General features: G+C 43.0%; 1 protein-coding gene across 1 annotated transcript; it reads right to left on the bottom strand.

The window, feature by feature from the left end:
* Nucleotides 1-1,672: 1,672 nt before the first annotated feature.
* On the bottom strand, nucleotides 1,673-26,111 carry PEBP1 (phosphatidylethanolamine binding protein 1). The gene is made up of 4 exons (XM_077462063.1): nucleotides 25,918-26,111; nucleotides 20,145-20,251; nucleotides 18,229-18,329; nucleotides 1,673-2,105 (listed from the first exon to the last, which is right to left on the bottom strand). Exons 1-4 carry the CDS (start codon nucleotides 26,050-26,052, stop codon nucleotides 1,888-1,890), a joined length of 561 nt encoding a protein of 186 aa, XP_077318189.1. The 5' UTR covers nucleotides 26,053-26,111; the 3' UTR covers nucleotides 1,673-1,887.
* Nucleotides 26,112-60,948: the final 34,837 nt, after the last annotated feature.

Genomic DNA, 60,948 nt, shown 5'->3' with positions numbered 1-60,948 from the left:
ACAGTGTACTGTATGTGTTATGTTGTGTTTTGTATTTTGGCGCTGGGCTCCGCCCCATGCATAGAGCATTGGGTGGATGATCCGGCAGAGGACACAGCGGGGGGGGGGGGGGGGGCATCGCAGGATCCTGGTGACAAGGTAAGCATGCTGTACCAGGATTCTTCAATGTAATCCAAAGTGGTGTGGCTTGGGGTTACCGCTAATGGTACTGAAATTTAAAGTGGTTGTAAACCCTTACAACACACGTTGACCTACAGGTAAGCCTAGATTAAGGCTTACCTGTAGGTCCAAGAAATATCTCCTAAACCTACATGGTTTAGGAGATATTTGCCGGAAGACAGGCACCGCTGTCAGCAGCACGCAGGCGCACTGAGCGCGGCTCCCATCAACGGCGATATGCCGTGCGTGGCGGCTCCCGTGCGCATGCGTGGGAGTGACATCATCGTGGCTTCGCCGAATGACAGCGGCGGAGCAGCGAGACCCACGAGAAGATGGATGCGCCAGACTACAGGGGACAGCGGTGATATCGCTCGCTCCTGTGTCAGGTAAGTGACACATAATGGACTACTATGCGATGCATAGTAGTCCATTATGCTTTACCTTTGCAGGGAATGAAAGAGGAAGTAAACTCATCAGGGTTTACTTCCTCTTTAAACCCAAGCCACACTCGGGAATACCGCCAGGGGGTTAAAGGGTTAGTTTATCTTTTTATAAAAAAATAAAAAGGTGAACTAACAACCTACATCCTCCCCTAGTATCTGCTGTACTTACCTCGTGGTTAATGAGTTGTCAGTGCCCACCCAGCTGGAGCAGTGGTCCAGGGATGTGATAACCACGCTCTTTTCTCCCTTCTTTCTGCAGAGCTTCTGGGACAGGTTTTCTTTCACAGTGCTAACCAATCAGAGTTGCTCTGATCTGTCCTCGAAGCCATGCAGAAAAAAGGGGGAGAAGAGTGGGGATTTTATATCCCTGGACCACTGTAGCGGCTGCATGGGCACTGACTGCTTATCACCTGTGGTAGTACAAAGGGGACTGGGAAGGGGGGGGGGGGGGTAGGTGGAGAGGGTGTAGGGTGTTCACCTTTTCAATTTTTTTCTTTAACAATGAACTTACACTTTAACTTAAGCTACTGTATGTTTAAAAATGTCCAATTTATCCAATCATTGTTTCATACATTCTCATCTAATATTTATCAATAGATTTGACACTATGTGAGCCCACACACAAACAACACGATAGATTGTACAAACTAAGACGTTCATCATCTATAGACTGGTGCTTCCCCAAATCTAATAAAGTTTAGCTCTTGTAAACCCTTTGTTCCGTCACCACTCCATTTAACTGCAGGGAACAAATAGCGGAAACCCTGTGTAAGCTCCTAATCATGACTTAGAGCTTACATAGCGCTAAGGACTTTGGCCTCCTACCCCAGTGACAGCACTAGGTGCATGAGTAGCCAATCACCATGCAGCAGTGTTATCACAGGAGACAAAACGGGAGTGAGCCATTCAAGCCCCAAGACAACTATACAAGTCTGGTCTCAGAGAACTGCAACTTCCATCTATAGTGTCCCACATAGGCACTGTGTTTTGTGACAGGTTCCCTTTAACCCTTATTTTATATATGCACTTATTTTCTTCTGAAGTAAAACAGAGGCATTTTGGCACACATACTGTATATAACACTTTCTATTTATTTGTAGCAGCCACACAGTATATGCAAAAAATATATGTTGCTAGATCACAATCCTGCACATCAGTGATAAACTAAGACTATAGCATGAAAGAATATATTTAAAAAAAAAATTGGAAGATCAATCTGTCAGATTTATCTTTATTGTTAGGGTCCTCTTGTTGTGTAACTGGACTGTAAATGGATTCTCCGGCTCTACATCACTCCCAGTTGTCTGTAGATTTCAGGAACGGATTCATCCCACTCAGCCAGGTAACACGTGCCCGCAACAGGACGCCCAAGTTTGTATTTCTGGCGAAATCTTTTTGCTTTAAATTTTTCTCGATTTTCAGCACACGTGTCCCCCAGAATCGGTTCATCACATTTTAGTGGGCCATTCTGTTTATAAACAAGCAGGGTGTACCTGTGATAACCTGATTCGGACAGAAAGAGACAGGAAATTTGATGACATATTCTTGTTAGAACTAAAACCTCATCAATCAGAAATATACAATACACACATACTGGTATATTTATAAATCAAAAAGTGCAGTGCTAATCAAATAACGATCAATGATTACCACAAATCATAATATCCATACAGTAATTCCAAATAGAGGGGTGTTGAAACCCCTCTAAAAAAAAGTGACAGTCCAAAAGTGGTAAGTAAATTATTCATCCACACTTGATCAAATACCGGTAGTTTTTTCATAGATAGTGACACATTAGCGATCCATCACCTGATTTAATAAAATACGCTTACCAAAGCAAATGGAAAAAAAAGAGTCAAAATTATTTTGAGTATCAATTTGGTCCCCATCTGGGATAATGTGCACCTCGGGGTCTTACACCTTCGTGAAAGACTTATGGAAGCCTCATCTTTCACAAGATTTTGCCTTCTGCTACCGCCAATATTGGTAACACACGCTGTATACAGTGCAAACGAATGAATAATTCCAGGTCCTCGCAGTTGAGAGGTCATGTGACTGGGGAAGAGGGTGGTGGGAGAAATGTGCATGAATTGCAGACATATATTGAAGATGTGTTTTGTTTTTATTTTGCCAAGGCATTCACTTTAATACTGGGTTCACACTAGTGCGAAGCAGGAACCACAGCAAATCCTGTGTGGGTTCCTGCATTGCTTCTGAATCGCAGGCAGTTCACACTGCTCTCTGCAAACCGCTGCGGGTGTCAATATAAAGTTAATGCCACCCCCAAATCGGTTCGCAGAACACAGTGCGAACTGTGGAATCGGATTGCATGGGTCTGAACACCCATGCGATACGATTCCAGCAGGGACAAAAAAAAAAAGGGCCCGCACCATTTTTGTGCAAATGCGATGTGAATTTACACTGCACAGACGTCGTATGTGATGTGCACAGGCATACGATGTCTGGCATCGCACCAATGTGAACCCAGCCTAAATCTTCTAATACTTTCTTCCATTTATAGGACACATTGGGGTTGATTTACTAAACCTGAAGAGTGCAAAATCTGGTGCAGCTCTGCATAGCAACCAATCAGATGCTAGGTCAAAGCTTAATTGAACAAGCTGAGGTTAGAAGCTGATTGGCTACCATGCTGCACCAGATTTTGCACCCTCCAGTTTTAGTAAATCAACCCCATTGGTACTGGGATCCTTGTGTTTCTAGGTCTTCACACTTGACACTGCATAAGAGGCTCCCACTTATCCTTCTTGGTTTTTCATCTATTTTGTGCTATTGAGAACTCAACAGTAATGGGTTATAAGAATACATCAAGTATGTTGGTCCAAAAAAGTCCAGCGAGATGCTGAGAGCCTAAGCTGACTGCTCCCGCCCCCTCCACAACAACCCAACCCTCCAGTGGTGTCAGAGCAGAGAGTGGTGACAGTCAGTCATCACTCTCTGCTCACGAAACTGTGAGAACTGAGCAATCAAACACTACCGAACGCTCGGTTCTCACAGCTTTTTGAGCAGAGAGTGGTGCTCTCAGTCTAATGCCCTGTACACATGGTTGGATTTTCCGATGGAAAAGGTCAGATTGGATTATGTTGTCGAAAAATTAGATCGTGTGTGGGCTCTATCGGACTTTTTCCATCGGAAATCCCGACGGGAAGTTTGGATCTAAAATTTTCGGACAACAAAATCCGATCAGACTTTTTCAGATCGTTTGTAGAGAATTCCGATGGACAAAGTGCCATGCATGCTCAAATTAAATTACGAGACCAAAGCTATTGGCTACTAGTCTCTACATAGTCCCGTCGTACGCAACGAACGTCACCTTGTTCCGAACAATCAGATTTTGTGACAACTTTGTCCGACCGTGTGTATGCAAGACAAGTTTGAGCCAACATCCGTCTGAAAAAAATCAGAGGGATTTTGTTGTCGGAATGTCCGACCGTGTACAAGGCATAAGAGCTGGCGATTGTTACCTGACAATTGGCCCTAGTGGAAGATTTTGCATTTCCATTACTTTTAATTCTGCCCCAGGATAGAAAGATCCTCCCTTGTGAGTACACAGGCAACAGTAAAACCTTACAGTGAAAACACAAATTGTTACAAAATCTCAGTAAATGAACAGGTGGTTGGCAACTCTGATGCCAACACACCAGACAAAATGCAGCATGTCAACGTGTATTGCAGTAACTAAGTAAGTAGAACTATAGGCAAAACTTTTTTTTCATATTGGATAGAGTAGGGAAGGGTTATAACCCCTGTAAGGTTTATTTTTGCCATGTTTTTCTTAGGGGATTTCCTTCACACCATAGCCAAACAGGAAGTGAGGGAACATCCCTGTAAATTAAAGGAATTTCTTGAGGACCCCCAGGTCACAAGAACAAGTGTCACCATTGGAAGATTTCCCCTCAATTACATTTTACGGGACAAGACAAAATATGGGATTTTCTTTTACTTTCACTTTCAATGATAATGGTAAACAGGACAAATAGAGAGGATGAACCTCCCTGAGACCAATTGCCTTCAGAAGTCACCCAACTAGTAATTCGAGTCCACCTGTGTGTAATTTAATCTCAGTATAAATACTGCTATTTTGTGAAGCCCTCAGAGGCTTATTAGAGAACTTAGTGAACAAACAGCATCATGAAGGCCAAGGAACACACCAGACAGGTCAGGGATAAAGTTGTGGAGAAGTTTAAAGCAGTTTAAAGCAGGGTTAGGTTCTAAAAAAAAATATCCCAAGCCTTGGTATTTGGTTCCATCCATCTTCCTATTAACTCTGACCAGTCCCCCCCCCCCCCCCAAAAAAAGCATCCCTGCAACATGATGCTGCCACCACCATGTTTCACAGTGTGTTCAGTTTTGGTGTGTTCAGGGTGTTAGTTTTCAGCCACACAAAGCATTTTGCTTTTAGGTCAGCAGTTTCAATTTTGGTCTCATCTGACCAGAGAACCTTCTTCCACATGTTTACTGTGTCCCCCACATGGCTTCCCGCAAACTGCAAACAGGATTTTCTATGGCTTTCTTTCAACAATGGCTTTTTTCTTGCCACTCTTCCATAAAGGCCAGCTTTGCCAAGTGAATGAGCAATAGTTGTCCTGTGAACAGATTCTCCCATATGAGTTGTGGATGTCTGCATCTCCTCCAGAGTTACAATGGGCCTTGTGGCTGCCTCTCTGATGATCTCCTTGCCCGGCCTGTCAGTTTAGGTGGACGGCCATGTCTTGGTATGGTTTGCAGTTGCGCTATAATCTTTACATTTTCAGAAGATGGATTAAACCATGTTCTGTTAGATGTTCAAAGCTTGGGATATTTTTTTTTTATAACCTAACCCTGCTTTAAACTTCTCCACAACTTTATCCCTGACCTGTCTGGTGTGTTCCTTGATTCATGATGCTGTTTGTTCACTAAGTTCTCTAACAAGCCTCTGAGGGATTCACAAAATAGCAGTATTTATACTGAGATTAAATTACACACAGGTGGACTCTAATTACTAGTTGGGTGACTTCTGAAGGCAATTGGTCCCACTAGATTTTAGTTGGGGGTATCAGAATAAAGGGAGCTGAATACAGACGTACGCAACACTTTTCAGATATTTATTTGTAAACAATTTTTGAAAAACATTTATCATTTTCCTTCCACTTCACAATTATGTGAAATTTGTGTTGGTCTATCACATAAAATTCCAATAAAATAAATTTACATTTTTGGTCGTAACATGGCAAAATGTGGAAAATGTCAAGGGGTATGAATACTTTTTCAAGTGTTAATGGGAAATCTTTTTTTTATGTATGTGAAAAAGATCAATTAGATGTAAATAGTATTTTCAGTGCATATAGATATTTTAAAAATCTTGTTTACATGAATAACTTGTGGTTACATTTGTATTTGGGACAGCTATATTTCCTTACATAGAAAAGCACTACATCCTGCATTGCAGTGCTACACAACAGTTTTGTCTTACTGCTCTCCTATGCAAGGAGTAGGTCGGTAGAGAAGACAGGCAGGGTGATTGCAAACTGAGCGTTTGCTCCTCCTAGTGGCAATTTTACAAATCTCTATATTTGATATAAACATAAAATCTGGGAGTTCAAGTTAATACAAATGTGAAAGCCATAAGGCATAAGCTGTAATAATAACCCAAAATACAGTAAATGCTCACTGCAAAAGCACTATATTTCCCTTTACAGGCTTAGATTCAGCATTGGGTAAAAGGAGTTCTATGGTTACAGCATACACTTTCATTTTTTAACATCAGCATTGTAATAACGATACAAATAATAGTTCTTTTTGGCAATCCAATACAAGCTTACTTTAAAAATCTCCTTTCATGTTGTGAGTTCTACCTGTCTGCTGCCCATCTCTTTCCACAACTTCCTGCATTCCCAGCATGCTTTGCAGCTTCTCCTCTGCTGCTTACTTTCAATGTCTAAGGACTACATATCCCATGGTACCTTGCTGCCCACAAGCAGTTAAAGTGGTTGTATACTCATTTTTTTTTAACTTTTACCTACAGGAAAGCCTATAATAAGGCTTACCTGTAGGTAAAAAAAATATCTCCTAAACCTGTACGGTTTAGGAGATATTCCCCTCGATATGCGCATGCGCACAAGAGGATTCTCGGCTGAAAGTCCGGCAGTGGCCGGACTCGGCCGGGTTGAAATCTCCCGTGTACATGCGCGGGAGTGACAATATCACGGCTCCGGCCACTCACAGCCGCGATACCCGGAAGAAACGCAGAGGGAGCATGCCAGCTCCCTCGGCGTGGATCGGGCCAGATGTCGGGGCCTCATTCTAAGGTAAGTATTTCATAATGAGCTAGTATGCGGTGCATACTAGCTCATTATGCCTTTTGCTTTGCAGGTGGTAAAAAAAAAAAATTAGCGGGTTTACTACCGCTTTAATTCTGTACTGACTCCACCTCCTGAAACTCTCGACACCTCTGTAGATCATGTGTGACACGGCAGTGCCTACTCACAGGACATAGTGAATATGTGTCACAGAATTCAAAGAAGTGAATGACTGTGAGCTTCAAACGTTAAGTCTACAAACGCCAAGAAACAAGGTGTTTCAGCATGCAGCAAGGGTGAATTAAAAGACTTTTACACAATTCTACTGCATAGCACAGCCCTGTCTAGCAAAAAAGGGGACCCGAGATTTCTGAATTTCTCTGTTAACTTAAAAGGTCTCATCCCCATCTCACCTCTGTGACCAGAATAGCCAAAAAAAACTGTAAAAAAACAAATTTCTTCATCAGTTTAGGTAGATATATATCCTTCTACATATTTTTAGTAAAAAAAATTACAATAAGCGCAATAGTTATAGCGTCTACAAAATAGGGGATTTATTTATGGCATTTTATGTATTTATTTATTTTGACTAGTAATGGCGGTGAGCTGCGATTTTTAGTGGGACTGCGACAGATCGGACACTTTTGTCACTTTTTTTTGGGACCATGGACATTTATACAGCGATCATTGCTATAAAAATGCACTGATTACTGTATAAATGTCACTGTTAGGGAAGGGGTTAACACTAGGGGGCGATCAAGGGGTTAAATGTGTTCCCTAGTTAGTGTTTCTAACTGTATAGGGATAGGACTGACTGGGGGAGGAGACACACACAAATCCCAATTCTAGCAGGCGGGGATCGTGTCCACCAGCGATCGTGCCCACCCAACATGCGCATTGTGTCCCCACCTGTGCCACGCACCGGGTCCCCACCTTCTGGAGGAGGAGACAGATCGCTGTTCCTGATTACTAGGAACAGCAGATCCTCTCCTCTCTCCTGTCAGAATGGAGATCTGTGTGTTTACATACACACATCCCTGTTCTGGCTCTCGTGCCCGCGTGTGGACATCGCAGCCACGCGCATCAGGTCCCCCAATGTGCAGCAGGTACCTATTATTGTCCTTAAAGGTGCAGACGTACAAGTAATGGTGATTTGCGGGATCATGCCGACCTGCTGCAGTATAATTATGGCAGCCGGTCTGCAAGTGGTTAAAGAGGAGTTATGCTCGTCCCTTGAAAATTTTAAAGCTAGCAGCTATGCTGACACTTACCTGTACTGGTGTCTAGCGATGTCAGCACCGCAGCTGATGTTTACCATCGGCTGGTCGGGTGCTGCCGCTGCCATTGCTGGTAAAGGAACCCAGCAGTATAGCCTTCCGGCTTCACGGGCGGGTCCCTACTGCACATGCGCAAAGTGCGCTGTGCTCTCTCACTGGCCTGACAGAAGAGGAGGGGGGCCGAGCTGCTGATGTACTTTGCCATGGCCCGGTCTCCCAGAAGCGGGGACAGGGAACCTGTATAAAACAGGTACCTGCTCATCCCCAAAAGGTGCCAAATGTGGCACCGGAGAGGGGGGGGGGGGATCAGCAAAGAGCAAGTTCCTCTTTTGGGTGGAACTCCGCTTTAAGATTTGCTGCACAGGGAACTACACTGTTAGTTAATTGCACTGCCAACATGTGAAAAATACATTTAGGGTTCATGCACACACACACAAGGATTCTATAGTGTAATTTCCTGGCAAATGGGAAATGGGAGCTGCACATGCTGTGTACAGCTTGCCTTACAAGTGAATGACTGTATATGGCTGTTCTCTTGTAAATACCATTGCTTCTTTATGTAGTTACCTGAGCATGTGCATTCTATGTGTTTCCCAAAAAGAGAAAGCACTGTGTTTGGAAAATATTCTGCTGGTAAATGCACAAAACAGAGTTAGGCACTTGCATACAGATATGCCATTAAAGGTATGCAGTAAAATACGTAATCAATAAAAAGATAACACTTATGTAGCACTAACCCCCGAAGGAGCTGCTGATTATTTTAGGGCTTACCGTTACCTTCCGTTCTCCTTGTGACACCTCTAGGGGATGTCCCGTGGTAGATGGCCCAGTAACTTGAGACTGACAATAGATCCACTTGAATGGATTTTATTTTTCAAACTCAGACAATTGAACAGTCTTTCAACTTGGGATCAGAGGGTTGGGAAGGAGGTTCAGGTACTCTTATGTCAAAGTCCAAAAAATGTTAAAGCGGGAGTCCGCCGGGACTCCGCGTTTTTTTTTTTTTTAAAAGCCAGCAGCTACAAATACTGCAGCTGCTGACTTTTAAAATAGTGACACTTACCTGTCCAGCGCGCCCGCGATGTCGGCACCCGAAGCCGATCTCTAGATCGTCTCTCGGGTCCTGACGCCGCCATCTTGGGTATGGGAATCAGGAAATGGAGCCTTTCGGCTTCATTTCCCGGTTCCCTACTGCGCATGCGCGAGTCGCGCTGCGCAATAAGGACGGTCCCCGCTGCCTCTGGGATCTGTGTGTTTCCCAGCAGGCAGCGGGGCACTTGCGGAAAGGGGCGGGCACTTGCGGAAAGGGGCGTAATCTACGCCCCTTTCCGCAGAGAGCTATCCCGGAAGTGGGTGCAGATACCTGTACTGTACAGGTATCTGCACCCCCTCCCCCCTGAAAGGTGCCAATTGTGGCGCCGGAGGGGGGGAGGGTTCCGATGAGCGGAAGGTCCACTTTAGGGTGGACTTCCGCTTTAAAGAACTTGCTTGCTTTGACTGCATCCAGAGAATAGCCATTCACAACTGGATGATCACCCAGGTTGGACAGTCCCTCTCTCACAGGGCCTAGCAGCCAACAAGGTGCTTACTCAGGAACAATGTCTTTGTCACAGACATTGTTGCAGAACATGTAGGGAAACTAAGCTTGAGAACACTTGTAGGATACCTGGATCTTTCAGCCTGCTTGGCGATATCCGCAAGATCGGATTCTCTTGGTTACTTCAGCCCTTCCAGGTTCTTGTTAAGAAAACCAACCTGTACGTGGTGTTCTTCTAAAGAGTTCTCCCCTGGAATTCTTAAAGTACAATTGGTCTCACCCGAACCGGAGACGGCACCCAACCACCTCAGAATCCTCCTTTAGTTTCCTTGCCTCGGGCTAGCCAGCCCCGAGACATTAAAGTCGGGTGGATCCGCACCCCAGGCCATAGCCTTCCTGGGGGCTGGTCAAGAGGACCAGGACCATATAATCAGCACCTCATACTGGACCGGAACCCTGAACCACGTGACGTCCGCATCTTAAATACCCTCTCCCAGAGGGCACAGCGAGAGAGCCACTCCCACTGACCTGGCTCCCAAAGAAGAGTAATTTAAGCACCTGACCAGACCACAGTTCCACGCCTGCCAGAAGAGACAGTGCTCCCTGTGGCCAGGCTGAACATTTCATAGTCCAGTCAGACTGATGCTGAAGTCCAATTTAAACAAATATACCCAAACCAAACTGCAGTTTAGGTAAAGTTTAACTTTGAAAAATGCATAGCGCATGCTCTTCAGGAGCCGCCGCTACACTTATATACTTGAAAATTACTGATATGCGTCAAGACTTTCACAAGCATAGATACTGCTACTGGAATAAACTAAATAGTACCAATACAGATGCTGGACAAATGGTGTAAAGAGGTGATAGCAGCACCTGTGTGGATCTTTTTCAAGACCAGGAACAACAGAGTATATGTTATAAAAAAATATATATAAGAGATTATGGCTGATAAGGTGTAAAACTACACCTAAGGATCTATTTATAATCTGCACTAGTGAAAATGTTGTATATCTGAGTAGCATGGTTTAGTTCTGAGTCGTCCTACTGCACATGGAGACGGCTCTCTGTGGCCGTTGAGATGCCTTGAATTCTCCGACATGTTTTGTATGTAACACACTGTCTTATATTGCAACTCTATACACGTCACGCCTGTAACACTAATCGTGACCAATGTATGTGTTTATGTTTTGTTAGGAAATTCCCTTGTGATCAGTAAAAAAAACATCAGGTGTTCTGAGAAGCAGGAAAATTTATTTCTGATGTGGCCCACAACAGGGAGACATGCTTACAGGACGAAAGCTGAAGAAAAAGTCTTCACAAAAGAAAGTGTTCCGCCCTCACATATCCCACAAGAATAACATCTCTGTGCTTCTATTGGCTGAGGAAAACATAAATTAAGTTGTCATGGCACAGGCTTGCACTTTATAAGCTATACATGTTCCGTACATTCTTAGGCTATCATATTTCGTTAAATCTAATCATCCTACTTACTATGGAGTTAATTAGGACAAAACAATACAATGAGTTAATACAATAATGTGCTCAGAAGTAAGCATTTTAACAAATCAGTCTCAGGACTATTGTTTTTCTAATAGTCACACAATAAACATTTAAAACTTTTCTAACATTCCCTCCTCTTTGTGTGACTATTTTATCTCCACACATTTCGATGATGGTCCCTGTGTTATACACTTTCGGACTGTATGTCATTAAGTTGAGCTTCAATGTCCACATAGGTCTCCTCAGAGGTAGAGAGGGTTTGATACATTATTCTTGAGACTGCAGTTTCAATGAGTTTTTGTGAAAGTCCTCGAATACAGGGAATGCAGCAGCATCCGCAAGTGACCAAAACGGCCAAAGCCACAGCGATTGAGATCAAACATGATATGATAAATCCAGTCCATTTACCGAACCATCCTTCAAGCCAAGTTGTGAATGGATCATTAATACCTGAGTTTTCCGCCAATTCATTCGATAGCGCAGTCAGTCCTTCCAAGGCTCTGGTCACGGTCCCTCCAGGAGCTGTATTGTAGGGATAAATGTACAACACATGCTACCAAACATTTTGCATACCCTCCTCTTTCAGCTAAGACCATATCTAAAGCCATTCGGTTCTGCCAGGCCATTAGAGATGTGGGGGCCAACTGTTCTGCTAGGCCCTTCACAGCATCCCTAGTATAGTTTACAAATCGTTGTTGGTTATAATATATATAATTAATCCAGTCAACATTTTTATCTATAGTTATCCACCAGAGAAGAGACTCAAACCCAGCTGTCACCTGATTCCTGGCTTTAAACTCGTCCGGCACCCCGCGAGGAACCCCAACCTCATCTATGTAGATCTGAGAGTCAAATGACCCCAAGGGAGAGGTGTCCCTACGATACTGTCGGTGACTCTTAGTCCACGGGTATTCTGACAGGATTCTCAGGGGCATAGCCAGCTGGACCATAGCGCAATCCCCTTGGGCATTGGCCGGTAGTCTAGCTCGCAGTTTCTTATCCCCACACATCCACCAGACATCAGCTCTCTGAATGTCATGTCCAACCCAGTCACCGTTGTCCGTGTTAATCCTCTCCACACAGTAGTCATCAGGTAGTGACCCAAGATCCACCGCGCTACGGTTCCCTGGGAGTGCAAAACAAGTAAAGTTGCCCGGATAAGCGGCAACCGCTGGAGGTATCTGAGGTCTCTGTACTGGGGGAAACAACAAACTCAATGTGTGACAAGTAGAATTTGTTTCAGGTTTATAGCTCTTATTATACAATTGCAACATACATTTTAAACCTTCTGGATCTGTATTGTGATCTAGAGGAAAAGGAACTGTTGCTAAATGTAGTCTGGCTCCGGCACAAACTAAACAGTTTTCCTTTTTCAGAGTTCTAACCGTGTACCTCAACCATTCTAACCACTCATGTTTTTTCTTGGTAGCCCGTCTCCAAAGCTATGGCATCTTCTATTGTTAGGTTAGTGAATCTTATAGTTTTACTCAGAACTTCTATTTTAGTATGGCCTACTTCTTTCCCTTCTGAGTCTACTTTTTCCTGTTGTTTAATTTTATTAGGAGGTAATACCTCAAGGAAAAATGTTCCTGAGGGGTCAGTTTCTGACACCCATGCTCCCATGGAATACAACCGCTGATCTTCCTTCCTCGGCTCCGTTAATGTTATTAATAGTTGGTTACAGTTCTTACTATTTGTGCAGGGGGAGTTGGCCGCTTTTGTGATTATGAGTCTCTCCTTTATACCACTCTTTTTAGCCCCTGGTTGATTATACCCCCAATCTTGATGCGCTGTAGTCCACAGGGCCTGATCCCATGCTTGACATCCTGCCTTATTCCAGAGCCAGCAGATATATTTATCTGCCCATAGAAGTCCTCTAGCCCCAGTTGTATCCCCACAATCTGCAATCTGACAGAAGTCTACCAGTATAGTGCTAGTTATTCCCTCTATAAAGGTTAGATTTAATGCTTTTCCTGTTCTTTCCCAATCCAAAAGTTCCTCTACTCTTCCATAGCGCCTACCCCCTCTTATGGATGCCTCTCCTAGAGTCACCAGTTACCCAAGGATAATTACTGTCCCTTTCATTCTAACCAGCTACAGAGTTCCAGCGGATAGGATAGGGGAGTTGGAAGGGGAGGGAGACTTCACCGGTTTGAGACAAGTCCCACCTTGTGTGAGACCTCCCTTTGTAGCCGGACTTTCTGGACCTCTTGTAGCCAACTGGCCCTACTCTGCCTGTAAAACGTTTTTACAATGGGACTGGTGAATCCAGGTAGACCTCTCTGCAATCCTTATCACAGTAGGGGTAGTTAAAAGGACTTTGAAAGGACCATCCCACCTTGGGGAGTACCATTGCTTTTTTCTTATTACTTTTTATTGAGACCCCAATCTCCCACATGCACCTTTTCATCTTCTTTTGGGGGTGTGATATACATACTGGTCACAGCTACTAGTAGGCAATACATCCAATTATTTTTACCTATTTCTTCCATAACTTTTCTCAGTTTGCTTTTTAGAATGCCATTATGTCTTTCTACCAATCCAGCTGATTGGGAATGATAGGCACAATGGTATTTCCCTTTAATTCTCATCACTTCTATCAAATGTTGTATATTTTTTAATTACAAAATGGGGTCCATTATCACTGTAAATCCTTTCAGGGATTCCAAATCTAGGAATAATATCTTAGTAATGCTTTGGCTACAGTCTGTGCATCTGCACTTCCTGTCGGGAATATCTCCACCCATTTGGTCAGGGTGCCTGGGTACCAAACAATATTTCTTCCTTTCACATTTGTCTAATTCAATAAAATCCATGCAAATGTGTTGGAATGGATATTGTGGTATAGGGAACTTCCCTTTCTGTGGTCTTATACCTCCCTGAGCATTGTGTCTTGCACATATAAGACATTGAGAGCAAAAAGTTTTTGAGTAGTTTGTGAATCCATAGGCTGTACATACTTTATTTAACATCTCAGTCATCCCCCTGTTTGACACATGCGTTACTCCATGTGTCAATACTGCTGCATACCTAAATAAAGATTTTGGTAATACCGGTTTCCCTTCAGGTGATGTGTAAATATCATCAATTATTGTGCAACCCTTTGTTTTCCAATATTGTTTTCCCCAGGGGGGGCATTTTGCTGCATATCAGTAAGGACTGTATGATCTATCACTATGATTTCTCGTCATTATTTTATGTGCAGCTTCATCTGCCCTTTTATTTCCCTTTGAGATGGGGTCCGTATATTTTGTGTGTGCTTGACATTTACAGATTGCAAGCTTTTTTGGTAACTGTATTGCATCTAGGAGTTCTAAAATGAAGTCCGTATGTGAAATTGGTTTACCACTGGAGGTGACCATCCCCCTGTTTTTCCATTGTTGTGCAAAAACATGTACTGTTGAAAAGGCATATTGACTGTCAGTGTATATGGTTACAGATTTCCTTCTGACAGTATACATGCTCTTGTCAGTGCTACAAGTTCTGCAACTTGTGCTGAATAATGTTTTGGTAGTGGCCCCGCTTCCAAAATCTCATCCTGTGTCACTACTGCATATCCTGTTGCATTTGTGCCATCTGGATTTTTCTTACTAGAACCATCAACAAAAAGTATCATGTCAGGGTTAGATAATGGTACATCTTTCAGATCACTTCGTGGCAGTACCTTTTCAGCGATGGCAACAGTGCAGTCATGTTTATACCCGTCAGTAGGAAGTAGTAGTAACGTGGATGGGTTTAATGTAGTACACCTCTGTATTGTTAAGTGAGGTTGTGTCAAGAGTATTGTCATACAGGAAAGGTGTCGTGCTGGGCTCAAATGTGATATTCTTTTGCTGTAACAGGATAACAAACACTGCATGTGGTACCTTTTCAGTTAGTAAAGTTGAATAAAGACACCAGTCCATCCGGTTCAGCCTGAGTGAGTGTCTAGCCTCTACCCCTGTACACCCACATCGTTCTCCACCCCCAAGGATCCAACGTCCCCATTCATATACCAGGGCCAAACCGGGACAGAAGCCAATCAACCCACCTGCATGTCTCCGGAGTGCGGGAGGAAACCAGAGCACCCGGAGGAAATCCACACAGGCACAGGGAGTACATGCAAACTCCAGGCAGGCAGCGTCATGATTAGGATTCGAACCAGTGACCCCCTTCACTGCTAGGCGAGAGTGCTAACCACTACACCGCTGATGCTACCAGTGCTTGTACACAGGGTGGAAGTACTCTCGTTGCACTGTCTATTTCTGTAGAGTAATCCTTCCTCTATGAGACCCCTCAGTTCTGCCTCAGCAGTGTACTCTTCTGCATCCTCCTCCCTTTCATCACCTTGCATAAGAACCTTTAATTTCACATTCTTTTTTGCTTTCGCTTTCAAATACTTCTCAGAATGCTTAGCATATTGTAAAACATCTAAAACTGATGCAGTTCGTTAAGTAACCATGTTTTAAACAATGTAATCCTTATGATCCTGTTTCAATCCATTTAAAAAAGCAATCTTTAGCTGTTGCTAATATGCACTATACACATCTTCAGCTTCGGGGAGCCCGGAGAACACTCTAAAAATCTCTCGTAATTTATTTAGGTAGTCACTGACACTTTCTTTGTCTTGTACTGTCATATTTATTTATTTTTTATTTTTTGCCAATCAGTCCGTTGTACCCATCTAAGCTGGCATCTGTTCAGTAGGGCAGTCAACCTGTTTCCTAAGTCTGGGCTTTCTGGAGGCAATGGATCCCCCCATCCATGTGCATTTGCTGGGGCGCAGGGGTCCCAATCCCCCTTTACCGAAGCCCAATCTGACCCTAATACTCTCCTCAGGGCTCTCTCTACTTCCACCCCATTCAATTTATAACTGTTCCGTAATCCCTCTATGTTTTCAATGAATTCAGCTGGACCTAATTTTGGATGTTTTATGTGTTCTGTAGCCTTTTGTATATCACTGTCAGTCCATGGTCGAAAAACAGTCATAGTCAAGGGATATGGCTGGCCCAGTGCATCATTCTGTCCTCCCCTTGGGTTTGGGACCTCTATCAAGGGGTATTCCTCACCGTCCTCCACACCATACCTAATAGGAGGTTTACTTAGTCTCTTGGCTCCTGCTGGGGCACCTAGTACATGAGTTATGGCGTCAGTTAATGTTTCAAGGATCGATCTGTTCATCTCCAAGACTGAACTACTGTCTGGAGAGATTGAGGAAGTGGAATTGGGGTTTTGTTCAGAGGCGGTTCCTTTGATGGGTGGATGTCACAGGGAAGGTGTTACTCTGGGCAGTTACTTGCACCTGAGGGGGAGGACCATCATAGGGAGGTGGTCTCTGGGTACAGCAGATGAGATCATCCTCTTTGTCCACTAGGGGCAATTGGGCTTGGCATTTTTCCTTTGTCCTTTTTCCTTCTACCCTAATTTTAGCATGCTGAAGCCAATACGCCGCCATTTTTAACCCATACTTTTTTTGAACTTTGCCTTTTGACTTTATAAATGTACCCAAATATAAACAGCATTGCATCATTAACACTTCACAGTTGAAAGTCTATGAATTCTAAAAATAACTCCAATCCAATATAAATATTTACTTTAAGACTATTTTTCAAACTCTTTTTCCCACCAAAAGTCCTAATATTTTCACAGATGCACAAATTAACCTCTGTCAGGCAATCTGCATTTTCTTGTTTCTGAGAAACAGCTTCTTGACCTTCGTAGCAATGAAAAAATCCTCAGCCTTTTTTTTTTTTTTTCATTTCTTTTCACATTCATCAAGCCACCTGATAATTCTACAACATTCATTCTATTTACTCCAAAATGCCATCTGCCTTCTTTTTCTTTTATGCTAAGTTTCAATATATACAATATAACCCTTCTGTATTGTCATAGCTAATCAAGGGTTAACTTTACCACTTCTTAAAGAAAACATCCTTCCATGAGGGGAGGGGGAGGGGGAGTGCAGTGCTTAGGGGAAGAATGTTTTCTTATCTGCTTAGAAATATGCAGCACAAAAACCATGTCAATACAAGAGAAAAAAAACATCAACAAAGATAAAGTAAACACACACAGAAGAAAATTAGCCTTGCGATCTTTTTAGATCACTTAACTAAACAGCGCTTTAAATAGTCAGGCAATAAACCTCTGACATTCGGTATACCTCAAATCTTTTTATTATCTGTCCGGACAGCGGGCGACGTAATTTTTTACCTTAGACAACGTCCCCAAGTGTCTCTGTCTACGAGCACTGGATTATCTAGATATTATACGATCAATACCAATGTCGGCAATTACAACACATTAAACCAGAAGCAAGAGAAAGAGAAGAAAAGACTCAGAAAGAGTTTGTTTTGTTTTGTTTTTGGTTGCTTGTTCACCGTCTAAATCCTAATAAACAGATTTGCAAAAAAAAAAAAAAAAAAAATGATCTATTTATAAAACAATCTTTGGACACATGTCACACACATTTGTGCAGGCCACACACATTTTGATCATAGTTTCTGTAATGCAATAATTCCTATCATCTTCAGCTCCATCTTGTGGCCAAAATGCATTATAGCGTTCTGAAATACATAAAATGAGAATATAGGCCACATTTTGGACACTAGATGGTGATGACAATCAAATGAATTAATCCATTATGGAAATTATAGTAAAAAATCATGCAGTATGCAAGTCATTCTTCCAATAAATGTTTTAGAAGTAGATTGCTTAAAGTCTGTGCACCTGCAAATAGCCTCCTCATTAAGCCAATGCTTACATACAAGAACAGGTCTTTAAAAGTGTAGGGGCTTTAACAGTTCAGTGTTCCATGTAAGGTATTATAAGGGAATTGGGTAGGATATGAAGGGCTGTACCTATCGGATTCACTAATTGACAGAGTTTGTATTTCTTCTGCTTATTCTTATTGCAGCAGAAGGCCCAGAGACAAGTTCCATTTAACAATTAATAGGAATCTCGCATTAAGGAAAACACGACAGGCATTATCACTGCCCTTCCCTATATTTTTAATTAAAAATGTATGAGATGAAACTAACCTGTATCTTTTCCGGGTGCAGAGCCGACATACTTGGTAAGCGTACAGCCGCTGTTGAGATCATTTCCTTTCATGTTTACTACTATACAGTGATGCCATTCCCTGGTAAAGAAAAAAGTAAATGCAATCAGTTTGGAAGAAAGTTGTGTACGTATTTGATGAATTGTTTTTTAGTTATATTCCTGTGTAGAGTGATGCCTATTAAGAATTATATCATCACTGCATGCTAGATACCAGCCTTAAAAAGTCTCTATGACTTAAAAAGAGAGTTGCTACTAGGTATTTGGCAGGCACATACCTGCAGCTGCTCTCAAACTCAGTTGGAGGGCTTCATTTAAAGGTACAGTGCCTTGAAAAAGTATTCATACTCCTTGAAATTTTCCACATTTTGTCATGTTACAACCAAAAATGTTATCATATTTTATTGGGGTTTTATGTGATAGACTAACACAATAATTACAATTACAATAATAATAATATATAATTGTGAAGTGGAAGGAAAATGATAAATGGTTTTCAATTTTTTTTACAAACAAATATCTGAAAAGTCTGGCGTGCATTTGTATTCAACCCCTTTTACTATGATACCCCTAACTAAAATCTAGTGGAACAAAGCGGGTATGACAGCAGCCAGCATGTGCAGGAGAAGAGTGCTAAGGGTATGACGCCAATAGTACGTGCAGGAGAAGAGTGCTAAGGGTATGACATCAATGGTATGTGCAGGAGAAGAGTGCTAAGGGTATGACATCAATGGTATGTGCAGGAGTAGAGTGCTAAGGGTATGACATCAATGGTGTGTGCAGGAGAAGAGTGCTAAGGGTATGACATCAATGGTGTGTGCAGGAGAAGAGTGCTAAGGGTATGACATCAATGGTGTGTGCAGGAGAAGAGTGCTAAGGGTATGACACCAATAGTACATGCAGGAGAAGAGTGCTAAGGGTATGACATCAATGGTATGTGCAGGAGAAGAGTGCTAAGGGTATGACATCAATGGTGTGTGCAGGAGAAGAGTGCTAAGGGTATGACATCAATGGTGTGTGCAGGAGAAGAGTGCTAAGGGTATGACATCAATGGTGTGTGCAGGAGAAGAGTGCTAAGGGTATGACATTATGTGCAGAAGACAGTGGGAAGGTATGTTAACTGGCAGAACAGTTAGTCTTGTGGCTTCCAAAGCAACAAAATTACTAAAATATTTGGCCACAGCCACACTTTATAAGAAGTTACAGCAAGGATATTTTTTGGGGGGTAGTATAAGGACCTGTCTGCACCACTTGTGTTGCTGCACCACACAAAAATGCACTGCCCCTACAGATGTGCATCGGTGGCATTAATCCTAATAGCACCCCACACATCCAGCAAATGCAAGTGTATTAGAAGCTACTAAAACGCATAGTACTGCAGTACCATGCGGTTTGGTATGGTGCCATTTTACTGGAGACATCCTAACACATGAAGTGAATTTGTGGCAAGATTGTCAGGTAAAAATAAAGAAAAACAACCTAAAAAAAATGAATGCAGCCACCACAGTTGAAAGGCTAACAAAATACATTATATTACATTTTTGTTTTTGGATTTAATACTGCTTTAACAGGTTTAGGTCTGATTTTAGACTAAGATAGTCCAGATACTTTCTGCATTTATAACTCAAGGACTCCTTTTTTCTGTTAAAGAAAGCTTGAATAACAGTAACCTCAGACTATTTCCAAGTGGCTAGAAAAGCTTTATGAGCCTTATGTGACCTAAGCCAGGCAGTGGGAACTGGGAATGAAAGAGTGGCCACTCTGTTGACTTCCTTCCTTCCATCAATCAGTAAGTTCTATTTTCTTTAATAACACTGATAAACATTTTAAGAGACATTTTACTATGAGATTGGTGGATCTGAAGTAGTGTTTTGTCTGTATGACTATATTTTCTTACCCAATACTGGGGTCTTCTCTGCAAGGTACATCCGGATCAGTAAAAATAAAAGTATACAATGAATTAGGATCCATGCCCTCCCAATGAATAGATGGCATTTGTTTCACCTAAAAGACACCACAAAATCAGTTATTTATATAAGCAGTAAAATTATATAACCAGGCTTTTAAGGCTTCAGTAGATGGGACAAGATTCCACATTAGTGTCACCAGGACGTTGGGTAATCAGGTCATTGTCATTTATAAGGAAGAGACAGAGGATCCATAACAGTTAGAAGTGGCTAGGAGGAAGGCCACCTCTATAGCAACAGAAAGGAGGCAGGTAATCAGGTCCCTAAACATTAAGACAAAATACTTTAAATCATTGGTAACTCTCATACAGGGTCGGGGGTACTTGTAAATGAGGTAGAACAAGTGCACAACAGGCCTCTTTTGTATGGCCTAAGCCAGCCTTTTTCAACCAGGGTGCCTTAGGTTACTTCAGGGGAGCCTTGGCAAAATGCCTACAATTTGCCCAAAATTGTATACAAGCCAGCAGGTGGACCAAGCCTGCCTTTTAGTTACACAAAGTCACAGGTTTTCATTGTGCACAATTACAACCTTCCAGCCATCGGTGTCCTAACAACGAATGATGTCATCAATTGATAAGGAGGGTGTTGTGTGCCTGCATGGGATCTTTGTTTCTCCTCTATCTTGTCCCTCTCCATCAGCAATGGGGTCACATTAGCTGAGTGAGGGAGAGAAATATTGCAATACTAGTTAGTACCAGTGTGCAAAGGTGTATATGCTTTGGAAGAATAAGTCACGTTGGGTGTCCTGCATGTGTGGATGTTGCTATGTTATGTAAAGCTATTAGTTTCATTTTTAAATTTTAGAATGGCGTACCTCGAGACTGTACACAATTTTTAAAGGGTGCCTTGATTGACAAAAGGTTGGGAAACACTGGTCTAAGCCAGCAATTCTCAACTTTGAGACCATAACCTGGTAAATTCTTCCATAATCCTCCCATGTCCCAACAGTAAAAAAAGAAAAAGTTTATATTCCCATGATAAAAGTAAAAATATGGACTCCAAACTGCATTAACCACTAGCCTACAAGGCACTTTCATCCCCTTCCTGCCCAGGCCATTTTCCATCTTTCAGCGCTGTCCCAGTTTGAATGACAATTGCACGGTCATGCAACACTGTGCCCAAACAAATTTTTAATACTTTTCTTCACACAAATAGAGCTTTCTTTTGGTGGTATTTAATCACTGCTGGGTTTTTTATTTTTTGCAAAAAAAAAGAAAAAAATATGTTTTTTCTTAGTTTCTGTCAGTAAATTTTGTAAATAAGTAATTTTTCTCCTTCACTGATGGGCACTGATGAGGTAGCACTAACGGGCACTGAGAGGCTGCACTGGTGGTTACTGATAGGTGGCACTGATGGGAAGCACTGATAGGCACTGAAAGGCAGCAGTGATTGGCATCACTAATGGGCAATGATTGGTGTCACTGATGGGCAGCACTGATGGGCACTGATAAATGGCACTGATGGGCATTGATGGGCAGCACTGATGAGCAGGCACTAAAAGTTAGCAGTGACTGGCATCACTAATGGTCACTGATTGGTGTCACTGTTGCACATTGATGGACACTAATTGGTGGCACTGGGGGGCTTTATTGTAATCAGGGCACTGATGATCAATGCCCTGATTACATGTCCGGGTGTTCCCTGCAAGGAGTTGCCGCTGGTGAGCTCTCCTCACAACACACTCGGCGATGAGAGCCGCTCACCGGCGCTTATGCATTTACATGTGACTGGCTGTGATTGGAAACAGCCGATAACACGGTTGAAGAACCTCATGATCGGCTCTTTACAGAGATCGGGGTCGTGTCGTGTCCTAGAAACATGGCCGCGATCGGCAAGCAAGAGCAGCCGTTCAGGGCGCCTTCATATTATGTCCCCCCAGAACAAGAGCCGCACTGTCCCTCTGTTATTTGATGGTGTGCCGGGGGGGGAGGGGGGTTGAGTAAAAAAGAATAAATTACATAGCTGCCTACTTTTAATAAATCGACACTTACCTGTCCAAAGATCCAGCATCCTCACCCGGGCTAGTTCTTTACTAGCTCCTGGGTTCCCAGCACTGGCATCCTAACTGTGGGCAGCCGGTTGGACAGCTTTGGGCTGCATAGCTGTCTGCCCACTGCACAAATGCACAAGCCACACTGTGCATTGTCAATGGTCCTGTAATCTTCTGGGACCTGTGGCGTGGTCCCAGAAGACCGCAAGGAAGGGGGGAAGGAGAACTACCGCTTGGATTGCGTAGGCGATCCACGCGGAAGTGGGAGCAGGTACCTGTCAAAACTAGGTATCTGCCCCCCCCCTCCAAAATGAAATGCCACATTAGGCAGAGGAGGGAGGGAGGATATCATAAAGTGGAACTTCCCCTTTTGGGTGGAGCTTCGCTTAAAAAAAAGGGGGAAACTTTGGGGGTAATAGGTCTGGGACTGGGGTCTCTCAAGGAGGCTGGAGGCTTTGGCGAGGAATTTTGGGTGACTGAAGAAGATGGTAGGCACATTGGGACACTATTAGACTGGCGGCACTATGGGGGATTGGAGGCTCAGCAGCAGGCTAGGGAGTACTGAAGGAGGCTGGGTGGCACTGTGAGAGGTTTGGAGTCATTGTTAGGCATAAGCTCCTTCAAGGGGCCTGGGGGAGTTGAGGGGTGGTGTGGGCAATGATGGAAGGTTAGGGGCACTATGGGAGCTGGAAGGAACAATGCTAGGTTAGGGGACGTGCAGGGAGTCCAGCAATAGGCCGTGCCCCGGTGGTTGAGAACCATTGGCATTTGCTGGTGGTAAATGGTATTCCTGTTTGTCTTTTTTGTTAGTAGAGACCTCTGGGGGTTATTTGTGCAATGTGACTAATGAATTGAAGTGACACACAGGTTAACACCTTCCTTCCCAGTACACATATGGAATAGGGAAGAAATAGGTAGCATTGCCAATACTGAACATCACTATCACCTCCTATCAGCACTCCTCAACTGCACCATTCTCAGAAGTGTTACACGTGTGTCAGGAGCATCTACCGCTCCTGCTCCTCATTCTAGCATCCTGGTTTTGGCTATGGCATTGTCCTTGTCTGTCTGTCCACCTGCAAGGTGACTGATGTGGCCAGACTCTGGGTGGAGACCAAGCCTGATATGAGCCAGCCAAGCTTGCAGTCTCATGCTTGTGATAGAGTGTGTAATACCTGATCAAGCTACCTGTTTGTCTGCCCTGCTAGATTGGATTACTTTGTTAATGACCTCGGATCAGATATCAACTATTCTCTGAACTCTGCCTGTCTTCTGACTTCAGACATTGACCCCCGACTATTCTGAACCTTGCCTGTCTGCCAACTGCAAGTACTGTACCTCTTTGCTTTGCTCAGTTCGTGCATGCCCTGGTGTGGTAGCCAGGCACTACAGCATTGTGTATAAGTTAGGCATGTGCAGAACGAGAAAATGTGTTTAGTTTTGTTTCGATTTGATTCGTTTTTTACATAAATTCATTTTGTTAAATTCGATTAACCAGTTTAATTTGTTTTCAGAATTTATTCTGTTTATTTGTATTCTAATCGATTCAGAGTTCAAATTCGTATCAATTCGAATAGATTTCGAATCAATTTAGAATTTGAAAAGTTTTTGATTTAAAATAGTTTTTTAATTTGAATAGTTTTTAAATTTCCAAAGAGAATAAAATAGAAAATAAAGGAATTGAATAGAAAAAAATATAATAGAATGGAAAATAATATAACAGAGAATAAAAGAATATAATATAATATAATAGAGTAAAACAGAACAAAATAGAATAGTAAAGAATGGAATAGAATCGAAACTAATAGAATAGCATAAAAAAAGAATAGAATAACATAGAAAGCGTATAGCCATCTTCTGGAAGTAGAATAGAAAATAATATAATACAAAAAATAGAATAGAAAAGAAATTTCAGATTTAAATATTACAGAAAAGAATAGATTAGAATAGAATAGAAAATAACAAAATAGTATAGAAAAAAACAACAGAATAGAATAGAAAAAATATAACCATCTTCCTATTCTAATTATATTATTTTCTATTATATACAAATTCTAATTGCTTCTATTTGAATTTTGCGAAATGGTTATATTCTTTCTATTCCATTGTTTTTTTAATTCTATTGTTTTTCTATTTGTTTATTCTATTCAAATCCATTATGTCCCATTATTTTCTTTTCTTTTCTATTCTATTGTATTCTTTTCTATTCTATTGTATTCTTTTCTTTTCTATTAAAATTCGGATTTATTCTATTCAAAATTTGAAAATTTCGGAAGATGGTTATATTCTTTCCATTCTATCCTATTCTATTGTTTTTCCTATACGATTCTGTTATTTTCTATTCTATTGTAATCTATTATTTTCTATTATATTCAAATTGATTCTATTTGAATTTTGGGAAATGGTTATCGTCTTTCTATTCTATTCTATTTTTTTATTCTATTCTTTTCTATTCCATTATAGTCTACCCTATTATTATTTTTTCTATTCTATTCTTTTTCATTCTTTTCTTATGTATTCAAATTAGAATTTATTCTATGTTAATTAAATTAGAATTTCAGAAGATGGTTATATTCTTTTTATTTTATTCAATTTTTTTAAAATCTATTCTATTCATTTCTATTCTATTGCTGCTTTCATCCCGATCAACCAATACATTGATGCGTTTTACCCTGATCACCCAATACATTGCTGCTTTCACCCCGATCACCCAATACATTGCTGCTTTCACCCCAATCACCCAATACATTGCTGCTTTCACCCCGATCACCCAATACATTGCTGCTTTCACGCTGATCACCCAATACATTGCTGCTTTCACCCTGATCACCCAATACATTGCTGCTTTCACGCTGATCACCCAATACATTGCTGCTTTCACCCTGATCACCCAATACATTGCTGCTTTCACGCTGATCACCCAATACATTGCTGCTTTCACCCCAATCACCCAATACATTGCTGCTTTCACGCTGATCACCCAATACATTGCTGCTTTCACCCTGATCACCCAATACATTGCTGCTTTCACCCTGATCACCCAATACATTGCTGCTTTCACACTGATCACCCAATACATTGCTGCTTTCACCCCAATCACCCAATACATTGCTGCTTTCACCCCAATCACCCAATACATTGCTGCTTTCACCCTGATCACCCAATACATTGCTGCTTTCACGCTGATCACCCAATACATTGCTGCTTTCACCCCAATCACCCAATACATTGCTGCTTTCACCCCAATCACCCAATACATTGCTGCTTTCACCCCAATCACCCAATACATTGCTGCTTTTACCCCAATCACCCAATACATTGCTGCTTTCACCCTGATCACCCAATACATTGCTGCTTTCACGCTGATCACCCAATACATTGCTGCTTTCACCCTTAGGCATCAGATTGTACCTGCACAACTGATCACTCTCAGTCTATGGACAACTGTCAGTCAGTCCAATTTGTATATGGCACACAACAGGAGTCTGATATCAGAATAAAAATAAGGACATTTAAGCAGTTCTAAATTTCACTACAGAACATAGTATGCAAAGTAATGCAGATCAGTGAAGACGAGCAAAGCACATCACAGCAGCCAACCAGATAAACTAATGATGAAATCTGATTGGTTGCTGTATCACTGTTCTTTGTAATATATATTTTGTTTGTATTCATGTCATGTCTATATAATGTAACTTTGCATTGCTGCATACCTGAGAAGGTGTAAGGAATTGTCCCAGTTTTTCCACAGTAACCGATCCAAATGTGGCCACTAGCGGTTGTTCAGGCTTTTCATCCACTTGGAAAAGTTCCAGGGGTCCATCCCACTCCGCAAGGTTGACAGGCATCTCTGCTATCAGACACAGCACAATAACTTACTATAGAACTGAGAGTGCTGCTGAGCCCACTGTATATAAGAAATGACAGCAAGCGCCCCTCCCCTCTCTGGCAACAGCCAATAGGGCGAGGCCTGGGAAAAACTTGGATTTCTTATTGGTGATCACTGACAGCAGACATCCTACTTTGGCTGAAGTTTTGGAATGGGTGTACTACATTTGCCTATTCATATGAATGTTTCCTTTGGCAGAGTAGAAAATATCTTTATTTATTTTGATTTCTGATAAAAGCTTGGACATTTCTCAGAGCTCAGATTCAGCCTTTTCAAAATAGAAAAATGTTGTATTTTTGTTTTATTTAATTGAACATAAGGAACGACTTTTACAGAGATCTGGCTGCAGGGTCAAAAGTCTTGTACTGCAAAAATCCCTCCTATCATGCACTCAAGCTAGGCAGCTAAGAATGTAAACAGTATGACGTAAATCAGCCACAAACTAAATATACATATCAAAGCGCGCAAAGTAACAGATGTTAGGACGTCAAGCGTTAAAATACTGATTGGTAACAGTACAATATCTTGAAAGTCCAAAACAGAGCAAAGAGCCACTGCTTTACACTTAACTGATAAAAAAGTTGATTATGTATTTACTCTCCAAAAAGTGAAAGCGGTATTAAACCCGAAACCAAAAATATAATATATTGCAGCTTACCGATCATTAGATGTGGTGGCTGCATTTGTTTCCTTTTCTTTGTCTTTTCCCTCCTCCGTTTCCCCTGGTGATCTGGCTCGTAACACACCTCCTATATTAGAGTGTTCCCACTCTGGATGAAGGAGCACAGGGGGCAACTTTGGACAGCAGCATTGTCAGTCTGGGGGGAGGGGAGTGTTAGATATGCTATCAGATTAAGCCCTGGTTCACATTGGAGCCCTCAATATGAGGAGGGATAGGTGTTTGGGGGTCCCCCCCCCAAAGCACCTTGCCCCCATGTTGATGGGGACAAGGGCCTCTTCCTGACAACCCTGACCGGTGGTCTGCGGCTGGGGGGCTTATCGGAATCTGGAAGCCCCCTTTAACATGTTATGACATGTCAAATCGCTGGCTATTGCCGTCAATGGCACCGTCCTAATCGGTGCGACGCTGCATCTGCGGCACTGCACCGATTTCAAAAAGTAGTTTCTGTACTACTTTTTGCAATTTCGGGCTGCTGTTTACATTGACATCTGTGCAGAAACCTGCACAGATGTCTCTGAAATCGTGGCCGAAATGACATGCGGGAATGAAATTGTGCAAATTCAGCTGAACTCGCACGGCTTCATTCCTGCAGCTCAGTGTGAACCTCGGCTTAAATACACTAACAAGCTGAAGCCAAACTCTAGCTAACACTTTAAAGCATTTACAGCAAACATTTTTTTCCCTTAGGGATAAGAACTTTACACAAATAGATAAAAGCTGAACATTCTAAGCAACCCTGCCAGAATTGTCAGTCTGCTGGGGAGCTTGTTCTTTTGAAAAACATCAGACTTGCTGGCTGGATCACCAGATCACTATATAAGAAAGAAAGCCTAAAAAATAAAATGATTGCACCCATCACATCTAAAAATTGGTAAGCTGAAAAATTATAAATGTTTGCTTTTGGGTTTAATAACACTTTAAACTATGATATTGCAGTATGTTAAACAGCCAAAAGACCAATGAGCCACCCTTGTTGCTTGGGTATTTGCTTCCCCAGAAAGTCCAGGATTCAATAAATAATGACAATGCCGGTGTTAATATCTAAAAAGACCAGCAGGCCAGGGCTCCATTAAAAATTGGAATGTGAAAGGAGTGCAAGCACAAGTGTATCTCTTTGGGGAAAGCAATCACTAGCTACTAGGTCCACAAAGGTCCTGTTTAAGGACTGGTATAGGTGTACAATATATAGGGTTGTGGTGCACTGCTGCTGACTGCTGTGCTGCTGATTGCTGCCCGATTCTGCAGCTGTCTTTTATCAGTGTAGGGACTGAGGGACAGTCTGCAAATCACTAGCTAATAGGTCCACAAAGGTCCTTTTAAGGACTGGTATAGGTGTACAGTATATAGGGTTGTACACGTATAATATACTTTCTTTCAAATATAGAAAGAATATTATACTTGACTGCTGACCAATTCTGCAGTTGTCTTTTATCAGTGTAGGGACTGAGGGACAGTCTGCAAATCACTAGCTACTAGGTCCACAAAGGTCCTTTTAAGGACTGGTATAGGTGTACAGTATATAGGGTTGTACACGTATAATATACTTTCTTTCAAATATAGAAAGAATATTATACTTGACTGCTGCCCGATTCTGCAGCTGTCTTTTATCAGTGTAGGGACTGAGGGACAGTCTGCAAATCACTAGCTACTAGGTCCACAAAGGTTCTTTTAAGGACTGGTATAGGTGTACAATATATAGGGTTGTGGTGCACTGCTGCTGACTGCTGTGCTGCTGATTGCTGCCCGATTTTGCAGCTGTCTTTTATCAGTGTAGGGACTGAGGGACAGTCTGCAAATCACTAGCTACTAGGTCCACAAAGGTCCTTTTAAGGATTGGTATAGGTGTACTATTTGGTGTGCAGTATATAGGTGTGTAATACACGTATAAAATACTTGCACATATAGAAAGCATAGTATAGTGCATTTCCACTGTGCAGCATTGTGACTGCTGAGTGGTTCTGCAGCGATACTACAAACAGTGACAAACGCAATAAAAGAAAAGTATTATAACTGGTGTGATAGACCAGTGGCTCCCAAAAACGACAGATTGAAGCGGGGTGTCATATACCTTCTTCCACATACATACTGCACTTCTCTAGAGACTTTTGTCACAGGGTCATTTAAAAAATGACAGGCAGAGGAAGAGGCAGGCCCTTCCGCAGGGGTGGTAGGGGTAGGGCAGGAGCAACAGACTTGAGCTAAAGTGGCAAATTGCAGAAGGTGCGTGCGATTACGTCAAAGGACACACCAGACTTGGTTGAGTGGCTCACTCAGCCTTACTCTTCTGCACCCTCCTCATCCTCTTGATCTGCACCCTCTTCACTCTCTGCTGTGTGCCACCCCAAAGACACTACCACCAACACCACCATATACCTTCCGCTTGAGTCACAGGAATTATTTTACGATCCATATCAAGACATTTCCGATGCGCAGCCACTCTTGGCATTGGATCAGGAAGAGGAGGTAGCAACAACCGCCACTCAGCAGTCTGACGACAGTACCTAGATCAGCTCAAGGAGGAGGTTGGTCCCCGCTGTTGCTGCCTACTCCTAGATCTCTAATTATAGCGGTGGGGAAGGTGACGTCGATGATGACGTGTCTAGTTATGTCACGTGGGTGCCCACAAGAGAAGAAGAGGAGGGGAGTTCAGAGGGAGATATGGACCAGAAGATAGGGAGGAGAAGCAGGTGGAACTTAGATTGCACAGGAGGGACAAAGCAGACTGCTAATGTATCAGGAGCGAGGCATCAACCATGTACGGTCACATCTGGCGCTCCCAGGACGCCGGCACATGGCTCCGCAGTGCGGGCTTTTTTTAACGTGTCAGCTGCTGACAATAGTGTTGCCATCTGCAATCTTTGCAGTCAACGCATAATTCGCGGTAAGCCCAACACTCACCTAGGGACCTTAAGAAGGCACATGAGCTGCCATCACCGAGCCCAGTGGGAGCAACGGAACCCACAAAGCCATACTCCAGGCTCTCACCGTCCAGCCTCGTCTTCTACTTCTCCTTCTCCTCTCTCCTCACAATTGTCCTCCACTCCACCTTCCATCATGCCGTCCTCACGTTTTTTCTGGAAAAAGGCAGGCTTCCGTGGGCCAAATGTTCGAGAGTAAAAAAATGATGACGCCGGATAACCCTCTTGCCCAACGGTTGATGGCTGGCTTGTCAGAACTGATAGCCTGCCAACTACTGCCATATAAACTGGTGGACTCGTGGCCTTTCAAAAATTTGTGGCCATTGGAAGGTCCCAGGAAGGAAGTGTTTCTCACAGAAGGGCATCCCAGAGCTATATGGCCATGTTCAGCGACAAGTGAATGTATCTCTGGCACACAGTGTCGGTGCCAAGATATATCTGACCACAGACACGTGATCTAGCAAACACGGGCAGGGAAGGTATATCACTTTTACTGCCCACTGGGTGAACCTTCTGATGGCCGTCAAGCATGTAACCCGTGGCACCCGTGTAGATTTGGTTTTACCGCCACGGATTGCAAGCAGGCCTGGTTTTTCTTCTGCTCCTCCTACTCCATCCTCCTCGGCTGACTCCTCCTTTTCCGCTGCTAGTGTCTCTTCCGCTGCGCCGCCCAAGCTCCCCAGAACCTATTCGACATGCCAGGTGAGACGTTGCCATGCTGTGCTGCGTCTGTTGTGCCTGGAAGCCAAGAGCCACACTGGCCCTGCACTTCTTTCAGCTTTGTGTTAACAGGCAGATCAGTGGCTAACACCGCTCAATTTGACAGTTGGTAAAGTGGTGTGTGACAACGGTGCCAATCTGCTTAGCGCATTGAAACAGGGCAAAATTATGCACGTGCCATGCATGGCATACGTCTTAAACTTGGTCGTGCAGCGATTCGTTGTCAAATACCCTGGGGTCCATGACATCTTGCAGCAGGCAAGGGAAATCTCGGCCCATTTCAGAAGATCTTACACGGCCATGGCTCACCTTGCTGACATTCAGCGGCGACACAATCTGCCGGTCAGACGTCTTATTTGTGATTGCCCGACGTGATGGAACTCAACCTTCTATATGCTTGATAGGCTGCTCCAGCAGAAACGTGCAGTTAACGATTACCTGTACGAACTCTGCAGCAGAACAGGTTCTGGGGAGCTTGTTTTTTTTTCACAGCGCCAGTGGCTGCTCATGCGCGATGCATGCAGACTTCTGCAGCCATTTGATGAGATCACCAAACTGGTAAGTCGCAGCCATGGCGCCATCAGTGACATGGTACCTTATGCCTTCTTTATGGAGCGTGCATTGCGTTGTGTCGTTGATCAAGCCGTGGAGGAGCAGGAGCAGGAAGATGAGGAAGTCGCAATGCTGGATGAATTCCCGGGGGGGGCTACTCTATCTGAGACAAGTCAACAACAGGAGTCTGAAGAGGAGTCAGAGGAGGATGGTGCCAGGGCGGATGAGGAGGAGCAAGAAGAGCATGCTTTAAACCTTTCTGGGATCCCTGTTGTTGTGTGTGGATGGGGAGAGGAGAACGAGGAGGACGACATTATCCTGGATGATGAGCAGGAGCCAGGCCACCACACCGCTTCCAGTTTAGTGCAAATGGGGGCCTTCATGCTCCAGTGTTTTAACAGGGACCCCCGTATAAAAAGCATAAGGGTCAAGAACCAGTACTGGGGGGCAACGTACTTAGACCCCCAGTACAAACACAAAATGGCGGAAATGTTACCACCGTCACAGAGGGCTGACAGAATGGAGCACTTACAGACCTTGCTTCGACAACTGCTGCATTCTGCTTTTGTGTGCGCTGGCAGAGGAGGAATTCCCACTCCCAGAGAAAGAGTTGCGGGTACCAATCCAACAGCGCCTGCAAGAAGTGAGCGGTTTGAAGATGTGTTGGTGATTTCTGATATGAGGTCATTCTTTCAGCCGACCCATCGACAGGTGTCATCTGGATCCAGCATCAGGGAACGCCTAGACCGACAGGTGTCCGACTACATCGGGTTAACGGCCGATGTGGACGCTCTGAGGAGTGATGAACCCCTGGACTACTGGGTGGGCAGGCTTGACCTCTGGCCAGAGCTTGCCCAATTTGCAATGGAACTGTTGGCTTGCCCCTCGTCCAGTGTCCTGTCCGAAAGGACGTTCAGCACAGCAGGGGGGATCGTGACCGATAAGCACACTCGCCTAGCTCACGACAGTGTTAACTACCTGACATTTATAAAACTGAATGAGGCATGGATCTCAGAGGAATTCAACACATGTGACCAGTAGACCATGTATATGTATAACTCTATAAATAATTTATTTAATCAAGCACACTGACCTTTTTTCTACCTTTGGCTCACTTCCTTGTACAAAAAAAGCGCACCGTACTATATTCCAGTACCCTCCTGTTTGAAGAGGTTGAGTGACTTGCTGGTATCAGTGCTGCTGTCAGTGCTCTCTATCTCTGTGCTGGTGTCAGTGTTCTCTCTCTATCTCGGTGCTGGTGTGGTGTCAGTGCTCTCGATCTCGGTGCTGTTGTGGTCTCAGTGCTCTCTATCTCCGTGCTGGTTTCAGTGCTCTCTATCACGGTGCTGGTGTCAGTGCTCTCTATCATGGTGCTGGTGTCAGTGCTCTCTATCACGGTGCTGGTGTCAGTGCTCTCTATCATGGTGCTGGTGTCAGTGCTCTCTATCATGGTGCTGGTGTCAGTGCTCTCTATCACAGTGCTGGTGTCAGTGCTCTCTATCACGGTGCTGGTGTGGTGTCAGTGCTCTCTATCTCGGGGCTGGTGTGGTCTCAGTGCTCTCTATCACAGTGCTGGTGTCAGTACTCTCTATCACAGTGCTGGTGTGGTGTCAGTGCTCTCTATCTCGGTGCTGGTGTCAGTGCTCTTTATCACGGTGCTGGTGTGGTGTCAGTGCTCTCTATCTCGGTGCTGGTGTGGTCTCAGTGCTCTTTATCACAGTGCTATTGTGGTGTCAGTGCTCTCTATCTCGGTGCTGGTGTCAGTGCTCTCTGTCACGGTGCTGGTGTCAGTGCTCTCTATCATGGTGCTGGTGTCAGTTCTCCCTATCACAGTGCTGGTGTCAGTGCTCTCTATCCCGGTGCTGGTGTCAGTGCTCTCTATCACGGTGCTGGTGTGGTGTCAGTGCTCTCTATCTCGGGGCTGGTGTGGTCTCAGTGCTCTCTATTACAGTGCTGGTGTGGTATCAGTGCTCTCTAACTCGGTGCTGGTGTCAGCGATCTCTATCTCGGTGCTGGTGTCAGTGCTCTCTATCATGGTGCTGGTGGGGTGTCAGTGCTCTCTATCTCGGTGCTGGTGTCAGTGCTCTCTATCATGGTGCTGGTGTGGTGCCAGCGATCTCTATCTCGGTGCTGGTGTCAGTGCTCTCTATCATGGTGCTGGTGGGGTGTCAGTGCTCTCTATCTCGGTGCTGGTGTCAGTACTCTCTATTTCGGTGCTGGTATCAGTGCTCTCTATCACGGTACTGGTGTCAGTGCTCTCTATCATGGTGCTGGTGTCAGTGCTCTCTATCACGGTGCTGGTGTTAGTGCTCTCTATCACGGTTCGGGTGATCATCTCCTGCACCATCTTCATAGCCTGCCCTGACCTTTCCTCTCCTCCATGGCCTTCATGGGCTCCTGAATTGTCAAAATTTCACAGATAAAAAAAAGAATGCTTGTCGTTTTCGATCCCAGATTCACTTAATACTTTTGTTATGTCAGTGTCCATGTGGTGGGACTATGTGTGCACATCTAGTAAGTATTTTGTGGCTGAAAATATGACCTGTAGGTTTTTAAGGTTCACCTGCCATTAAAGTCAATGGGGCCTGCCACAAACTTTGTGGTTCGCAAACTTTTGGCCGCTTTCGCGGTTCGCGTTTTACGAAACGTCCCGTCGGAAGTTCGTCCATCACTACCCATCAACATGGGGGCAAGGTGCTTTGGAGAGACATACGGCCTGGTATGGTTCAGGAGGGGGGCACTTGCTTGTCCCCTTCCTTTCCTGACCTGCCAGGCAGCCTGCTTGGATAAGGGTCTGGTATATATTTTGGGGGGGACCCCATGCCATTTAAAAAAAAAAACTGGCACCCGCCATTTTTTTCATGATTTTTTTTTTGCTGACATGTTCCATGGGCAACCATGTTGACAGCTGATGACTTATCGGTAAGGACATGGCAGCCAGCTTCCTGGTCCCCTCCTTAGCAACCAGCTATATACAGTGTGCTTACAGTCTGTTTAAAGAGATAAAAAAATGTAAAATGCAAAATGCATGAAAACTGCATGAAAAAACGCATAAAAAGTGGGTTTACAAACGTAAAATGCACTCCAAAACGTGCCTGAAAAATGCATCAAGCGCAGCCACATAGATGTGAAACTAGACTTTTATGATGTACGTGGAATGAATTTAGCTGATTAAAAATAAATTGTTAGTTTGTGCAAATTTTAATTGCACTCTGGCTTCTCACTGGTCATTGGTTATACTGTCTGCTTTCACTGCAGAATGAATTCATGAATTCTGGACAGGGGCATAAAGGAAATTAAAGTAGAAGGAGGTCTAAGGTAGGCAGGTCTAAGAGAAAGTAATTAAAGTGGTTCTAAACGATCACGTTTTTTTACCTCCATGCATTCTATGCATTAAATAAAAAAACCTTCTGGGTGCAGTCCCTCCCCCCCCGCCCCTGCTGCTGTTAATCACAGTCAGTGAGCCAATGAGGACAGAGCGGTGGGGGGGGTGTGTGGGGGGGTTGTGTGAGTGTGAATGGACCCAGAGAATGGGGGATCTTGGGAGCAAGCCTGCTGGAGTGCCCACATAGCAAGGGGCTTGCTATTGGGGGCACTCAGCAGGGTTTTTTTTTTAATCTTTCATTTGGGATTGCTTTAAGTATCTGATGGGGAGACTGCATAGCCAAAGTCTACATCATTCAGTGGCCAGCTCCCTCACGGAAACATGCACACCTAAAGAGTGTCTGTGGATGTGTTCTTTCACTTTTGGAAACATAAAAACACAGCACAGGCACCTACAGGGATGGACTGTGGACTTGAAAACATTTTCAAAATAATATTTCAGTAATACTAACACATTATTCTGCATCAATGATTAATGCTCAATATTATTTTATTATGTTTTTTTTTTTTAGGTAATTAATGTGACTTTAGTACTCCTGTAAGGCTGTATTCAAACCTGAGCAGAGCAATTTTCAGGAAACTTTATTTGACTGCTTTTCTGAGCATTTTAGAAGTGTATTTCAAGCATGTTACAAGTGTATTTAAGCATTTTTGTTTTAGCCAATATAATGTATGGGGGGGGGGGGGACCAGTTGTTACAGGCTCAAAAATTCCTAAAATACGTCTAAGAAAGCTTGATTGAAGCTTTATAGATTTTTAGTCTATCAGGTCAAAAGTGCCCAAAGCACCATTTTGGTGATCTCATCAAATGGCTGCAGAAGTCTGCATGCATCGCGCATGAGCAGCCACTGGCGCTGTGAAAAAAAAACAAGCTCCCCAGAACCTGTTCTGCTGCAGAGTTCGTACAGGTAATCGTTAACTGCACGTTTCTGCTGGAGCAGCCTATCAAGCATATAGAAGGTTGAGTTCCATCACGTCGGGCAATCACAAATAAGACGTCTGACCGGCAGATTGTGTCGCCGCTGAATGTCAGCAAGGTGAGCCATGGCCGTGTAAGATCTTCTGAAATGGGCCGAGATTTCCCTTGCCTGCTGCAAGATGTCATGGACCCCAGGGTATTTGACAACGAATCGCTGCACGACCAAGTTTAAGACGTATGCCATGCATGGCACGTGCATAATTTTGCCCTGTTTCAATGCGCTAAGCAGATTGGCACCGTTGTCACACACCACTTTACCAACTGTCAAATTGAGCGGTGTTAGCCACTGATCTGCCTGTACTTTTGTTATGTCAGTGTCCATGTGGTGGGACTATGTGTGCACATCTAGTAAGTATTTTGTGGCTGAAAATATGACCTGTAGGTTTTTAAGGTTCACCTGCCATTAAAGTCAATGGGGCCTGCCACAAACTTTGTGGTTCGCAAACTTTTGGCCGCTTTCGCGGTTCGCGTTTTACGAAACGTCCCGTCGGAAGTTCGTCCATCACTACCCATCAACATGGGGGCAAGGTGCTTTGGAGAGACATACGGCCTGGTATGGTTCAGGAGGGGGGCACTTGCTTGTCCCCTTCCTTTCCTGACCTGCCAGGCAGCCTGCTTGGATAAGGGTCTGGTATATATTTTGGGGGGGACCCCATGCCATTTAAAAAAAAAAAACTGGCACCCGCCATTTTTTCATGATTTTTTTTTTGCTGACATGTTCCATGGGCAACCATGTTGACAGCTGATGACTTATCGGTAAGGACATGGCAGCCAGCTTCCTGGTCCCCTCCTTAGCAACCAGCTATATACAGTGTGCTTACAGTCTGTTTAAAGAGATAAAAAAATGTAAAATGCAAAATGCATGAAAACTGCATGAAAAAACGCATAAAAAGTGGGTTTACAAACGTAAAATGCACTCCAAAACGTGCCTGAAAAATGCATCAAGCGCAGCCACATAGATGTGAAACTAGACTTTTATGATGTACGTGGAATGAATTTAGCTGATTAAAAATAAATTGTTAGTTTGTGCAAATTTTAATTGCACTCTGGCTTCTCACTGGTCATTGGTTATACTGTCTGCTTTCACTGCAGAATGAATTCATGAATTCTGGACAGGGGCATAAAGGAAATTAAAGTAGAAGGAGGTCTAAGGTAGGCAGGTCTAAGAGAAAGTAATTAAAGTGGTTCTAAACGATCACGTATTTTTACCTCCATGCATTCTATGCATTAAATAAAAAAACCTTCTGGGTGCAGTCCCTCCCCCCCCGCCCCTGCTGCTGTTAATCACAGTCAGTGAGCCAATGAGGACAGAGCGGTGGGGGGGGGGTGTGGGGGGGGTTGTGTGAGTGTGAATGGACCCAGAGAATGGGGGATCTTGGGAGCAAGCCTGCTGGAGTGCCCACATAGCAAGGGGCTTGCTATTGGGGGCACTCAGCAGGGTTTTTTTTTTAATCTTTCATTTGGGATTGCTTTAAGTATCTGATGGGGAGACTGCATAGCCAAAGTCTACATCATTCAGTGGCCAGCTCCCTCACGGAAACATGCACACCTAAAGAGTGTCTGTGGATGTGTTCTTTCACTTTTGGAAACATAAAAACACAGCACAGGCACCTACAGGGATGGACTGTGGACTTGAAAACATTTTCAAAATAATATTTCAGTAATACTAACACATTATTCTGCATCAATGATTAATGCTCAATATTATTTTATTATGTTTTTTTTTTTTAGGTAATTAATGTGACTTTAGTACTCCTGTAAGGCTGTATTCAAACCTGAGCAGAGCAATTTTCAGGAAACTTTATTTGACTGCTTTTCTGAGCATTTTAGAAGTGTATTTCAAGCATGTTACAAGTGTATTTAAGCATTTTTGTTTTAGCCAATATAATGTATGGGGGGGGGGGGGGGACCAGTTGTTACAGGCTCAAAAATTCCTAAAATACGTCTAAGAAAGCTTTATTGAAGCTTTATAGATTTTTAGTCTATCAGGTCAAAAGTGCCCAAAGCTTCCTCAAAAGTAGCTTTTGGAGCCTCAGGCTTCAAGCTGCAGACTTCAGAGCACTCATATGTGAAAAGAAGCCATTTTATTGCCCTGTACACACAACCGATTTTCCCGCCGGAATAAACCCTGAAGGTTTTTCAGACAGAGTTCTGACGGAAACTGTCTTGCGTTCACATGATCACACCAAAGTCCAATCGTCCACACCAAAGTCCAATCGTCAAGAACGCGGCGACGTACAGCACGTACGACGGGACTAAAAAAGGAAGTTCAATAGCCAGTAGCCAATAGTTTCCATCTCTTACTTGCTTCTGAGCGTGCGTCGTTTTTGGTCCATCGGAACAGCATACAGACGAGCGGTTTTCCCGACAGGAATTGGTTCCTTCGGAAATATTTAGAACATGTTCTATTTCTAGGTCCGTCAGAATTTTCGAAGAAAGAAGTCCGATGAGGCATACACACGATCGGAATATATGATGAAAAGCTTCCGTCTGACTTTTTCTGTCGGGCATTCAGCTCGTGTGTACGCGGCATTATACATGACATTTTGGATGTTGAGCATTTTGTTCTCCCTGTGCCTGCGTAGGTTTCCTCTGGTTACTCTGGTTTCCTCCTGCACTCCAAAGACTTGCTGGTAGGTTAATTGGCTCCTGTCTTAATTGGCCCTAGCATGTATTGTATATTTCTGAATAATGGGACCTTGCATTCTAAGCTCCTTGAGGGCAGGGACTGATGTGAATGTGCAATATATACTGAATGCAATGTGCTGCCTAAAATTGATGGCACTATATACTTGTAATAAATAAATAAATAAAAATACATCTTGGAGCTTTGAGCTACAAACCTCTCAGGTGTGAATGGGGCCTAAGGCATGTGTCCCTCTTCTTTAACATTCAGGAATCACTAATAGTCTTATAGTAAGGTTATTACTCATTCTTTTTTTAGCATTCGGGCAGATCACAGAATGATCTGACAGGTTGGTTTAATAAAATAAATAACAAGAAATCAAGAGTATCAACAGGAATACTCTGATGTATCTATGTAATGTTCTACAATCAGCAGGAGAATAATAGCAAACCAAATTTGTGCCAAAACAGATAAGGGGTTGGAAATGGAGAAAGATCCTCTTCAAAATGTTTTAACAATGAGGCCAAATGTTTGATTGTGTTTGATCTCTAAACTAAACAATGCTGGATAATGAGAATAATGAATCACACATGGTTGTCAGTTCTGTGTGTAACAGTTTGTAAAAAAATATTGGTATATAAACATGAACTTCAATCCAAGAACGAAACAGTTGATGTTTTCCCATCTGCATCCCAATTTATTTCTTGCATTTGTTATTTGGAGCTGAAAGATAGTTACATTTGATAATAGTGCAGTGGGTGTTATGCTGGCTTTAGGCCTCTTTCACACTGAGGCAATTTTCAGGCGCAACAGCGTTAAAAATAGCGCCTGTATAATGCCTGAAAAAAGCGGTTCCTTTCACTCCAGTGTGAAAGCCGGAGGGCATTCACATTGGAGTGGTGCGCTAGCAGGACGGTAAAAAAAGTCCTGCTAGCAGCATCTTTGGAGCAGTGAAGGAGCGGTGTATTCACCGCTCCTAAACCGCTCTTACCCGTTGAAGTCAATGGGGCAGTGCGGCTATACCACCGGCAAAGCGTCGGCAAAGCGCCACTGAAGTGGCGCTTTGCGGGTGATTTCAACCGTTTTTCGGCCGCTAGCGGGGCGGTTTTAACGAATAGCGGCGCTAAAGCGATGGTAAAGCGGCGCCAAAAATAGCACCGCTTTACCGCCGATGCCTGCACCGCCCCAGTGTGAAAGGGGCCCTACTTCTCTTAGTGCCCCTTCCCTGATTGTCCAATTAAGGTGCATTATAGAGCACTAATATAGAGAATAAATAACTCTGACACATTGATTTTTAACACAAAAACATTTTACAAAGCAGTGGAACATCATCTCCAAATTGAGAAGTAGGTACAATAAAACCAAGTACAAACCAGGTGTTACATAAAACAGACATACAGTATCTCACAAAAGAGGGTACACCCTTCACATTTTTGTAAATACTTTATTATATCTTTTCATGTGACAACAGTGAACAAATGACACTTTGGGGGTTATTTACCAAAAGCAAATCCACTTTGCACTACAAGTGCACTTGGAAGTGCAGTCGTTGTAGATCTGAGGGGAAGATCTGAACTGAGGGGAAGCTCTGCTGATTTTATCATCCAATCATGTGCAAACTAAAAATGCTGTTTTTTATTTTCCTTGCATGTCCCCCTCAGAGCTACAGCAACTGCACTTCCAAATGCACTTGTAGTGCAAAGTGGATTTGTCTTTAGTAAAAAAAAAACTTTGCTACAATGTAAACTAGCAAGTGTACAGCTTGTATAACAGTGTAAATTTGCTGTCCCCTAAAAAATAACTCAACACACAGCCATTAATGTCTAAACCGCTGGCAACAAAAGTGAGTACACCCCTAAGTGAAAATGTCCAAATTGGGCCCAATTAGCCATTTTAATTTGGTGTTATCGCTCTCACTCTCTCATACTGGTCACTGGAAGTTCAACAGTGCACCTCATGGCAAAGAACCCTCTGAGGATCTCAAAAAAAAATGTCTCTACATAAAGATGGCCTAGGCTGTAAGAAGATTGCCAAGACAATGAAACTGAGCTGCAGCATGATGGCCAAGACCATACAGTGATTTAACAGGACAGATTCCACTCAGAACAGTTCTCGCCATGGTCGACCAAAGAAGTTGTGTGCACGTGCTCTAAGTCATATCTGCATAGCTGTCGTCCCAGAAGGAAGCCTCTTCTAATGATGATGCAAACAGTTTACTAAAGACAAGTAGACTAAGGACATGGATTCCTGGAACCATGTCTTGTGGTCTGAGGAGACCAAGATAAACTTATTTGGTTCAGATGGTGTCAAGCATGCGTGGTAGCAACCAGGTGAGGAGTACAAAGACAAGTGTGTCTTGCCTACACTCAAGCATGGTGGTGGGAGTGTCATGGTCTGGGTGCTGCCGATACTGGGGAGCGACAGTTCCTTGAGGGAATCATGAATGCCAACATGTACTGTGACATACTAGAGCCGAGCATGATGCCCTCCCTTCGGCCCAAGCACAATTCCAAGACGACTACTGCCATGCTAAAAAAGCTAAAGGTAAAGTTGATTGGCTGGCCAAGCAAGTCTCCAGACATAAACCCTGTTGAGCATCTGTGGGGCATCCTCAAGTGGAAGGTGGAGGAGCGCAAGGTCTCTAATGCCCAAGAGGGCAAAAGGGGTTGTAAACTCTCATGGTTTTTCACCTTAATGCATTCTATGCATTAAAGTGAAAAACCTTCTCTCATGCTGCAGCCTCCCAGAACCCCCATTTTACTTGCCTGAACCCAGACTTTTTCTCCTTGGGGATGAGCACACCAGCTCTAGCTGGTGTCTCATGTCCTGATTGATAGCAGCGCAGCTGATTCCCACTGCTGTCAATCAAATCCAATGACGCGGGTGCTGTACACTCACTACTTTACATTGTAGCAAAGTGTCATTTCTTCAGTGTTGTCACATGAAAAGATATAATAAAATATTTACAAAAACATTGTGAGGGGTGTGCTCACTTTTGTGAGATACTGTATATAACCTCAAGTGAGTAAGATCAGCAAAAGTACATAGCAAATCATAGCAATCGATAAACGCTTATTGCGATTTTTTTTATCAAAAATATTTAGAAGAATACGTATCTGAAACTGAGGAAAAAAAAATGTTTTATATATTTTTAGGGGATATTTATTATAGCAAAATGTAAAAAAGAATTAGTTTTTTTCAAAATTGTTGCTCTTTTTTTTTGTTTATAGCGCAAAAAATAAAAACGGCAAGAGTGATCAAATACCACCAAAAGAAAGCTCTATTTGTGGGGAAAAAAGGACGACAATTTTGTTTGGGAGCCATGTCGCACGACCGCGCAATTGTCAGTTAAAGCGACGCAGTGCTGAATCGCAAAAAGTGGTCTGGTCTTTGGCCATAAAAATGTTCCAGGGCTTAAATGGTTAAGTAGCCATAGAAATACAGTTGCTAATGTTTTACTTTGTGCTGCAGCTGAAGATTCGGCTTGACCAGACACCCATTTAGGTTGGCCATATGCCGAACTATCAAACAAGCAAAAAAAAGCTAAAGGAAGTGTAGAGCAAGTCCCCACACCAATCTCAATATACTGAATCAAATAGCAAAGAATATATACACTTATACCAATTGCATATAGTTCCTAATAAAAAGTTTTTTTTGTGCAAATATGCAAATAAAGTGCAAATGTACAATTGTGCATACAAAAACATTAGTGCAAAATTGCTCAAGTGCTTATACAGTAGTCCATGGACTCCATAACCAACAAATGAAAAAATATATATAATATTAAAGAAGAACGTAAAAAACTAATAGTGTTCCTAAAAAAATTATAGTGTTCCAGAAAAATAGTAGTAGTGTTGAAAATAATATCTGTTATTATGATGAATTACTACAGAGTCTTCCCAAGAATGACCAAGTGCTCCACCACAGAGTGAGTCCTTCACCATTCTCACTAAATCAAATTTACAAAATCAATCAGCTGCTAAAGTAAAATTATAAACCAGCAAATAAGCCCAATTTCTCCCAGCAATCATCCATTGCATTCCTTTCTCCTTATAAGCATTGATCAGAATCCCATTTTATAAGTTACATCATCCAATGTGGAAAAATTAAAAGAAGAAAGGAGGCTTCTCATAGTGTAAAAACTTTTTCAGCAGGCTTTATTTAAAAGTTATTAACATTTTACTCACATGTTCCAAGTGCCTACCCAGCATGTTACATAAAACATACATTTATAACCTCAATTGAGTAAGATCAGCAAAAGTACATAGCAAATAGGATCTGACAGGTTGTTGGAAAGCCAACTGACACAGGCTCCCTAACAAACAGCCTGAGTGAGAAGCTGCCATATTTAGCAGTCATAGAAATATAGCTGCTTTTTTACTTTGTGCTGCAGCTAAAGATTCAGCTTGACCAGACACCAGGGACATGTGGTGAGATCAGTAGCTGGTGAGACACTGACTAGTATCAGAGCCAGATACACACAGGTTACATATGCCGTGATCGTTAGAGCGAGAGCAATATTTCTAGCGCTAGACCTCCTCTGTAACTCTAAACATGTAACCTGTAAAAATGTTAAAGTGTAACATGTTAGGTATCTATTTACTCGGCGTAACATCATCTTTCACATTATATAAAAAATAGGGCTAACATTAGTGGGTTTTTTTTGGTTTTTTTGTGAAAGAGTCCCCCCCCCCCCCAAAAAAAAGCATTTAAAATTAAATTGCTGCTCAAATACCGTGTGACATAAAAAGTTGCAATGGCCACCATTTTATTCCCTAGGGTGTCTGCTAAAATTATATGTACAGGTAGATCCATATATATATATATATATATATATATATATATATATATATATATATATATATATATATTGGACACAGGCACAATTTTCAGACTTTTGGCTTTGTATGTCACCAGAATAAAATTAAAACAAAACAATCCAAATGAATTTGAAGTTCAGACTTTCAGCTTTAATTCAAGGGGTTTAACATAAATATCAAGTACAAATTTTAGGAACAGCAACTATTTTTATACACAGTCCCCTCATTTTCAGGGGCTCAAATGTAATTGGACAAATTAATATAATCATTAAAAAAAATTGTCATTTTTAATATTTTGTTGAGAAGCCTTTACTGGCAATGACTGCTTAAAGTCTGGAACCCATGGACATTACCAAAGACTGGGTTTCCTCCTTTCTGATGCTTTACCAGGCTCTAACTTCAGGTGTCGTTCTTTGTTTGTGGGTCTTTCTGCCTTTAGTTTTGCCTTCAGCAAGTGAAATGCATGCTCAATTGGGTTGAGATCAGGTGACTGACTCGGCCATTGCAGAATATTCCACTTCTTTTTCTTCAAAAGCTCCTGGGTTGCTTTTGCAGTGTGTTTTGGATCATTGTCCATCTGTACTGTGAAGTGCCATCCAATCAACTTTGCTGCATTTGGCTGAATGTGGGCAGTATATCTCTAAACCAGTGATTCTCAACCAGGGTTCCTCCAAAGGTTGCTAAGGGTTCCTTCAGCATTGGGCAATTTCTGCCTCTCAGATAAGTTCCCACTGACACCATTGATCTTTTTAGCTATCTGTAAGGATGCAATTCTTCCAAATGACCACAAGTGTAAGGAGCATTCTTCCAACTGACCATCACACTATTGTATCATGAGTTGTAGATTTCTAATTTTTAGCAGGGGTTCCCAGAGCCCGGAGAACTATTTGAAGGGTTCCTCTGTGTTGAAAAGGTTGAGAAAGGCTGCTCTAAACACTGCAGAATTCATCATGCTGCTTCTGTCACATCATCAATAAACACTAGACATGTGCATTCGTTTTCGTCCAAATGCATTTTCGTCCAAATTTCAGGTATTTTTGTCATCATTTAACAAATGATAAAAAATGTGCAGGATCCGAAAACGGAAAGATCCAACATAAACAAATGCTTTATTTTTGTTTTTGTTGCGAAAACACTTCAATATAGATAGGAGATTCGACATGATGCTGACAATAGCGATCTGTGGCCATCGAACCTGTGGTGGAATGTGCCTAACCTTAGCTCTATTAGTGCTAGATTATTCTACATAGAGAGAAAAGATTTGACATAGAGAGAAAAGATTCGACATTATAGAGACAATAGCAAAAAAGGTCGAATGTGCCTAACCTAACTCTATTAGTCCAAGATTATTCGACATAGAAAGAAAAGATTCAGCATGAAGATTTGACAAAGCAGTCACCACGACATTTATGGTCAAATGCTCCGCTCATAGGCTATAGAAGAATTCTAATGTTGGTTGACTAGTAATAATAATAATAATATAATTATTACTAGTGTCATACAACATTAGAATTCTACTATAGTTTGTAGGCGGAACATTCAACCGCAAATATACGATTGCAGCGTTGTACAGTTTAGCTGCTCCGTCGAATTTTCTTAGAACATTCGACAGACACCATAAGCCTTCAATGACAGATTTAACCTTAATTATTTTGGCTTTTCGGACAAATTCATTTTTTAACAAAACAAAATAAATAAAAACAAATTTCGGGAGTAACTAAATAAATGTATTTTTCAGACGAAAATGAAATTCCGAAACAAAACAAAATCAGTGTGCACATGTCTAATAAACACCAATGACCCCTTGCCACTGGAAGCCATGCATGCCCATGCCATCACACTGCCTCCACCATGTTTTACATATGACATTGTATGCTTTGGATTGTGAGCTGTTACAAGCCTTCTGCACACTTTTTTCTTCTCATCATTCTGGTACAGATAAATCTTAGTTTCATCTGTCCAAATAATGCTTTTCCAGAACTGGTCTGGCTTTTTTCAATGTTTTTTGGCAAAGTCTAATCTGGCGTTTCTATTCTTCAGGCTTATGAATGGTTTGCACCTTGTGGTGAACCCTCTGTATTTGCTCTCATTAAGTCTTCTCTTGATTGTAGACTTTGACAATGATACACCCACCTCCTGGAGAGTGTGCTTCACTTGTCTGGATGTTGTGAATGGGTTTTTCTTTACCATAGAGTGGATCCTGCAATCATTCACCACTGTTGTCTTCCATGGACATCCAGGCCTTTTAATGTTTCTGAGCTCACCAGTGCATTCTTCTTTCCTCAGAATGTACCAAACTGTTGATTTGGCCACTCCTAATGTTGCTGCTATATCTCTGATGGATTTGTTTCATTTTTGGAGCCTTACAATGGCCTGTTTCACTTGCATGGACAGCTCCTTTGAACACTTGATGTAGGTTCACAGCAATAGATTACAAATGCAAATATCACACTTAGAATCAACTCCAGACCATTTACCTGCTTAATTGATGAAGAAATAAGGAGGGCGTCATCCACACCTGGCCATGAAACAGCTTTTGATTCAATTGTCCCATTACTTTTGGCCCCTTGAAAAAGGGGGGGGGGGTGGCTATTCTGTAATTCCTAAACCCTTCTTTGTATTTGGATGTACATACCCTCAAATTATGTGTATACTAAATAGAACTCACGCTAAATGGAATAATGAATGAATAAACAATGAATAAAGCTCAGCAGCTATTACAAAGGTGCTAAAACCTCTAGAATGAATAAGTGAATTAACAGCGCTAGCAAAATATTGCACAACAAATGAATAATATGCTCAAAAACATTAACCGTGATCATATTATCAGAACATATATAGATATATATATATATATATGTGCTAAGTGCTCCAAAATAAAGTGCTTCTGTGATCCAGGATAAAGTGTTCAAGAACCACACTCAAACTCTCAGTCTGCTGCAAATAGAGTGTGTCAGCTTGTATTTAAAGTGGTCGCTCTGTATTTAGCTTCTGACAGACTGCACAAGGAGCCCCATATCTCTGGAACCATAGGTCGTAGGAGCCCCATTTTTACCAGTGGTGGGGTAGGACTTAGACTATATACCTCCCAAATTTAGGGTCCCTGTGACCCCAGGTCGCTGAGCTACGACCCTGGAAGCTCGATTTTTTTTTTTTGTGTTCATGGCAGGTGAGGCCCTGCCCCTGACTGCATGTCCCTGCCAGAAACCCATTTAGGTTGGCCATATGCGGAACCACCAAAAAAGCAGAAAACCTCAATCTCATCCCTAATGATGACATTGCAGGAACTAATAACAGCATCAAGCTACCTGTAAAAGGGTGTTAGCCTCCTATTGATGCCCTCGAGCTAAATTGTATTGTATTTAATCTCACTTTTCAACACTAAATCAACCCACCTGTCCTTAGCACCTTAATTTGAGGCATTTTGCAGGGGAAGTTCTTCTCTTTTATTCTAGTGGGGAGTAGGAGTCAGGCATGGCACCAGTGTGTTTTTTGTAATGGACTCCAGGTACCATCTTGGCATAGCCCTTGTCTGATTAGAAACAGAGTTCTTTGGAGATTTGTGGCCATCTTTGTGTCGAGGAAGGGGGGGTAGGCCTGGCATTGGGGATAGGTTCTTGGTGAGAAGGACAGTATAGACATGCCCATGGATACCTGGGGAGTCAGCTTAGTTTTTGAGAAAATTACATCTAATGCAGTACATCTATTTGGTCTGGCGTAGTTTTGCGCCACCTGACATCACCCTTACAGGGGTGGAAGGAAGGATATCTCACGCAACTACCTGTTTATAAGCCCTGCATTATTGCTCTGCTTGGAGATTGGTATCTATAAGTGCCTTTTATGAAGATGTTAAAAAACACTTTTCCATTGTTTAGTCTATCTACATAGTAAGAAAAACTTCAATTCGCAACTGCTTGTTCTTGCTATAAAACAGCCTGACGATTTTGGAATTGGAACTGTTCAAACCAAGTTTATTACTTTATTGCTGGTTTATTGGATAAATATTATCTTATAGGATTTGCTGTGTCGCCCGTGTCTCTAAACACCTCCACCACTAAGGAAGCACCCAATACATGCCCCTGTGATTGCATCATCTCATAGGCAAGCCTGATTGAAGCAAGGTAAGGCTTTGTTACTGCCTCTTTTTATTTAAAAAATCAGCTACAAGCTTAGCATACTGTATTCTAACCATTTAATCCACCTCCTTATAGGTAACACCCTTAAACAAGTTCTTGCTCAGGAATGTTTTTGCATAAGTCTACAAAGCTGATGAAGTTGACACTTGGAGTACTGTATTAGGAGATCTGTTCTCATACCTGCCCAGTAAACTAACAAAATTGCCACATATATTAACTGCTGCAACAAACTTTTGCACAAAGCACAGAAGGTGACACTCGGTCCTATACTACACCAGGTCACACTTACTTGTTCACACCATCATAATAAATATAAACAGGGGTGGTTGCCCAATGCTTAAACACTCTGATGCCTGGTACACACTATTATTTTTTTTTCCGTTCAACCCAAAAAAAAACAAAAAACGGTCATCTCCAGTCAGGGCCGCTGTGCTGTACTTTAGCCTAGGCCCAGGGCCAGACTTACCATTGGGCTTGACTGGGCTCAAGCCCATGGGCCCCACTCCATAAGGGGCCCCGTCGAGATACATAGCCGAGTGTACTTGGCTCGGCTTCGCTCACAGTCACTCCCAGTCCCACCCTCTGATGGACATAACACAGGGATTGAGTGTGACTGTGAGCCGAGCCGAGTACACTCGGCTCCGCTCAGGACTGCGAGAGGACCCGAGAGCCGCCGAGATGCACAGGACTCTGTATCTGGGCGGTGCCATTTATAAACTTCAAGACTGCAAGGGCAAGGCTGCAAATGACACTGGACAAGGCTGCAGATGGACACTGATAAGGCTGCATTGATGGGCATTTAAATGTAATTTTTTTTCCTTAAACTTCCCTCCTAAACTTGGGGTGCGTGTTATACGCCGATAAATACGGTAATGTATAGAAGGTAGGGCCTGAAAGTGACTCAAGCCCAGGGGCCCCCACCAGCCTAAGTCCTGCCCTGCCTAGGCCTATGGGTTTCCCTTTTAAATGCTTTTAATTAACAGTAGGTCTGGTCAGGCCTATTTATTCATGTAATTATAAAGATTTATCTACTTTCTTTAAATTCACAACAGTGATACCTCTAGCTTTTCTTGTTCATTAGCCCTTAAGCAATGTGTTCCATTGGTATCACATCAATATATTTCAAGGTATTACATCAGCTGATAATGTGCATGCAAATAAATACTAAAACAAAGGACCCCAATGAGGCAAAACAAAATTTCCACTCAATTTACAAGCAATAAAAATCTGACAGTGGTTACTACCCCCAACAGTTCTCACTTGTGTTTTTTTGGGGGAAATAGTTAAATCGGTTCGTTTAGTTCCACTTTCCATACACATTTTTCAGCTGTATGCAGAATATAACTGGTAATGTAGTACAGTATGGTTGTGAAGTATTTAGCCAGTGCTCTCTATTTATCAAGACATTCTCACCTAAACATAATGTGCATCAATGAGGCACCTGACCCAGTTGACATCCATTGCCATTATTAAAGGAATTCATCACAGTTACTGATTTGCAGCAATATCTTACTTTTTTTTACAAACCCTTTTAATTAGTTCAAGTCCACACAACTAGCATATGACACAAAATAGTGTGCGATATTGTAGAATTCATAAAACTCAACTGGATAGTAACTCATGACAGAAGGGCAGAATACATTTAATGGAGATATTGTAATTGTAATGTTATTGTGCACCTGGGCTGTCCTGACCAGTTCAGCTCTCACGCCTGTATACCCTTATGGTTCAGAATATATTTGTACATTTCAGCTATGAGCCTATTGATTAAGATAAAAAATGTATGTTTTATTGCTGGGTACAAACAGGGCTCTGTTTCGGTAATACTGTCATGCAAAAATGATTATCTTTCTATTATTATTATTATTATTATACAGAATTTATATGGCGCCAACAATTTGCGCAGCGCTTTACAACATGAGGGCAGACAGTACACTTACAAAACAAATCAATACAGGAAGGGATCAGAGGGCCCTGCCTGTTAGAGCTTACAATCGAGAAGCAATGTATAGACAAAATTCTTAACAAAACTACAAAAATGCTCTTTTTTGATGAATGTTCATTTTTTTAAACAACTGGTGTTACTGTAACTACGAATTTTTTTTTAAATCATGTTCTATAATTTGTCCTACCTCCAATGACAATCCTGGTGCAAAGCGTTGCAAATTTATTAACAAAATAAATAAAGGCGTTTTTTTAATTCAGTGCATTTTTTCCAAAATGTTGTGCCTTTTTAAATATCTAAGGCGAGAAGGTAAAGAAGGAGTTTAAATATAAACAAATGTGATTAAACATAATATATAAAAAAAAAATTGCCAGTAGGGTTGCTTTAGCCGCTATTATGTGCTAATTACCCATTTGATCTGCAAATAATGGGACATGATAAAAGCAATGTAACAATAGTGTTACTTTGTATTTCTAAATGAAGTTTATAAACCATTACTGTTGTGATAGAGTCCCAGACACAATTTAACTGGCAGAGGAGTAAGGGAAAGAGGTACAACATTTTCCCTGTGTGCGTTATTGAAGTTTTTCAGGATGTAACGCTCAAACTTCAGAAGTATGAATAAACCTTTATATATGAAGTAGGATACTGTACATAAGGGGAAACAGACCTAGAGAAATACTTAGAAATACTGTTTAACAGCTCCCCTTAAAGTGGTTTTAAAGGCAGAAGGTTTATTTTGCGCTAATGCATTCCATGCATTTAGGTAAAACACCTACTACAAGTGCCTTGCTATAGGGGCACTCAATGGGGGGGACCCACATAGAGGAGGATCAGAGCAAAACCATTGCATAGAGCAGGTAAGTAATAACATTTTTGTTATTTTAAAGAAAAAACAAACCTTACATTTAGAATCACTTTAATGCCTAGAGGCCACTGCAAAGAACATTGTGGTTGTATAAAAAGGGAGAAGAAAACACATGATGCAAATATAGTATTACACTGTGGTGAAAATTGGCATGGTTTCAGCAAAATAGTGGGCGTGGCTCTAAGGTGGTGTGGTTGGCATCTGAGATGAAGGGAGAGAGAGAGGGATGGAGGGAAAGCAGGCCCAGATCCTACACAACAATAGAAATATGTGTATTCTAGAAAGTTTAACAATCAGCAGATAAAGATATTCCAAACACCTGGTGTTAGCACTTCAATCATCCCGGCACCATGGTTGTTATGGTGTCAGGATGATTGAAGCACATTATTTCTATTATTACATTGTAATATAAAATGAAATCATCCAACTCACCATAATGCAGAATCAGTGGGAGCCCTGAGCGTGTCACTAGCCATGTCGCCTGCCACCAGATGCCATCAGGTGCCCCCAGGAGTCACTCCTTACATGCAGCCTGTGTCCCATCAAATGCAGCCTGTGTCGCATCAAATGCAGCCTGTGCCACATCAAATGCAGCCTGTGTCCCATAAAATGCAGCCTGTGTCACACAAAATGCAGCTTGTGTCACGTAAAAAATGCAGCCTGTGTCCCATAAAATGCAGCCTGTGTCACATAAAATGCATTCTGTATCCCACCAAATGCAGCCTGTGTCCAATAAAATGTAGCCTGTGCCCCACCAAAATCAGCCTGTGTCCCAACAAATGCAGCTTGTGTCACATAAAATGCAGCCTGTGTCACATAAATTGCAGCCTGTGTCACATAAAATGCATCCTGTATCCCACCAAATGTAGCCTGTGTCCCATAAAATGCAGCCTGTGTCCCTCCAAATGCAGCCTGTGTCCCACCAAATGCAGCTTGTGTCACATAAAATGCAGCCTGTGTCCCACCAAATACAGCCAGCCTGTGTCCCACCAAATGCAGCCTGTGTCACACAAAATACAGCCTGTGCCACACAAAATGCAGGTTGTGTCCCGCCAAATTCAGCCTTGCCTGTGTCCCACCAAATGCAGCCTTGCCTGTGTTACATCAAATGCAGCCTTGCCTGTGTTACATCAAATGCAGCCAGCCTGTGTCCCACCAAATGCAGCCTTGCCTGTGTCACATCAAATGCAGCCAGCCTGTGTTCCACCAAATGCAGCCTGCCTGTGTCCCAACAAATGCAGCCTTGGCTGTGTCCCACCAAATGCAACCTTGCCTGTGTCCCACCAAATCTGTGGCAGCACAGCAGTACTTACCTTGCTGTGTTGTCCTCTCCTGCGGTGTCTCCTTCCACGGGCAGCAGCAATGGAAGAGTTTTTCCTCATACTTCCGGTTTTCTCTCTCTCGGGCGCAATGGGAAAGAGAAAACAGGAAGTGACATCTAACTCAGATGTCAATCAAGCTACTTGGTGCTTCGGAAAGCACCGCAAGGTGGGACAAAAGCCCGCAAATGAAGCTCCGTGTCTGCAATCTCGTGATTGCATAGACCTGGCGCTTCCCATAGTGCACTGTGTCCGGTGTCTGAACACAGTGCACTTAAGGAGCTTTTTTTGTAATTTTTTTATTTATAAGAGCCAGTTTTAAACTTTTTTTGTGACTGCCTTTAGGGGGCGGCGCCCGTGAGCCCCCTATGGACAGGCCGCCACTGCTTTCACCACTATGCATATGACACATATCATAGAAAAGAGGGTACAGCAGTGTGGCAGAAGAGAAGGGGGGTACAGCATTGGGCAGAAGAGCAGGAGGGTACAGCATTGGGCAGAAGAGCAGGATGGTACAGCGCTGGACAGAAGAGAAGGAGGGTACAGTGTTTGGCAGAAGAGCAGGAGGGTACAGGTGAGTCACTGTGGAGAGATAGGAGCTGGCAATTAGCCGACAGCTGAGTGGCCAGCTCAGAGAAGGAAGGGCTGAGCTCAAGCCTGACAGACAGAAAAGCAGTGTAGGGGCAGATGAGAAGGTGCTTCAGTGGTGGGACAGAAAAGCAGGGGGGTAGAGCAGTGGGGTAGATGTGAAAGGAGGTGTATTGGTGGGATAGATGAGCAGGAGGTTACAGTAGTTGGGCAGGAGAGCAGGGGGGTACAGAGGTGAAACAGATGTGCAAGAGGCACATTAGTGGGGCAGATGAGAAAGTGTGTTACAATGGTGGGGCAGATTAGCAGATGGGTTCAGTGTTAGGACAGATGATAAGGTGATTCAGTAGTGAGAGAGAACAGCATGGAGATACAGCAGTGGAGCAGATGTGCAGGGAGGTACAGTGGTGGGGCAGATGAGAATAGGGGTATGTTGATGGTGCAGATGAGCAGGGGGGTTACAGTGGTGGGACAGAAGAGAAAAGGGGTGCAGTGGTGGGGCAGATGTGCAGGAGGTACAGTGGTGGGACAGATGAGCAGGAGGTTGCAGCAGTGGGGCAGAGGAGCAGGGGGGTACAGAGGTGGGAGAGATGAAAAAGGGGTTCAGCAGTGGGACAGAAAAGCATGGGGATATGGTGATGGGGCAAATGAGAAGGGGGTTACAGTGGTGGGAAAGATGAGTAGGGGGTTCAGTGGTGGGACAGAAGAGCAAGCAGGTACAGCAGTGGGGCAGATGTGAAAGGAGGTGCATTGGTGGGACAGATGAGCAGGGGATTACAGTGATTGGGCAGAAGAGTAGGGGGTACAGAGGTGGGGCAAATGTACAGGGGGGTACAGTGGCGGGGTAGAGGAGAAAGGAGGTACATTGGTGGGACAGATGAGCAGGGTGTTACAGCGGTGGGGCAGATGAGCAGGGGGGTACAGAGGTGGGGCAGATATGCAGAGAAAGGAGGTACATTGGTGGAACACATGAGGAAACATGAGGTGGGACAGATGTGCAGGAGGTACAGTGATGGGGCAGATGAGAAAGGGGGGGGCTACAGTGGTGGGGCAGATGAGAAGATAAGTTCAGTGTTAGGACAGATGAGAAGATAGTTCAGTGGTGAGACAGAAGAGCATTGGGTTATGGCGGCGGAGCAGATGTGCAGGGAGGTACAGTGGTGAGACAGAAGAGCATGGGGGTACAGCGGCGGAGCAGATGTGCAGGGGGGTACAGTGGTGGGGCAGATGAGAAAGGGGGAACATTGGTGGGGCAGATGAGCAGGGGAGTTACAGTAGTGGGACAGAAAAGCAGGGTGATACAGTGGTGGGGCAGCTTTACAGGGGGTTACAGTGGTGGGACAGATGAACAGGGGGTACAGAGGTGGGGCAGATGCGCAGGATAGTACAGTGGTGGGGCATATGTGCAGGGGGTTACAGCGGTGGGGCAGATGTGTAGGGGATTACAGTGGTGGGGCAGATGAGAAAGGGAGAACATTGATGGGGCAGATGAGCAGGGGGTTACAGTGGTGGGACAAAAGAGCAGGGTGGTACAGTGGTGGGGCAGATGTGCAGGGGGTTACAGTGGTGGGACAGATGAGCAGGGTGGTACAGAGGTGGGGCAGATATCCAGATCAGCAGAAAATCGGATAATGTGTATGGGGCTTTATAGTTACTAAGCTACCAAAGAGTGGGGGGAACTTATCAATGACCACCAACAAAATCAGAACAACCTTGAGGCGATTCAGTTCGCGTTGTGCGCTATACAAATATTTCATTCATTCATTCAGAACTTACTACTGACTACTAACAAAACTGGAATACACTACTGACCAATAACAAAATGGGACATTCACCACTGACCATATATTAAAACAAGGACACTTGTTGACCACCAACAAATGATGGGACCATAAAATAGGGGCACTTACTACTGACCATTAATAAACAGGGGCACTTACTATTGACCATCAGTGAACAGAAGCATTTATGGCTGATCACCATTAAGCAATGCACTCACCACTGACCACCAGGGAAAAATGACACTCACCAGTGACCACTAATGAACAGGGGTAGATTACCAATAAACAGGGCCACTCACCACTGACCAGCAGTGAACAAGGGCTATCACCACTGACCTCTAGCAAACAGGGGAACTTACCACTGAGACAATAGGAGGCACTTACTACTGACATAAAAAAATCACCAATTACACCAAAGCATAAAGGCACTCACCACTACCCGCTACTGAACAGAAGCACTTACCAGTGGCACTAACAAACAGGGTTTTTTACAAGTGACTGCCAGTGAATAGGAGCACTGACCACTAACTCCAATGAGCAAGGACACTCCATATGGACTACCAAGGTATAGAGACATTTGCCACTCAGTGGCGGAACTACCGCCATAGCGACCCATGCAGGCGCTATGGGGCTCGCAGCCGAGTGGGGCCCGCAAGTGGCATACTAACTGGGGGTGCGGGGTGGTCCGCACTGGGTGGCACACGCTGGGGGGATGTCAGACGGCGTATGAAACAGTGACAACGGGCAGGCTTGGTAGCAGCAGTGGCAATGTGTGCAGGGAGATCCCAGCTCAGGTGGACTGAACCATCAGGCATAAATATAGGGATGTCGGCTGTACTTGACACAATGCTGTGCATTCTGCATTACGTTCTAACAGCCCAGCGAGTACAACTCCCCCCCCCCCTCCACAGAAATGGAGGAGGCTGCATTGGTTCTGCTCCCTCCCTCCCCTCTGTGTCCATCCAAGCTCTGTGCAGCCCGTGTGCTGTGTCTGAAAGGAATGTGGGGGCGGGAGCGTTTACAAAAGTAGCTGACAGCTACAGAAGCTAGTGTGAACATCCTGGGAACATCCAAGTGAGTTTGCAGCACTATCACTGTGTCCGGACTCTGCCCTCTCTCTCCCAAATCTTTCTCTCCCCCTCTTTCCTCTGTTGTCCTTCAGCAGAATCTTTCATTAACTCTATCCAAAGCATTTTCTTTTAACCAGCCAATACTAATAGATGGCCACATCATGTTCCTTTAGCCATGTTTTTCACTAGTGCAATCACAGACATTGCATGTGATTCGCACCACATTGCTGTGCAAATCACATGCAATGTCTGTGCAATGCAAGTTTAGCCATACAAACTGTATGGCTGAAATCGCATTGCATTCTCTCCAAAATGGTGCAGGACCGTTTTTTGGTCTGCACTGGAATCGGATTGCATGGGTGTTCACACCTATGCGATCCCATGCCTGCACCATTTCACAGTTCGCACTGTGATCTGCAAACTGATCTGGGGATGTGAGTAACTTTACATTGACCCCCGTAGCAGCTTGCAAAGGGCAGTGTGAACCTCCAGAAAACGACATGCAATGCAGGAGTCCGCACTAGAATCGCGCTGATTCCTGCATTGCATATACATGAACCAGGACTCAAGTTGATTCACACTGATGCACTGTGGTTCAGTTGCAGTGATGGTGTATACAGATTTTTCCCGCATTTAACTCCACTACAGTCCCACAGACTTCTATTAGGTTACACATTTTGACAACATTTTCTGAAAGCGCACCAAATGTCCGCTATACTGCAACTTTGGTGTGCTTTCAGAAAACACAGTAACATTATACAAACTAATAGAAGTCTGTGGGACTGCAGCTAAAAATGGGGATAAAATGTAGAAAAAACTGGGTATACCCCAGAACTGTAAAAAACTCCAGGACAGCAATGTGAACTCAAAGGCTGCAGGGTGCTGAGTAATATAAAGGGGTCCAGAGATGCTGTGTAATGTAAAGGGGTCCAGAGGTGCAGGGTGCTGTGTAATGTAAAGGGGTCCAGATGTTCAGGGAGTTGTGTAATGTAACAGGTCCAGAAGTGCAGGGGGCTGTGTAATGTAAAGGGGTCCAGTGGTGCAGGGGGTTGGGTAATGTAAAGGGGCCCAGTGGTGCAGCAGGTTGTGTAATGCAAAGTGGTCCAGTGGTGCAGGGGGTTATTTGATGTAAAGGGGTCCAGAGGTGCAGGGGGGCTGTGTAATGTAAAGGGGTCCAGTTTTGGCAAAGGGGGTACAAAGTAGTGACAAAGAGATATTGGGGGATGCAGAGGTATGCGGGGGCACAGGGGGTTGTTTTTACATTTTAAAGTGGGGGGATGCCAGATATAGGATCTGCCCTGGGTGCCAAATGCTCTAGGTACCCCCCCCCCCCCAGGGCCCGGTGAGGATGAGGAATGTAAGTTTACTGTTAAACCTCCCAGGCCCTGCGAGTCTGGCCATGTGCTGACACACGCAGCCGCATACAGCAGGAGCAGAGAGCAGAGTGGGCCAGGCAGAACGCTTGAGAGCGCCTGTGAAGGGACATCGTTTTCAGCACATGAGGAGGCTCTGGAGTCTGAACAGGAGGTAGGAAAGGAGTGGGAGACTATCATCTTTTTTTTGTGGGGGGGGGGGGGGCCCATACAACATTTTGCTATGGGGCCCTGTGATTTCTAGTTACGCCCCTGTTTCCACTGTTCACCATTCTTTACAGGGGCACTTATCACCGACTGTGATTATTTAGAGGCCACCTACCACAGTCATATCAGAATCCCTCCATATGCAACATTTAAAATGTATCTAAACCCAAGGAAAAATGTATTGTATTGAAGCCTACCAGTCCTTAGATGTGGTGCCTGCATTCATTTTCATGTTTTTCTTTTCCTTTCAATTGGTTATCCTGCCAGTTATCCACTTCCAGACCTAGGGTCACAATGCTCACTCGTCATACTGTATCTATGAAGAAGCAGCATTGTCACCTTAGGAAAGGACTTCAAAATAACTCTCTTTCTCCTCTTCTGCATAACATAGGTAAGAGGTGTTTTGTAGTACACAAAGATAGTTGGAAACAAGGAGCATAGAACACAGAATGTTACTTGCTTGCAAGATTTCTGGTAGAAATTATCAAATAGAAAACATTCTTAGTGGTATATTTAACAACTATAATGACTAGTACACACAATTAGAAAATCGGATTACAAAAATCGCTTTAGAAATGATCGTAGGATAATCTGATCGTTAGTACATCGTTAGTAGACTGCTTTTGAGAGCTGATCACAACATTTCATTCAACAATATCCAAAGGAACAAACATGAAAACTTTTCTGAGCAAAGCAAACGATTTTCGTTTTAATCAGTAGAGTATTAGACCGAAAAAATCGAAAAACCATCCTCGGAAGTGAAAGAATACATTACAATACAATACAACCTATTACATTACTTCCAAAGTTGTATTCTGTCATACGAGAATTTTCGTAACTTTAGTAACCTCTTCATTTTCCATATGAGACTAAAATGCAAAAAACAAAACAAAAAAACTGACACTTATTCTTATTCGTCTGCTATTCTCATCGTGTGTACGAAGCATAAAGTTTTGTAAAGTCCCAAGGTTTTTACCTTCATGCATTCTATACATGAAGGCAAAAAACCTTCTGTGTGCAGCAACCCCCCCCCCCCAGCCCCCTGAATACTTACCTGAACCCCCTCTCGATCCAGCGATGTTCAAGAGAGCCTTGCCTCTCCAGGACTCCTACTCCTGATTGGCTTTTGGCAGCAGCAAGAGCCATTAGATCCCAGTGCTGTCAATCACAGCCAGTGAGACAATCATGAGACAGAGGGGGCGGAGCCGCGCCACGGCTCCGTGTGTGAATGGACACACAGAGCCGCAGGCTGGCAGTCCGCCTGCTTGGGCGCCCCCAGAGCAAACTGCTTCCTGCGGGGGGCACTCCGCAGGAGGGAGAAAGCCTCTACACAGAGCAGGTAAGTATAACATTTTTGTTATTTAAAAAAAAACAAGGCTTTAATATCACTTTAAGGGAGAACATAAGAGTCGTTCATTGGTAACACTTTAGTCAGGATAATAATAGCATTTTGATCAGTTAGTAAGGATTGTAATAGAGTATACTTATTTGTAAGGGTTGCTAAATAAAGAACGTGCTTACTAAAAATGCTGGAAACTTTGTAGAAACAGAACTAAAACAACTTTATTTCATTTTTTTCCATAAAAATGGCTTAGACTTTTTCTTCTTTAAACTGTGTGGAACTTGCAATTTTCTGTCACACATGCGACTTCTGCTAGTATTCTGATAAAAGTTTTAGAAATAGTTGACTTTGTGTGACTATACTATGGGATTCTGTTCTCGGGATTACAAACATCCCACTCATTCCCTGTTCTGTATGTAAGTTCTCAACTCTACCCTCCCTCTCTCCGCTTTTCTTTCCAGTTTGTGTGTATCCTTACATGAACCCAACCACTCCCTGTTTGCTGGACTTGCTCACATTTGCCTGAAGACTTGGACTAAAGCCTATGTTACCAGAGTTTGTGCCTAGTCATAGTGTAAATACAAGATTTGTATAGGTATTATTATGGTGATACATGATTCTGAACACAAGGATTATTGGAGCACAACTCCAGCCAAAAAAAGATAAAAATGAATAGCCCATTAAAAGATAAAATAACAAAACCCGCTTTTGCTGCAATATTAGACTTCCATCCAGATAGGCATACTTTTTATGCTACTATATGTCCTCAGTCTGATGGCCAGCATTATTCATTCCTTTTCCTCTGAGCCCAGCACAGTGATAAACCTATTTGTCTGTCACTCTGCTTTCTCCTCCTATCAGTAATTTCCTTGTCAGCACATGAATTGATTGTCTTCGTGTGCTACTGCTTCTTTTTACACTCCAACTCTGCTGTACGGGGACTGCAAAAAAGGTGATACTAGTCCAGTACATACACTACTTGCATCTAAAAATACATTAAAAGACCTGTTTATGATTACAGTGCTGCATTATTTTGTGTTTTTTTTTTTTTACATTTTAAGTTCAGCATTAAGCACCCTGGGTTACTGTAAGCTTTTCTCTTAGCTTAACTTTCTTTAACATTTGGCTTAAGTATTATTTCAGTTATAGAAAGGATATATGCCCAGATGTTACATCCAGTCTTGGAGACCCCGGAGAAGAGGTTTTTGCAATTATGTTTTTTTCAGACCCGGCCCCTTGGAAGATATTTAACGATTCTTTCTTTTGCCTGTTGGGATTATATTTTATTGTATGTAAGTGTAATCAAGCTTTGTATCATAATTAATGATGTAAGGATGTTGACAGTTTCATTATGCAATCATAGATTTTTAGTACACAGTATAGGTTTAGTCCAGGGTCCATAATCATCTTAATTTGTCACTGGTTTTAGGGTTCTAACTCTTATAAGTAGACGGAAACTTGAATCAGCCATTTGGTCACAGCTTTGTCTACTGAGACCTTGCACTATATCTTGAGCTGTACATAGCTGCCTTACTTTAAGTTACAATTTCTTTCTGCTTCCAAATTTCGTCTCAAACATTTCCATTGTCTGATGGAGAAGATGCTATCTTAATAATTCCAAGTAACCTACAAGCAAGTGGAGGTATAGAGATAGAGGCAAGCACACATATAGGAGTTAACAAATTGACCTGGATTTGGTTCATGGGAGGAATCATGAACCCAGCCTAAAATCTGCAAATGCCGAACATAATGCTTGAACTCTACTTAAGTCTACGGGAGCCAAAGCTTGTAATATTTGTTCAGCCTTTTTCAAGGCCAAAAATATGTTAACTGATTATCAAAGTGACCTAGGTTCGGTTGATGGGAGCACTCAAGAACTAATCCTGAAAACAAATACCAAACATAGCACCCAAATCCCATTGACGTGTACATGAGCCAAATCTTGCAATATTTTTCTGGCCTTTATCAAACTGAATTATTAAGCTTTTAGTAAAAAAAGTGAATAGGTAGCTGGCCACTGCCATAGGGGACATATACCAATGCAAAAAAAGAATTAAAAAATGATGTCCAGCCATGAGCAGATCTTTTGATGCAGCATAAAGAGCTACATTAAACTTACATAATTCAACTCACGGCCTTGTGCTCTATGATGTCAACCAGCATCCCAGGCTGGTTTGTTGATGTTCAACTGCCAGCCAAAGAGCTGTCATTTGAGAAAGAAATACAATGGGAGAAGATAGTCCTGCTGTGGGCATCATTCTGAGGGTCGTCAGGACATTGCTCATCTTGATTGATGATAGATCAATATAGCTGGATGACATGATTGACATTGGATTTACATTGGAAACCATGCTTATTTATTTATTTTTCTAAATTAAAGCACTTGTGTCTGTTTTTTTAGGTAATGACTCACTCATTCACATGGGGGGATGGCCAGATATATGGGAGTCCCCTTATCTTAAAAGGGAGTTCCATATTCCAGTAACCCCCCCCCCAGACCCCCACGTCCACTGCCCCAGGGATGTGGGTGTCGGAATAAGACCTCTGTGCCCATGCTGATCACAAGGTGTCTATCTGGTATGGTTTGGGATGAAGGTGGAGCTCTCTGCCCTTCCCTTTCCTGGAAAGCCAGGCATGTATAGGTTCCCCCTAAAAATCTTGTAGACGGGTGCAGTCTATTTTCTCCACTGCAGGTGGCGCTCAACTGCAACGACAGTGGAGAGGGAGAGGAAGTCAAGAGGAACATGGTTCCTCTATGGTTTCCTGGGTCACTAGGGCAGTGATTAGGTTAGATGCTGACAGCCCATGTGACTCTGGTGACCATCTTTGGTCAGGCACAGTCTATTTAGGTATAAACAAATGGCAATCACCCCAACCTATAACTGGCCTATGCAGCAAGGAGCATATGGAAGGGCCACACATGTTAAAAAAAACAACAAAAAACAACAAAAAAAATTCCCAGCTCATTTACCAGCCAGTCTGCAACAAACGGAATTGACCCTGGCTTACAGTTAAAAACCAAAGGGTTTAGATTGCACACATTTGCAAATACATGCGTAAGCCGCATCAGCCATATCATGGCACCCCAGTGTACTGCAGGCCTAACTCTATAAATTTGAGAGTCTCTTGAGTTGGAGCACATATATAATAATGGTTAGATTAAGGGCAGGTATGCCTAGAGAGAGCCCATCCCTCCTTAAAAATAATATTTAAGACCCTGGCTCCTGGGTCTGGTGTGCATTTAGCGCATGGGTAGTATAGAGACAGGTCACCCATATGTCAGGGACAGTAATAGCGGGAGTGAAAGGTTCCAGGAGAGTAGGGAAAGAATAGGGATCCACACTCCTGGAAACGTTCCCGCTTGGGCTCAGACTGGCCAGGCCGCATTCTGTCTCTTAAGACAGAGGCTGTCAGTTTGGCTGAGACCTGCTCTGCTACGATCTGCTGTTCACCTGTAAGTGTTCCCGATTAGGCTGTTTTTCACCAGGCTTGTTGTGAATTGTTATATCCTGACTACAATACAAGTTCTCTCTATTTGCAACTGA

The sequence above is a fragment of the Lithobates pipiens genome, unplaced genomic scaffold (assembly GCF_037356315.1).
Source record: "Lithobates pipiens isolate NorthernLeopardFrog02 unplaced genomic scaffold, aLitPip1_a1.2 Scaffold_3, whole genome shotgun sequence".
Classification (NCBI taxonomy): Eukaryota; Metazoa; Chordata; class Amphibia; order Anura; family Ranidae; genus Lithobates; species Lithobates pipiens.
Note: the sequence above shows the minus strand (reverse complement) of the source record. Positions and strands in the feature narration are given on the sequence as shown.

Coding starts and splice junctions, on each gene's coding strand:
- PEBP1 (XM_077462063.1), bottom strand. CDS start 26,052: ATGCCTGTCAACCTTGCGGAGTGGGATGGACCCCTGGAACTTTTCCAA. Junction 20,252..25,917: donor AATTCCTTACACCTTCTCAG/GTATGCAGCAAT, acceptor GGTGTCTTTTAG/GTGAAACAAATGCCATCTAT. Junction 2,106..18,228: donor TGCACCCGGAAAAGATACAG/GTTAGTTTCATC, acceptor TGTCCGAATCAG/GTTATCACAGGTACACCCTG.